Source organism: Chanos chanos, chromosome 7 (assembly GCF_902362185.1).
Source record: "Chanos chanos chromosome 7, fChaCha1.1, whole genome shotgun sequence".
Taxonomy (NCBI): Eukaryota; Metazoa; Chordata; class Actinopteri; order Gonorynchiformes; family Chanidae; genus Chanos; species Chanos chanos.
Window position 1 is genome coordinate 40285640 of NC_044501.1, and position 72089 is coordinate 40357728.

Consider the following 72089-nt stretch of genomic DNA (forward strand, 5'->3'; position numbering starts at 1 on the left):
TGTGGTTGTCAGCACTGTCCTGTGTTTTTACAGTGTCACTACTAGAATTTCTTTCAACAGTGAAGTACTGTTTTAGTTATTTCAGTACTGTACAGTAGAATGTATATTTCCTGCAAATACTCATATATACTATATTATATTTATTCACCACATCAGTTTAATGTACATGTCCTTAAAACTCTTTTTATTTATTTCTTTCAAACACACAGAACTATCGTTTAATTGTTGAAAAAAAAGTTTCCACAGAATGACCCAGAACATAAGTTAAGTCTTCAGGCAGAATCATCTGCTCTGTTGCATGAACCATTGCATGCAAGCTGAGCCATGAATTCGGGTAGACTCGTCTAAGTTCGTCTAACTTGAGCTGTCTAAGTTCGAACTCGTGCTTTTAAACTTAAGCTGTCTGATTTCAAACTGGAGGTTTCAAAGTCGGGTTTGCAAACTTGAGCAGACTGAGTTCGAACTTGTGCTTTTGACCTGAAGCTTCCTGGCTATGGATGGTCAAGACACCAAAGCGGTTTAACTTGATTCAGATCCTTTTGCTTGTAATACAAAGATTAGAAGGAATTGCTTCACTGGGGTAAATGTAAACACTTGTCATTTTAGTAACTAGTCTGTTTTCTTATGAGGTGGACATTACTGCCACCTATTTCTTTTGAGTGCATTAGTCCACACTTCCTTGCTCTTTGATTGTTAGTAGCTCACTGCTGTGTGCACTGCATGGTGATACCTGAGGTTTCTGACTGATTGCATGCAGTTGACTGGGGGCAGCTGAATTAGAAAAAAAAAGCAAAAAACGACTCAGTTGTACTGGTGAACCGGTACAAACGACTCACTAAAGAGAGTCGTTCAAAAAGAACAACTTGTTCACGAACTGCACACTACTACTCTGCTCAGAACACATCTGTCAGCTCACGCTGCAAATGAGACGCCAAGTTAAGCCTCCTTTTAGACAGCATAAGTTATAGGCCTATCTCACAAACTGGGTAACCAGATTCACAAATGTAATTTTAATTTCTCAGTATGATGTTATGGACTTTTTGGTTGGTTTCTAGAGAGGAGGATAAATAATGATTGAAAGTCAGTTGTTGCATGTAGCTCACTACTCTACTACTGTAAAAAAGAAAATACTACATTGCTCCATCAAGTTTTAGGGTAACCTGCTGTAAGCAGTCAGTCTTGTTTTTGGCTCAGAGAAAGCATCAGACTTTACAGTATTTCACGGTATTTTGGAAAAACAGCTGAATGAATACGTATGAGGAAGTTTCTTGCACTAGTTTGGTTTCATTTTGTTCCTCAACTGAACCGAAGTTGTTAATGACACAGTTCCACCCCAATGTGACACTGTCCACACCCGTTACTGAAAGGCTCTGCCATGTTTCATAGTAGCAGACAACCAAAGGAGGCAAAGAACAACAACAGTAATGAATTTTTTATGTCTTACAGTTAATGAACTGGTATTTTTGCCATTAAGATCTACTTTTGACCAGTACTAATGCTCATAAATACTGTAATATATATTTTGGGACAGATCTATACAGCACAGAACACAGAGCAGTTTATAATGAAGATGAACTAATCTCCTAGTTGTTACTACCCCTGGTATTCTGCATTATTTTGTTAAATCAAAACAACACTTTGTTGTATATGAAGTAAAACACATCAGCTGATTCATTTCAATACAACAGAGCTTAAGTCTTGTGGAGTAGCAGTCATATCCTTCTATAAAGTTAGAACAGACAAATGAACTTACCATTGGAAGACTTTTCCACTCTTTCTTTCTTTGTTTTCTTTTTGAAATTAACAGGAGAATAGAGATCAGCTGCTGATGACCTCTCTGACTCCATGGCTCAGAAGTGCAAGGACAGCCCAGTGTCTCATGCTTGAGTACAGTCTACAACTTCCTCTTACAGTTCTGTCTGTGACATCACATATCAGCACTTTGTCTGTGGTGAACTCAAAGGGTGAGGAGATCGTGCTGTAGTCAGAGAACAGAGCAGACTGGATGACCAGATGAACCAGCTGAATAAGTTAAAAGAACATTAGTTTACATTGACTGGATCAGTTATATGGGCTGAATCACAATTATTTCTAATGGTTTTTTTCTTGGTGAAATTGGATTGTTGGATTTTTTATACTGACTACCAATTAGCAAATATGCGTAATTTAGACCATGTTAATCATATGCTTTACATTAAATGCTCCTCAAATTTGACTTGAATTACCCCTTGCTGAATTAAGTTTGCTGTTTTTGACACGGTTTCAAACTCAAGATTTGCCCCATATACAATCTGATCATAACTGGTGTTTTCATTCTTTAGTCTTTGACAATAAATGTGCCTGCGTGTAGTACCTTCCCCTTGCTATTCTTATTCTTCTTTTGAATACTGAACATGGAAAACTCCACTTGAAAAGAGTGTTCTGAAAAGTATCACAGTGATAAATGTTCATATGAAGGGTAATGGAGCATGGATTGCAACACGACTGGTTGAGGAAGTTGTGTCTGAATTGAGACGCAATGCAAAACAACTGCTTTTCATTTTGCCTTTTATCAAACCAAAGTAATCATTATCAAATGAATACCTTTGAGATCATTTTAATAAATGTTTATTAATGTCTATCTGACCCACGCTGAAGTCCTTTTCCACCACATACAGCAGGTGTGATGGGCAGATCGGGACAGAAACCCCAGATGCAGATGGGAGCTCATCCTCACCAGCAGAGGTGCCAGTCGGTGTTGGGTGATGCTTAAAGAAATGACTATAACACATTGTGATATGTACCATAAGTGATAGGAAGTAACTGGTAGATACAACAGTTTATACAGCATATCAAATTAGTAGCTCCTCTCATGCTCTTGCATGCTCCTCTGAGTCTCTGCTGAGAATCTGAAAGTAGTTTGACCTTGTCTTTATATGTATGTTATGTCATAACAATGTATCTGCACGTATGGTAACTGCAGTAAAATATCCTTACTTGTCTTTGTGGTTGCATAGAGATATGGAAATGCAGCATTTTTTTTTTAATCTTTTCTTGGCATGTTGTATTTAATAATTAACAGTTTGTGTTGAGCAAAAGAGATAGGTGTTGACAACTGTTCATGTAGTTATTGTTTTTTGAGGTAGAATTTTACTTCTAATATACACTCACTGAGCACTTTAAATGTGACTACAAAAGGTCCCAAGATGACACAGAGAACAACCAGCACACCAAGCTTCAGTTTCAGACGACCAGCCTCATCTCTGACACACAACGTTTGGTCTGACCTGAGAACAGACAAGCAGAAGTGTGGAACTAAAAGTCCAACAACACCACTGAAAAAAAAAATCCTAAATTCAAGTTATCTTTTTTTTTTTTTTTTTTCATGACCTGTTATGTCAGTCTGTTTGCCGGTCTGTCCGTCTATTAGTGTGGTCTTGTCACGTGTCATCATGTCTTGTCTGTGTGTTGAGTTCCTGTCCGTCCTTCCACCTGTTCTTGTCATATCTCGTCATGTCTCTGTCTGTATGTCTGTCTGTGTGTTCGAGCACTGACACGGGATCAGGCTAAGTGGGTGAGAGGGTGGGTACGGAGCGGCTTTACTGAAGATATTGAATTGTATCACACTGGGGAGGCGAGGGGATTCAATGCAGTGAGTATAAAATGAATATGAAGAAAAATATTTTTTATTTGAAACAGTGAGGACCACAGTCAGTATAATCCAATGCCAAACATTTCCAAGTTTGAAATTCATACATTTCTGGGCAGAGAGATTAAATGAATTCATAGTTGTCTCCATTTTCCGGCTCGACATACAGCTTGTGCAGTATTCAGTGTTCAACGTATTTAACACTTATAAACTTCACCGTTTTCACAACACACACAACTTCTGCGTACTTCACACCATTCGCACCAACACCCACATTATCGGAACATTCTCTTCCTCTTTGTGACTGTCCAGAGACGGCAAAGAATTTAAGACCAACAGAACGTATTCCTTAATGAAAGATGGCAAGTGTTAAATGTTAAACTGATGCACGCATATTTTAAAACTTTTTTTTCTGACACATAATCTCCACAGTTTTCTGCTCATCGATCCCGATTTTCCATGCTACACTTCATGTGTGCTTTAGTCCTAACTGACATAATTTCTGTACATGTCAGAGCAGCGGTAAAACGGAACAAGTGGGTACGTGGCTGACTTTGAAAAGCATACCCAAATGAATAGCGACAGAAAATGAAAAGAAAGACTCACAGCCATCGTCTTCCTGCTCTCTCTACTTCACTGTGCTGAAGCCTTGAGTTTAGAGGCAAAGGATGTCTGTACAAAAGTTAATCAGTTTCTCAAAGAACAGAAACTTTGGAAGTTCCTCTAACAGAACACGACCGTCCTCTGAAAGCCGCCATAGTTGCGAAGTTGCAAGGGGGATGATGATTAATCATACAGAGGGAGAACTCGCGACTTACTTGCTTTTTAAATGTTTATTGGCGACCGCTGGAACATATACACACATATAGATATAGACGATAACGTGGTGACAACCAACTTTAGACCTCTCAGCAAATGTGCATGCCCTTTTAGGCTATAAAAGAAAATACAATGGACTAGGAAACATGTCAAATAAGCGACACAACTATACAACTACCAGAGGAAAACTATAAGCAATGTCGCATGATTGAAAACAAATTTTTAAATGTCGCCTGTACGTCACCGCTAAATATTACATAAGGCTGTGCTTAGACATAGGTGGTAATGTGGTGACTACCGACATCAGAGATGCACTTCCAAAATAAAACGATGAACTTACGCTTCAAAAAAGATATACAGCTTTATTGTCAACTGAACAGTATATGAGATGACTACGGTTTAACTGATGCAATGTTCGAATCTACGAATAAAACGCCGCATCGCACATTTCGTTAATTTGAATTTAAACATTCGTGGGAAATACGTACATTGATTTAAAACCTTCAAGAACGATCTCACTATGTACCAGAAGTGTTGGCCCAACTAACTGTATTTTGTGATATGGCTTAAAATGGAGATTATGTTTTCGAAAACACTGAATTGAAGCAGGCGGTGTTTCCAAGTGATACCAGAGCCCTTCTATGAGGAGTTTGTCCACTTCCTATTAATGCCCCTGTACCGCTGTTGGCTGCAATTCACCTAGAGGGCACTCACGAGAGCGTCTTCAATAAATAGGAGTGAATGAAGCTAAACGGTTGAAACAATTATTTACACCTGCTTAAAAAAAACAAAACAAAACAAAACAAAAAAAAAAACAGCTCAATTTTTATTTTAGTCTTTGCAAATACAGTATCCATTGTATATTAGAACTGAAGTGAAAAAACACTAGGGTCCTTTCATGTTCCTTACAGGGAAGGTTATTTTGCCTGTGAAACGCTAGCATTCTGCTAAAGTGTCAGGTTTATCTTTTCCCCATTAAAGTGCCTGCTCAGCTCTTCTGTCTTGTGTATGACTTTTTTCTGTGTATTAGTGGCATGACAATACACAGAGAAAATATATGCTTAATATGCCCCCCAAAAAACCTTTGATCAATAAAGGCAGTGTTTGTGGTGGTATCATGTAATTTCTCATTTTGATGTGCACATAAAACAGCACATTGTAGTTTCTCAAACTTGGTCAAACAACAATGCAGCAGTACAACTAACCTTATATGCCTGCCTGCTGTCTAAAATCTCCTTTCTGAAATTTTCATGAAGCTAAACTGATCTGAGGATTTTCATTGTGTCATGGAGTATGTACTTTGACAAGTCATTCATAGCATATGCATTCTTGGGGACTGGAAATAATAAGTCAGTTATGTGTGTCACTCATGATGCCTTTTGGGATAAGGGGGCATTTTTCAGTGTGTCATTGCTTATGGACTCTCATGTTTCCTTGTAAAAAATGACTTAATACATATTAGAGAAAAAAGAAGGTGATCTTTTGAGTTTAGATTCATTGTTTTCTAAAGCGCTTTTTAAGTAAATAAATAAATAAATAAATAAAGACTCACCTGCAAGACTTTTATGGGTTTCGTCCATTTCTGGAAAGCAGAAAATATGACATCATATAACGGTTCATTAAATCAGGCTACAAATCCTACAGTTTATAAAAGCATGTTGTCATTTCAGTTTGTATTGTTTTGTTTTACATTCAAACAACAGCATACTGTCAATGATAGGACAGCGCTTGCTGTGAATTCGGATGTATCAATTTACAATTTACAATTTAGTTATTTGGCAGACGCTTTTTACCAAAGCGACTTACAATCAGTGCATCAGTCAGAGTCAGATTTCTAATACCTTGTGAGCAGAGATCACAATAAGACCGAGCGTAAAATTGCCCCTTCGTATTGCGCCCCTGGAATACTTTGACAAACGCAGATACAAGACAAAGGGTTTTTTTTTGTTTGTTTGTTTGTTTTTTTAGGAAAGGGAGGTTAGGCATTGGGGGACAGGTGGGTTCTAAAGAGGTGGGTTTTCAGTTTCCTGCGGAAGATGGTAAGAGATTCCGCAGTCTGAGTCAGCATCAGCATCAGCTGACTCAAATTCTTCACTGTTCTAGTAGATGATAATTGCACACATCACCTGCTGTTATGCTTATTGGTCAGGTTTGTCTTTTTTTTTTTCTTTTTTCTTTCTTTTTTTTCATTTAACAGCAATCTCCAGTAGGGGGAGGCATCACTTACTGTTAAGTGTGTTTATCATGTCTATGTTTTCATCAGTAAAGTTCCTCTGTATCTCCTCTATCATCTTCAGTGCATCTGTAGAGTAGATGAGTATAAAGTAACAATTCATAGATTAATATTTGTTCAGATGCTGTGTGCATTAATTTAAGATTTTTTTTGTCTACTCACAAAGAATTGCAGGTAGTCTTTGGAATTCAGATTTCACTACAAATGTAGGATCATTTGTTACCATTAGCAACGTGACAGTATTGTTACCAATTAAAGAGACACATGGTACTGATTGTTCTTTGTTACCAAGCTTATCATACACGATAATGATGAAAAAGGACAAGATCTGTAAACTCACAAGAGACTTGATGAATCATATTTTTCTTCTCTGCATTACACTTTCCCCTTCCTTTGTAAGGTTTCCTTTTATGTCTAATTAAATCAACACAATTTTACATCAATACATAATATATATATTTTTTATTTATTATTTTTAAGCCATTTACTACTACTACTACTGATTGCAGTTATGTCCAGTAGGGGGAGTCATTGCTGTTACATGCGTACTTTTGAATGAGCCCAAGGACAGGTGAGGAGGAGGCTATACTCCCTTCTGTTGGAATAGGTCACAACCGGTTCTTACGTGAAGGGTCTGTCTGTGTTTTAGTAAATTTTATCACGCCTACCTCTGCATGAGTCAAAGGATAAGGAGGAAAAGTGGCAACATTCCCTTGTGTTCCCAAAACTCATAATTCTTTCTGTGTGCCCAAGGAATTGTGGGGAAAATTCTCTTTTGGCTTTGGCAACCGCCACAGAGCAGCCTATACATGGGACAGTCGTCACATTCGGGGTTGTTACAAAGGTTTTGGTTTTCATAATTTTGACTAATGCCAAGTCTGTGTATTTAGCGGTTTAAGGAAGACAAGGTGTTTAGTGTAAATGAAGAAAAGAAGTGAAGTAAACCTAGACTTCATTTCTGATCCAGTATTTCACTCAGCCACAGTAAAGCAGACGTCATCTCATACAGCTGAAACAAGACACGCTTCTTCAGCCATTCTTATCAAATTATTCGTTTTTGACTTGCGAAGCTTTTTTTTTTTTTTTTTGCACTGAATCTGAATATTTCAGAAGTGTTCACAGATGTTTATTTACATCTGTATGCACTGTTTAACATTTGATTAACCTCTGATGTGATGCAGAATTCTAAATTGTTTGTCCATTTAAATTTATTTGAAGATAAGACTCTGATGTCAGAAGTGGGATTCGAACCCACACCTCCACTTGGAGACCAGAACACCTATCTGCTGGATGGTATTAAGCCTTGAGTCTGGCGCCTTAGACCACTCGGCCACCCTGACACAAAGAAAGCTTTAGGAGCAGCTGAAGCTTATCTCTACAGATTAAACTATGTAGTCACCGCTTTACGAAACCTTCTGTGGACCTGTCCTAATGTAACTGTTCTTGGGTTGCCCTTCTCCATCAATATTTTAAAACAGAAATCTTTCCAAAGTTTAAGGAATGGACATTCATCAAAATTAATAGTCAGTATAGTGTATCAGTATCTATATCTTAGAGTAAGTCTGTAATGTTTGTACTCTTTAGGTTCGCTATAGGACGATTAAAACAGACAGACCGGTGATTGATTTATAAAGAGAAGGAAAGAAGTAGCCGGCATGTTCTACATGATTTTTTTTTAAAGATTAGTCAATAGGATTGGTCTCAACAAGATCAATCAATCAATAAATGAACTATCCAGTTAATTCACAAATAGACAGTAGAGAAATACAAGAAAGTGATCCTATAAATATCCTAGGATTATGCCAATAAATAAATAAATTAATACATAAATAACAGAGTGACAGAAATATGAATTAGGTATATTTCGGATCTACCGGTATCAGTTTACAGTAACATTCTACAGAGATATCTGTCTTAAGTCTGGTCATGGTGACAGTCTGTTCAGAGACATGAGGGTGCCTGGAGCTAAAGGCTCTGAAGAGGATAGAACATTCTTCAAAGGCTTGTACCATACGTTATTCTAGTTTCTCATCTTCCTAGTAATGCAATGGCGAGAGTGGTTTACCAAGCAAACTAAGAGTGAAAACATACATCCATCACATTTTTGCTGGGATACAAGAAAAAGAGTAAGTGGTCAATATGTAACTTCAACTTAGATGAAACATATATGAAACTGCAAATGAAAGACATTAAGGAGAGCATACTCAAGAGGGTTTCATTACCATGAATTTAACAAATCTTGTGAAACACTAAGAAAAAGACATAAACTGCTTCAGTGTGGATTGTAAATGTGTTTTATTAGCAAAATAAGGAAAAGGAGTCTAGAAATATTTCCAAAATGCAGAGAACACACACAGACACACAGTGGTGGCATTAGTTATCAATATTCTGTGTTTACCTGTTCGTTTAACTTGCTGTCGTGTTCCCATGGTTCTCTAGCAGACTTTGACAATAATATTTCATACATGCTTTGAATGTTCTCAAAACATCCTCTTGTTACATACTTCTCTTAAACACTCTACAACAGAAACAGAACTCTCCTTCTCTGACTTAATATAAAGCTTTCTTTCTTTGACAGGTTACAACACCTAAACTGTTCATCACTCGCCCCGCCCACAGTTTTTCCCTGCCGCCACCAAAGGGGGGGGGGGGGGGGGGGGGGGGGGGGGGGGGGGGGGGGGGGGGGGGGGGGGGGGGCTGTGTGAAACTGGCGACTTCAGCCCTAAGCCAGCTTCTCTAATCTTTCGGCCCAAGGTCAAAATTGACAAAGGTCCAAATTGCAGCCGCTACAAGGGGGGACAACATCAGTGACAGCATTAAAGACAGACTGCATGTGCTTTGTGTCCGTCGCACACGTGAAGTAGGTGTAGATGTCACGGTTCTTACTCAGGCTCTCAAACTGACGCTGGATGTAGTCTGCAGCCTCCTCGTACGTGTTGGATCCTAGCCAAAAAAACAAAAAAACAAACAAACGCCTACCTTACAAGGGATTGAGGCGAGAACAAATGATTTCAAAAGGGGAGCCACACTGTGAGAAACGGTTTCACCTCTCCGTTTCATCTTCATAAAAGAGATCTTTTGTCCGAACTTGTTTTTTCTCTCGGGCCCCAGATGAGATCGGAAAATAAAAAAAACGGCTGAGGGGTACAACCTAATCCCCTCTGGTGATATGTGAAAATGAAAGTAAGTCCGTTGGTCTGGATCAACCCTGTGAATCTTTTACCTGCATATTCTGGAAAACAAACGGTGAGTGGGGTCTTCTTTATCTTCTCTTCAAACAGATCTTTCTTGTTGAGGAAGAGAAGAATCTGGGAGCCCATGCGTCGGTTGCAGATTCTGTCAAACAATTTCAGGCTTTCGTACATTCGGCTCTGAGGAGACAAGAATGGCAAGGTTATAATATTCGCTGGTGGATATCATACCGGTTCTTTAAGGTTACACCGTTGGTGAACTTAAGGTTCGCCCCTTTTTTCCTTTGATTATACTATGTTTTAAGATAAGTGGTTTGAATGAATTCTTTAGTTTCATACAAAAAGGGTTGTTTTTCACACAAAGGTATATTCTTTGTACTCAGTTCACATTGAGTATATTTTATTCTGCTTCATCTAAATGAGAAAAAATGTGTCATAAATCTCTCACTGAATGTGAGATGAACTTCATTCACATCTTGAGAAAAGTCAGTTGATCAGGAGTACTGTTAAGGCTTCCTCCTCCCTGACAGTTCCGCTTTTTGACATTACACCAAATCTAGCAAACCAGGAAATACGGCTTTGTGAAATATCAGTCTGCATAAACACGTCTTACTTATTCTTCGTGAGTTCATCAACGAATGCGTATTAGAGATTTTCCTCAGCAAAAACCCCTTGCCTTCATTGCTATTATATGACCATTGCAAAATGCTTTTGACATAACAAAGGATGATCTGTAAAACAAAGCTTGGAGTACTCTTTTAGTAACTGGAGTATAAAAATGTCTATAGACTATGACAGACTAGTAGTGTTTTTAAATAATACCATCTCCTCATCCTCTCCCGAGACCTGGTCATAGTCACTCAGTGCCACACAGAAGATAATCGCCGTGGTCTCGTTAAAGCAGTGGATCCACTTCTTCATTTCTGACCTCTGACCTGTGACATCAATCATCCTATAAAAATGTACAAAATGCCAGAGTGACACATCTACAAATACAGATTAAACATACTCAAAGTAAAGGTTTCCCTACATGTACATTGGTTCTGTGAGCTATATAAAGTATGTAGATTTAACCTTGAAATACACACATATGCAAACCAAGAGCATTAGCACAGAGATCAAAATACCCCCCCCCCCCCCCCCCGGCCCTTCAGACGTCACAATCAGGGCCTCTATTCACAGTCACGTTGTAGGAGCAGTTCCATGGGTCACTGTTACATTCGGACCTCTGGAGTGGGAATACGGCCTATTTCTCTTTGACTCTCACTTGAAATGATAATAGTCCCTGACTATGAAGTTAGTCTCAACGACGCCTGTGGTTTCCACTCGGGCTTTTAGCACATCCTGCTGGGTGGGAATATAGGTGGCCTGAGATATCCTGTCCAGATCATTCAGGTAACTGAAAGACACAAACACGTTAGTCAAAACCTTCTCTCTCAGGTCACTTCACCCAGTCCCACTCATATATTCTAATCTCTAACTACGAAATAAGTTTTGACATAATGAAGGTTTTGGGTCTGCAAATCTTTTTTGTAAATTGCACAAATCCAGTAACGTGGTCAGTGACTGGCTTGTGCATTATTATTTTTGCAAATGACGTGTAAATTTGGCTTGAAAAGCCATTGCTGTAATAGCATTACAGTTCCTCTGGCCAGTGCTAATACGGTGAAGCATCTGACAGCGTAACTCTCTCCAAAAAAGCTTGTGGCTTATGCTCCTCTCCCACTCCGATCTCACTCAAACAATTACACAATAGCCAGCGATGCCATTTCCTTAACTAATAAAAAAAACTTCCAGCACCATGTAGAACATGGATAAGCACAGCAGCAAGACCTATGAAATATGACAGATGCAAATAATATGGTTTGGGTGTTGATTAGGTACTGCTTAGCAACGGCTGAGACCTGAGCTGAGTAACTGCTATGATACAAAAAGAGAGATGAAAGATTACCCATAAATATGTCAGTGGCTTTTTGTGGTAATTACCTGACTCACAGATGGAAACGGTCTTGCAAGATTCAGTTAGTTTCCATACGCTCTCATTCCCACAACATGTATTGCCAATAAGTAAACGCTGATGATATGCATAGAGTAGCACAAACTCTCAAGCTACTGAAGTCAAGGGCATCTGCTTTTTCCAGTCAAAGTTTTGCAGGTTTTGGCAGAACAGGATAAATCTTGACAAGCTCAGTCAAGGCTCAAATGTCAACATCATGGTAAAAGGAGGTGGCTTGTGGGTATACATCTCCTCAATAAGTGTTTGAAAGTTTGTGAAAGTGTTTGCAGTTACTAAAACATTTGCTACAAACAGGAAAAAATGCTAGGGGAGGGAGAGAGAGAGAGAGAGAGAGAGAGAGAGAGAGAGAGGGAGAGAGAGGGAGAGAGAGAGAGACAATCTGAGAGACTAACTCACTATGCCGCTGAGTCGTTGAGCTGGTACTCTCTGGCGCGGCTGAAGCAGGCCTGCACTCCGCCATCCCTCCACAGTCGCTGAATCACTCCAGCCAGCTCCGATGACATAAAGCCCTCCTCCGCTGAGCCGGCCGCTTCAAACAGCTGTCTTGTGTCATCCTGAGAGGAAGAGTTCACAGCACAGTCAGAATGACCGCCGGCATTACTTTACTTGTCACCATCTCCACCATCAGGATTCAACTGCCATTTGTAAGCATTACTATGACTACGAACGCGATCACCCTCATCGGTACGGCTACAGGAGCCATTCGTCGTATTGCTTCAGTCATGACCCCCAACGCCACCATTGTCATCATCGTGATTGTGTCATTCTTCTAGCCCTAAATAACTTACTGCTCGTGCTGCATCTTCAAATTCGATCTCGAGTCGGCCCATGGCGCGGATAATGGCGGTAATGGATTGGATGGTGTTACTGTGGACCACAGCCTTGTACCGTTTACGCTCTTCTTCTGAGTAACCTCCTCCATAGATAATTCTAGGAAAGGGGGAAAGAAATCCCAGAGTAAATTCAGAGACAAAGTACAGGATAGTAACAGGATAACAAATGATTAGTTATGCCGTACGTTCAAAGAGAAAAATGAAGGGGGTAATATTAGAACTTTTTACTTTATCTGTTTGGCAATCGTACTCTTTCCTGACTCATCAGCACCTGACAATGGGAAACAAAGAAAGTGGTTTCAGTTTATGAACACAAGCTTAATTCTTTATCATCAGAGAAACAAATTACAATGTTTAGAGAGCCACTTACATATGAATGAACAAATATGTCCCTTGAATGATGCGTTCTCAGAATTCACAGGCGTTGGATTAAAAAGCAAAGTAGTGTGATAAACGCTTAATTAATAAACATAAAACAGGCTTACCATGATGAATGCACTATGATAATTAGCTTGTACCACGATACAGACTTTGCCTTTTTCTTTGGTTCAGCAATCCCCCATGAGATCTGTGCCTCTGTTGCAAGACTGCTAACTCAATAGATACCTCGCCCCCACTATCCTCCTCACTGGTACATCTCATCAGCTGCACTTACACTGTATTATCTGACCCAGAATGCACCACAGTGCATTTTGGGTCTTATTCTTATATTTTTATGGTTCTACATTTCTTTCCTCTATTTATTGCACATTTATTGCACATGTATACATTTCCCACCCCATCCTCAAGCGAATCCCCCAGAGAAAGTCAAATAAACTGATAAAATATCTGGAATACCCAAATATATGGGTAAAAACGAGTCACTCCCTGGGGACCACACGTCCTTATTATAACGCCATGGACCACAGTGATATTTTAAAAGGCAGTGGTCGGAACTGGAATACGTCCTTCGCACCTTCAAAAGTGTATTCCTCGAGAGTTCAACGTCAAAATTTTAAAAATAAATGAGTAAATAAACAAACAAAATCGGGTGTTTGAGCCGTAACGTCTCTCTGCCGTCGACTTCTCAGTCTGTACTCCGTCATCGAGTGTTCCACACTTCCTGTTTACATACATGGCAGCTGGTGAACGTGTACAATTGACTGAAGGCACATGCTTGGCGCCTAAGCAGCGGCAAGCCGCTGGGATCCAAGACATTGTTCACAAAGCTCGTGGTGGTCATTTCTCAACTTCATGAAATAGCGTGTAAACCATACAGGGGTACTGCAGGAAGGATACGTTCAAGCAAAGCTGTCAGAGTGGCTATAAAACTGAGTATATACGACTTCTTCAGCGAGCAGAACGGGGAAGGAATCTACAGCGTTCCAAGTTCCAATTTAAATCCCTTCCTTCTGGATTTGCGGTGTATGGGCAATTCTTCTTTTTGGAGAATTTACTGATCTTGATTAATCTCTTTTGATACACATGCCAGCGCACATGCTATGCATTTCATGTAAAGGTTAAGACATGTCCAAACAATGCTGATGTGTTAGGAAACAAAAATTACAAAATGAACTCTAGACAACTTCCACAAAATCAGTTGGCTAACAGAGCAAAATTGCTCAGCACATTTGGAAACATTTTAACTGACCAGCACTGAAAATCTCACTGAGGGCTTTATAATAATATAATAATAATATATGTAGCCGGGTGGACATGGGGAGAGATTGTTCTTGGGGTGGTTAGACCGTAGGGAGTGAGTACTGTCACTTTAAGAACAGCTCGGAGTAAAGCCCGCGAGAGCGCAGTCTTCCTGTGTTGCATCATACACAGCAGCGCGGAAAGAACTAGAGAGCTGAGGGTTGCTGAGGTCTGTTAGAGAGGTTGGCTGCGCGAGATCCCCACCGCGCGGAAGGAAACCCTAAGCAGCGGGCAGCGTAAATGGTGACTGAATGTACTAGTGAAAGAAAGCATCTACTGCTTATTGTATATATTGGCTTGTTCTGTTAGCTTTGTTCATTTTATGCGCTCCTGTTTAATGTAGAGGGGAGACAGAGTGCCGTGCTAATTCCAGAGTTGAGTGGCTAGCGAACAGGCTGCACACCGGGGCGAGAGTGAGTTTCTGATTCTTTTCTAATAAGTTGATACTGAGTTCACGGAGGAATGTTTAAAAAAAAGTATATTTTGTTCATGGATGTATGTTCCCAGAAAACTTGTGTGCTTTGTAGTGGAGTAACTGTACCAGTTAATTTATTTTGTTGTATTTCTGTTTTTTTTTCTGTATTTAGAAGTGTGCTGCTACTGTTGTCTGTACACCTCTTAAATTTACAAAATTAACGCTGTGCTCTGTTGGGTGCAGTCGGGGAATAAAGAGCCACAACGAAAAAAATTTAATGTTTCAGGATTTAAACTTTCAGAAGCACTAATAAGTTATTTCACTCACGTGTAATGTTGTTTTCTAACGTCTCATGAGTTTCCTTGTGGAACCTCTTCTCCAGTCCATCTGAACGAGAAGAAATCAGATTGTAATATTCTGAAATCATCATCATCATCATCATCATCATCATCGTCGTCGTCGTGTACAGCAAACCTGCAGATGCAAAAGAAAATGAGCTGGAAATGCATTTACCAGATAGATTGTTGTCTTGTTTCTACTTACACAGAACACCCAAAGCGATGGCAATGACCATTAGGAGAACACAGAGTGAAAAGAGTAGGCTGTCTTTGGACTTGCTTGAAGATTCCATGTTTGACTTTTTTGAATCAGGTGTGGTTTCAAATGGGACATGTATGGCAGGAGAGGACAATAGATCACCAGCACCCAGCAGGTTGGAATTGTCAGGATCATCTGCTAAAACCGAGATGAATCAGAAAACACACAGTGGATGGCATTTTCCTTTCTCCTTTACCAGAAATTCAAAAGCTATAATGGGAAACTGAAATGAAAGATTACTTCCACGAACATCCACAGAGAACAAAGTGAGGACTTATAGATGCCTCTTTAGGAAAATTGCTAATTTTTCAAACTCTCCTCTACCTTGTTTTAGGACGTTTGAGTAGATGGCCTCTTCATCTTCAAAAGCTAAAGAATGAAATCAGAAAATTTCAAAGTGGAAAAGTGAAATTAAAACTTTATTCACCATAAAATAGCAGAGTCATTTTCCGTTCAAAATTACTTGTGGTTTCAAAACATTTGAAATGGACCTTGTGCTTTCTCATTCATAAGAGAGATTTACAGATCAGAGATAGAAGCTGGAAAAATGATTTGCCTCGTTCTCTCAGAAAACTGGGACATTGCTTAAACCCCTCCACTACCTGGGTCACTCAACTCACCAGCAGTAAATGAGCTTTGCTGCTTTCTTTCACTCAGCTGGACCACATCGCTTTCAGGGCATGTACTCTTCTTGGTTTCTTCAGCTTGAAAGAAAGATACAAATGACAATGAAGACATTTTGACTTGGATGTCAGAAATGACATGGATTTCCGTGCTGATTAATGTTGAATGTGCATGAGCCATGGATTCATATAAGTTGTGTTTTCAAATTTTAATGGAAAAATCCACTAATGTGAGTTTTGTAGATCTAGTAAAGAAAACTAAAAGACTATCTGCAATATTCTCATGTACCTTTTTTTGTGATGTTTGAGTACATGGCTTCCTCCTTTTCACAAGCTGGAAAATGCAATTTGGAGAACTCAGCGTATTAAGTAGTCATATTAATTACTGAACAGAAATGGAACAATTACGGAATAATTATGCATTGAACAAAACTTCCAGGGTAATTCTTCCCATTTATTGACACAGAGAGACAGCTTTAGGTCTCAAACTAAGAAATAGCAGAACTTGCATCACATTTTCAGAGAGCAGGAAAATTGCTTCAACTACTCTTCGAACCAATTCTCTCCATTCACCACTGTATGTACTTGGTTGCTCTCTTTTTAACCCCTTTCACACATGCACTGCAACCCTAAAATAATCTAGGCTCTAATCAGAGGGGCTGTATGTGTGAACGCAAATGTCTGCAATCAGTTGGATTGCATCCTAAATGGACTTTATTTTACCAGCCCCTGGTCCAAAGTCTGTTATATGTTCGATTGAGTCCACGTGCAAATAGAGCGGATTATAGTCTGGACTCATCTGGAGAGTATCAACTTTCGGTTGTGTAAGGTCCTTGTTGTCTTCAACTGAAGTAAAGGTTAAAATATAAATGCAGATTTTGGATTTGGATGCAGACTGATGTGATATTTTTCCTCATATGAAGGTAGAAACCCAATAACACGATTCCTGAAAGTGAATTATATGCATGGACGTCCTCTATGAACAAATTTGATTGCAATGGACATTTCAACGGCACTCCATAGAGCTAACAGTCAAAATAATAAAAATCTGATTCCATATCCTGTTTCTGGAAATTTTAATGTATAACATTAACATTTTCGCAAGCTACAAATGACCATCGATTTACATTAAGAAGAGAGAGGTTATTTCAGCCAGGGCTGGCCCAAGCCTTTATGGGGCCCAAAGCAGTATTTCATTTGGGGGCCCCCATCACCTCGGCACCGCCAATACTATTGACTATTGTCAATGCTAGATCATTCACACGCTGACTGTAAGTCTAACACACCCATTATTAACTTTATTAGTTGTAGCTGTGTTGCCTACATCATACCAATGTCAGCCTGGCATGTTTTTACCCTTCTATGGTTTGTAATTTTAAAAGGTAGCAAACTGACAAGAGTGGTCTGGTGTTAATTTACACTTTAATATTCAAAGTGATACAGTACTAAGTGGCATACTGAACGTGGTGTACTGAGAAGTAACAAATTAAACCAGGAGACAATGCATTTGCTGTAAACCAGTTAGCAAGTGTAATTGCTTTAAGCCTTAAAAAATTTGCAATGTGCAAAAGTGCACAACAACTATGATAGAGTATTAGGGCCACATGAGGAAAAAAAAAATTCTGAGACTTCGAGAATAAGGTCATAATATTATGAGAATAAAGTCGTAAGTGAGAAAATAGGCGCAATGTTATGAGAATAAAGTCTTAATTTCATGAGAATGAAGTCATAATATTTCAAGAAAAAAACTCATAATATTACGAGAATAGAGTCGTGTTTTTACAAGAGCACAAATCATAATATTACAAGTATAAAATTGTAAAATTTTGAGAAAAAAACATAATTTTTATATTACCAGCAACCAACAAAATGGGCAAGGGGACAGTCAATGGTAGACTGAGCCTGCTTCTAGCAACTGCTGTTCGTCTCAGACGTAGTGCCACACCCTTAAGTCAACAGGAAACCTTACTTTAATCATCTTATCATTAAACGTTTGACAAATGTGGCTTTTCCTCTTGAGCAAATACAGATTTACAGTTTCAGTCCTCATTTTGACGCAGGTAGCAGGCTGTTCTTCTGATATTTCCCCTCTAGAATAACACATATCCAAGAATTACGACTTTATTCTTGTAACATTATGACTTTTTTCTTGTAAGATTATGAATTTATTGTCATAGTATTACAACATTATTCTCACAATATTATGACCTTGTTCTCGAAACCTTTGATCTTCAGTATGGCCCTAATACTCCGTATTAACAACATCAAGTACAATTAAAATCAAACGACTTAGACACACAGAGGGATGTGTCCATTTTGCGAAATCACTTTTATGCTGCTTTTTCCATCGACGCAGAGGAGAGGACTGTGAGGTAACGTTAGTCTGACTGACTGTAATTGCATCCAAGTGCAGTAAACCCCCGCTACAGTACACAAACATAACACCAGCTCTGACAGAAGCAGCGGGAATTGATTAGACCAGTAGTATTGGCTAGCTGGTCCATTAACGTAATATTGCGATTTTGTAAGATTACAGTTGATATATAAAAAAAAAAAAAAAAAAAAAAATCAAGCTTTCTTGTGGGACAATTCATGGGCCCTATGCAGCCACTTAGTTCACTTATGTGTCAGGCCGGCTCTGATTTCAGCTACCATACACCAGTGCATCTTGGATTAACTCATTCAATTGATTTGAAAACTACTGACCAGGAAAGCTTAAGATTTGTGAAAAATGCGACAATGTTTGCTATGAGTGTGTGGAATCTGAAAACGATACAACACTTAATAAGCCCTGAGCAGAACAACACTCCTCACGTACCATCGGGGTTGTCCAGCTGTTTACTGTGAGATGGCTGGAGAATGCTGACATCGCAGTATGTGACATCATCGCTTTCTTGAGCTTCAAAGAAAGATCAAAGAGCAAATAGAAATAACCATAAGTCCATAACAATGTAGATATCTGTTCACTTTAAGAAAATGTCCTGTGAAATTACACTAAAGTACTGGCAGCTGTGGTTGTCAGCACTGTCCTGTGTTTTTACAGTGTCACTACTAGAATTTCTTTCAACAGTGAAGTACTGTTTTAGTTATTTCAGTACTGTACAGTAGAATGTATATTTCCTGTAAATACCCATATATACTATATTATATTTATTCACCACATCAGGTTAATGTTCATGTCCTTAAAACTCTTTTTATTGATTTCTTTCAAACACACAGAACTATCGTTTCATTGTTGAAAAAAAAGTTTCCACAGAGTGACCCAGAACATAAGTTAAGTCTTCAGGCAGAATCATCTGCTCTGCTGCATGAACCATTGAATGCAAGTCATGAGTTCGGGTAGACTCGTCTAAGTTCGTCTAACTTGAGCTGTCTACATTCGAACTCGTGCTTTTAAACTTAAGCTGTCTGAGTTCGAACTTGAAGTTTCAAAGTCGGGTTTGCGAACTCCAGCAGACCGAGTTCGAACTTGTGCTTTTAAACTGGAGCTTCCTAGCTATGGATGGTCAAGACACCAAAGCAGTTTAACTTGATTCAGATCCTTTTGCTTGTAATAAAAAGATTACAAATAATTGCTTCACTGGGGTAAATATATACACTTGTCATTTTAGTAACTAGTCTGTTTTCTTATGAGGTGGACATTACCACCACATCTTTCTTTTGAGTGCATTAGTCCACACTTCCTTGCTCTTTGATTGTTAGTAGCCCACTGCCGTGCGCACTGCATGGTGATACCAGAGGTTTTCGACCGATTGCATGTAGTTGACTGGGGGCAGCTGAATTATAAAAAAAAAAGCAAAAAACGACTCAGTTGTACTAGTGAACAGGTACAAACGACTCACTAAAAAGAGTCATTCAAAAAGAACAACTTGTTCGCGAACTGCACACCACTACTCTGCTCAGAACACATCTGTCAGCTCACGCTGCGAATCAGACGCAAAGTTAAGCCTCCTTTTACGCAACATAAGTTATAGACCTATCTCACAAACTGGGTAACCACATTCACAAATGTAATTTTAATTTCTCAGTATGATGTTATGGACTTTTTGGTTGGTTTCTAGAGAGGAGGATAGATAATGATTGAAAGTCAGTTGTTGCATGTGGCTCACTACTCTACTACTGTAAAAAAGAAAACACTGCATTGTTCCATCAAGTTTTAGGGTAACCTGCTGTTAGCAGTCAGTCTTGCTTTTGGCTCAGAGAAAGCATCAGACTTTACAGTATTTCACGGTATTTTGGAAAAACAGCGCATCTCTGTTAGAATTTGGCTGTATTTCTACAGCAGTTTCTTAGAGTGCTGTATTAACAGCTGAATGAATACGTATGAGGGAGTTACTTGCACTAGTTTGGTTTCATTTTGTTCCTCAATTGAACCAAAGTTGTTAATGACACAGTTCCACCCCAATGTGACACTGTCCACACCCGTTACTGAAAGGCTCTGCCATGTTTTATAGTAGCAGACAACCAAAGGAGGCAAAGAACAAAAACAGTGTTGAATTTTTTATGTCTTACAGTTAATGAACTGGTATTTTTGTCATGAAGATCTACTTTTGACCAGTACTAATGCTCATAAATGCTGTAATATATATTTTGGGACCGATTTATACAGCACAGAACACAGAGCAGTTTATAATGAAGATGAACTAATCTCCTACTTATTACTACCCCTGGTATTCTGCATTATTTTGTTAAATCAAAACAACAGTTTGTTGTATATGAAGTAAAACACATCAGCTGATTCATTTCAATACAACAGAGCTTAAGTCTTGTGGAGTAGCAGTCATACCCTTCTTCTATAAAGTTAAAACAGACAAGTGAACTTACCATTGGAAGACTTTTCCACTCTTTCTTTCTTTGTTTTCTTTTTGAAATTAACAGCAGAATAGAGATCAGCTGCTGGTGACGTCTCTGACTCCATGGCTCAGAAGTGCAAGGACAGTCCAGTGTCTCATGCTTAAGTACAGTCTACAACTTCCTCTTACAGTTCTGTCTGTGACGTCACATATCAGCACTTTGTCTGTGGTGAACTCAAAGGGTGAGGAGACTGTGCTGTACTCAGAGAACAGAGCAGACTGGATGACCAGATGAACCAGCTGAATAAGTTAAAAGAATATTAGTTTATATTGACTGGATCAGTTATATGGGCTGAATCACAATTATTTCTAATGTTTTTTTTCTTGGTGAAATTGAATTGTTGGATTTTTTATACTGACTACCAATTAGCAGATATGTGCAATTTAGACCATGTTAATCATATGCTTTACGTTAAATGCTCCTCAGAGTTGACTTGAATTACCCCCTGACTCTTGCTGAATTAAGTTTGCTGTTTTTGACACAGTTTCAAACTCAAGATTTGCCCCATATACAATCTGATCATAACTGGTGTTTTCATTCTTTAGTCTTTGACAATAAATGTGCCTGCGTGTAGTACCTTCCCCTTGCTATTCTTATTCTTCTTTTGAATACTGAACATGGAAAACTCCACTTGAAAAGAGTGTTCTGAAAAGTATCACAGCGATAAATGTTCATATGAAGGGTAATGGAGCATGGATTGCAACATGACTGGTTGAGGAAGTTGTGTCTGAATTGAGACGCAATGCAAAACAACTGCTATTCATTTTGCCTTTGATCAAACCAAAGTAATCATTATCAAATGAATACCTTTGAGATCATTTTAATAAATGTTTATTAATGTCTATCTGACCCACTCTGAAGTCCTTTTCCACCACATACAGCAGGTGTGATGGGCAGATCAGGACAGAAACCCCAGATGTATGGGAGCTCATCCTCAACAGCAGAGGTGCCAGTCGGTGTTGGGTGATGCTTAAAGAGATGACTATAACACATTGTGATATGTACCATAAGTGATAGGAAGTAACTGGTAGATACAACAGTTTATACAGCATATCAAATTAGCAGCTCCTCTCATGCTCTTGTATGCTCCTCTGAGTCTCTGCTGAGAATCTCAAAGTAGTTTGACCTTGTCTTTATATGTATGTTATGTCATAACAATGTATCTGCACGTATGGTAACTGCAGTAAAATATCCTTACTTGTCTTTGTGGTTGCATAGAGATATGGAAATGCAGCATTTTTTTTTTTTATCTTTTCTTGGCATGTTGCATTTAATAACTAACAGTTTTTGTTGAGCAAAAGAGATAGGTGTTGACAACTGTTCATGTAGTTATTGTTTTTTGAGGTAGAATTTTACTTCAAATATACACTCACTGAGCACTTTAAATGTGGCTACAGAAGGTCCCAAGATGACCCAGAGAAGGACCAGCACACCAAGCTTCAGTTTCAGGAGACCAGCCTCATCTCTGACCACACAACGTTTGGTCTGACCTGAGAACAGACAAGCAGAAGTGTGGAATTAAAAGTCCAACAACACCACTGAAAAAAAAAATCCTAAATTCAAGTTATCTTTTTTTTTTTTTTCATGACCTGTTATGTCAGTCTGTTTGCCGGTCTGTCCGTCTATTAGTGTGGTCTTGTCACGTGTCATCATGTCTTGTCTGTGTGTTGAGTTCCTGTCCGTCCTTCCACCTGTTCTTGTCATATCTCGTCATGTCTCTGTCTGTATGTCTGTCTGTGTGTTCGAGCACTGACACGGGATCAGGCTAAGTGGGTGAGAGGGTGGGTACGGAGCGGCTTTTCTGAAGATATTGAATTTTATCACACTGGGGAGGCGAGGGGATTCAATGCAGTGAGTATAAAATGAATATGAAGAAAAATCTTTTTTGTTTGAAACAGTGAGGACCACAGTCAGTATAATACAATGCCAAACATTTCCAACTTTGAAATTCATACATTTCTGGGCAGAGAGATTAAATGAATTCATAGTTGTCTCCATTTTTCGGCTCGACATACAGCTTGTGCAGTATTCAGTGTTCAACGTATTTAACACTTATAAACTTCACCGTTTTCACAACACACACAACTTCTGCGTACTTCACACCATTCGCACCAACACCCACATTATCGGAACATTCTCTTCCTCTTTGTGACTGTCCAGAGACGGCAAAGAATTTAAGACCAACAGAACGTATTTCTTAATGAAAGATGGCAAGTGTTAAATGCTAAACTGATGCACGCATATTTTAAAACGTTTTTTCTTTCTGACACATAATCTCCACAGTTTTCTGCTCAGCGATCCCGATTTTCCATGCTACACTTCATATGTGCTTTAGTCCCAACTGACATAATTTCTGTACATGTCAGAGCAGCGGTAAAACGGAAAAAGTGGGTAAGTGGCTGACTTTGAAAAGCATACCCAAATGAATAGCGACAGAAAATGAAAAGAAAGACTCACAACCATCGTTTTCCTGCTCTCTCTGCTTCACTGTGCTGAAGCCTAGAGTTTAGAGGCAAAGGATGTCTGTACTAAAGTTAATCAGTTTCTCAAAGAGCAGAAACACTGGAAGTTCCTCTCAAAGGACACGACCGTCCTCTGAAAGCCGCCATAGTTGCAAAGTTTCAAGGAGGGTGATGATTAATCATCCACAGGGAGAACTCGCGACTTACTTGCTTTCTAAATGTTTTATTGGCGACCGCTGGAACATATACACACATATAGATAAAGACGATAACGTGGTGACGACCAACTTTAGACCTCTCAGCAAATGTACACGCCCTTTCAGGCTATAAAAGAAAATACAATGGACTAGGAAACATGTCAAATAAGCGACACAACTATACAACTACCAGAGGAAAACTATAAGCAATGTCGCATGACTGAAAACATTTTTTAAATGTAGCCTATACGACACCGCGTAATATTAGGGTGAATTCAGGTATATTGGGACATCAGGTAAACTGGGACAGAATTACAAAAACTGTCCCAATATAGCTGAATTTACCCTACATAAGGCTGTGCATAGACATAGGTGGTAATGTGGTGACTACCGACATCAGAGATGCACTTCCAAAATAAAACGATGAACGTATGCTTCAAAAAAGATATACAGCTTTATTGTCAACTGAATAGTACAGGAGAAAAAAAAAAAACACAGCTCAATTTTTATTTTAGTCTTTGCAAATATAGTATCCAAGTGTCCGGTTTATCTTTTCCCCACTAAAATGCCTGCTCAGCTCTTCTGTCTTGTGTATGACTTTTCTTCGGTGTATTAGTGGCATGACAATACACAGAGAAAATATATGCTTAATATGCCCGCCAAAAAACCTTTGATCAGTAAAGGCAGTGTTTGTGGTGGTATCATATAATGTGTTCAACCCCCCCCCCCCCCCCCCCCCATTTCTCATTTTGATGTGCACATAAAACAGCACATTGTAGTTTCTCAAACTTGGTCAAAAAGCAATGCAGCAGTACAACTAATGGTATATGCCTGCCTGCTGTCTAAAATCTCCTTTCTGAAATTTTCATGAAGCTAAACTGATCTGAGGATTTTCATTGTGTCATGGAGTATGTACTTTGACAAGTCATTCATAGCATATGCATTCTTGGGGACTGGAAATAATAAGTCAGTTATGTGTGTCACTCATGATGACTTTTGGGATAAGGGGGCATTTTTCAGTGTGTCATTGCTTATGGACTCTCATGTTTCCTTGTAAAAAAATGACTTAATACATATTAGAGAAAAAAGAAGGTGATCTTTTGAGTTTAGATTCATTGTTTTCTAAAGTGCTTTTTAAGTAAATAAATAAATAAATAAAGACTCACCTGCAAGACTTTTATGGGTTTCGTCCATTTCTGGAAAGCAGAAAATATGACATCATATAACGGTTCATTAAATCAGGCTACAAATCCTACAGTTTATAAAAGCATGTTGTCATTTCAGTTTGTATTGTTTTGTTTTACATTCAAACAACAGCATACTGTCAATGATAGGACAGCGCTTGCTGTGAATTCGGATGTATCAATTTACAATTTACAATTTAGTTATTTGGCAGACGCTTTTTACCAAAGCGACTTACAATCAGTGCATCAGTCAGTCAGATTTCTAATACCTTGTGAGCAGAGATCACAATAAGACCGAGCGTAAAATTGCCCCTTCGTATTGCGCCCCTGGAATACTTTGACAAACGCAGATACAAGACAAAGGGGTTTTTTTTTTTTGTTTGTTTGTTTTTTTAGGAAAGGGAGGTTAGGCATTGGGGGACAGGTGGGTTCTAAAGAGGTGGGTTTTCAGTTTCCTGCGGAAGATGGTAAGAGATTCCGCAGTCTGAGTCAGCATCAGCATCAGCTGACTCAAATTCTTCACTGTTCTAGCAGATGATAATTGCACACATCACCTGCGGGTATGCTTATTGGTCAGGTTTGTCTTTTTTTCTTTTTTTTTTTCTTTTTTCTTTCTTTTTTTTCATTTAACAGCAATCTCTCCAGTAGAGGGAGGCATCACTTACTGTTAAGTGTGTTTATCATGTCTATGTTTTCATCAGTAAAGTTCCTCTGTATCTCCTCTATCATCTTCAGTCTATCTGTAGAGTAGATGAGTATAAAGTAACAATTCATAGATTAATATTTGTTCAGATGCTGTGTGCATTAATTTAAGATTTTTTTTGTCTACTCACAAAGAATTGCAGGTAGTCTTTGGAATTCAGATTTCACTACAAATGTAGGATCATTTGTTACCATTAGCAACGTGACAGTATTGTTACCAATTAAAGAGACACATGGTACTGATTGTTCTTTGTTACCAAGCTTATCATACACGATAATGATGAAAAAGGACAAGATCTGTAAACTCACAAGAGACTTGATGAATCATATTTTTCTTCTCTGCATTACACTTTCCCCTTCCTTTGTAAGGTTTCCTTTTATGTCTAATTAAATCAACACAATTTTACATCAATACATAATATATATATATTTTTATTTATTATTTTTAAGCCATTTACTACTACTACTGATTGCAGTTATGTCCAGTAGGGGGAGTCATTGCTGTTACATGCGTACTTTTGAATGAGCCCAAGGACAGGTGAGGAGGAGGCTATACTCCCTTCTGTTGGAATAGGTCACAACCGGTTCTTACGTGAAGGGTCTGTCTGTGTTTTAGTAAATTTTATCACGCCTACCTCTGCATGAGTCAAAGGATAAGGAGGAAAAGTGGCAACATTCCCTTGTGTTCCCAAAACTCATAATTCTTTCTGTGTGCCCAAGGAATTGTGGGGAAAATTCTCTTTTGGCTTTGGCAACCGCCACAGAGCAGCCTATACATGGGACAGTCGTCACATTCGGGGTTGTTACAAAGGTTTTGGTTTTCATAATTTTGACTAATACCAAGTCTGTGTATTTAGCGGTTTAAGGAAGACAAGGTGTTTAGTGTAAGTGAAGAAAAGAAGTGAAGTAAAGCTAGACTTCATTTCTGATCCAGTATTTCACTCAGCCACAGTAAAGCAGACATCATCTCATACAGCTGAAACAAGAAATGCTATTTCAGCCATTCTTATCAAATTATTCGTTTTTGACTTGCGAAGTTTTTTTTTTTTTTTTTGCACTGAATCTGAATATTTCAGAAGTGTTCACAGACGTTTATTTACATCTGTATGCACTGTTTAACATTTGATTAACCTCTGATGTGATGCAGAATTCTAAATGGTTTGTCCATTTACATTTATTTGAAGACAAAACTCTGATGTCAGAAGTGGGATTCGAACCCACGCCTCCACTTGGAGACCAGAACACCCATCTGCTGTAAGGTATAGAGCCTTGAGTCTGGCGCCTTAGACCACTCGGCCACCCTGACACAAAAAAAGCTTTAGGAGCAGCTGAAGCTTATCTTCACAGATTAAACTGTATAGTCACCGCTTTCCGAAACCTTTCTGTTTTACCGGTATCAGTTTACAATAACATTCTACAGAGATATCTGTCTTAAGTCTGGTCACGGTGACAGCCTGTTCAGAGAGATGAGGGTGTTCGGAGCTAAAGGTTCTGAAGAGGATAGAACATTCTTCAAAGGCTTGTACCATACGTTATTCTAGTTTCTCATCTTCCTAGTAATGCAACAGCGAGAGTGGTTTACCAAGAAAACTAAGCGTGAAAACATACATCCATCACATTTTTGCTGGGATACTCTTTTTCTTGTAAGAGGTCAATGTCACTTCAACCTATAAGAAACATATATAAAATTGCAAATGAAAGACATTAAGGAGAGCATACTCAAGAAGGTTTCATTTCCATGAATTTAACAAACCTTGTGAAACACTAAGAAAAAGACATAAACTGCTTCAGTGTGGATTGTAAATGTGTTTTATTAGCAAAATAAGGAAAAGGAGTCTAGAAATATTTCCAAAATGCAGAGAACACACACAGACACACAGTGGTGGCATTAGTTATCAATATTCTGTGTTTACCTGTTCGTTTAACTTGCTGTCGTGTTCCCATGGTTCTCTAGCAGACTTTGACAATAATATTTCATACATGCTTTGAATATTCTCAAAACATACTTCTCTTAAACACACTACAACAGAAACAGAACTCTCCTTCTCTGACTTAATATAAAGCTTTATTTCTTTGACAGGTTACAACACCTAAACTGTTCATTCACTCTCCCCGCCCACAGTTTTTCCCTGCCGCCACCAAGGTGGGGTGGGGGGGGGGATGGGGGGTGAAACTGGCAACTTCGGCCCTAAGCCAGCTTCTCTAATCTTACAGCCAAAGGTGCAAATGGCAGCGAATAGCAGTGATAGCATCAGTGACAGCGTGAAAGACAAACTGCACGTGCTTTGTGTCCGTCGCACACGTGAAGTGGGTGTGGACGACACGGTCCTTACTCAGGCTCTCAAACTGACGCCAGATGTAGTCTGCAGCCTCCTCGTATGTGTTGGATCCTAGCCAAAAAAAAACAAAAAAAATGAAGAAACGCCTACCTTACAAGGGATTGAGGCGAGAACAAATCATGTCAAAAGGGGAGCCACACTGTGAGAAACGGTTTCACCTCTCCGTTTCGTCTTCATAAAAGAGATCTTTTGTTTTCTCTCTCGGGCCCCAGATGAGATCGGAAAACAAAAAAAAACGGCTGAGGGGTACAACCTAATCCCCTCTGGTGATATGTGAAAATGAAAGTAAGTCTGTTGGTCTGGATCAACCCTGTGAATCTTTTACCTGCATATTCTGGAAAACAAACGGTGAGTGGGGTCTTCTTTATCTTCTCCTCAAACAGATCTTTCTTGTTGAGGAAGAGAACAGTGCGGGAGCCCACGCGTCGCTTGCAGATGCTGTCAAACAATTTCAGGCTTTCATACATTCGGCTCTGAGGAGACAAGAATGGCAAGGTTATAATATTCGCTGGTGAATATCATACTGGTTCTTTAAGGTTACACTGTTGGTGAACTTAATGTTCGCCCCTTTTTTCCTTTGATTATCCTATGTTTTAAGATAAGTGGTTTGAATGAATTCTTTAGTTTCATACAAAAAGGGTTGTTTTTCACACAAAGGTATATTCTTTGTACTCAGTTCACATTGAGTATATTTTATTCTGCTTCATCTAAATGAGAAAAAATGTGTCATAAATCTCTCGCTGAATGTGAGATGAACTTCATTCACATCTTGAGAAAAGTCAGTTCATCAGGAGTACTGTTAAGGCTTCCTCCTCCCTGACAGTTCCGCTTTTTGACATTACACCAAATCTAGCAAACCAGGAAATACGGCTTTGTGAAATATCAGTCTGCATAAACACGTCTTACTTATTCTTCGTGAGTTCATCAACGAATGCGTATTAGAGATTTTCCTCAGCAAAAACCCCTTGCCTTCATTGCTATTATATGACCATTGCAAAATGCTTTTGACATAACAAAGGATGATCTGTAAAACAAAGCTTGGAGTACTCTTTTAGTAACTGGAGTATAAAAATGTCTATAGACTATGACAGACTTGTAGTGTTTTTAAATAATACCATCTCCTCATCCTCTCCCGAGACCTGGTCATAGTCACTCAGTGCCACACAGAAGATAATCGCCGTGGTCTCGTTAAAGCAGTGGATCCACTTCTTCATTTCTGACCTCTGACCTGTGACATCAATCATCCTATAAAAATGTACAAAATGCCAGAGTGACACATCTACAAATACAGATTAAACATACTCAAAGTAAAGGTTTCCCTACATGTACATTGGTTCTGTGAGCTATATAAAGTATGTAGATTTAACCTTGAAATACACACATATGCAAACCAAGAGCATTAGCACAGAGATCAAAATACCCCCCCCCCCCGGCCCTTCAGACGTCACAATCAGGGCCTCTATTCACAGTCACGTTGTAGGAGCAGTTCCATGGGTCACTGTTACATTCGGACCTCTGGAGTGGGAATACGGCCTATTTCTCTTTGACTCTCACTTGAAATGATAATAGTCCCTGACTATGAAGTTAGTCTCAACGACGCCTGTGGTTTCCACTCGGGCTTTTAGCACATCCTGCTGGGTGGGAATATAGGTGGCCTGAGATATCCTGTCCAGATCATTCAGGTAACTGAAAGACACAAACACGTTAGTCAAAACCTTCTCTCTCAGGTCACTTCACCCAGTCCCGATCATATATTCCAATCTCTAACTACGAAATAAGTTTTGAGATAATGAAGGTTTTGGGTCTGTAAATCTTTTTTGTAAATTGCACAAATCCAGTAACGTGGTCAGTGACTGGCTTGTGCATTATTATTTTTGCAAATGACGTGCAAATTTGGCTTCAAAAGCCATTGCTGTAATAGCATTTCAGTTCCTCTGGCCAGTGCTAATACGGTGAAGCATCTGACAGCGTAACTCTCTCCAAAAAAGCTTGTGGCTTATGCTCCTCTCCCACTCCGATCTCGCTCAAACAATTACACAATAGCCAGCGATGCCATTTCCTTAACTAATAAAAAAAACTTCCAGCACCATGCAGAACATGGATAAGCACAGCAGCAAGACCTATGAAATATGACAGATGCAAATAATATGGTTTGGGTGTTGATTAGGTACTGCTTAGCAACGGCTGAGACCTGAGCTGAGTAACTGCTATGATACAAAAAGAGAGATGAAAGATTACCCATAAATATGTCAGTGGCTTTTTGTGGTAATGACCTGACTCACAGACGGAAACGGTCTTGCAAGATTCAGTTAGTTTCCATACGCTCTCATTCCCACAACATGTATTGCCAATAAGTAAACGCTGATGATATGCATAGAGTAGCACAAACTCTCAAGCTATTGAAGTCAAGGGCATTTGCTTTTTCCAGTCAAAGTTTTGCAGGTTTTGGCAGAACAGGATAAATCTTGACAAGCTCAGTCAAGGCTCAAATGTCAACATCATGGTAAAAGGAGGTGGCTTGTGGGTATACATCTCCTCAATAAGTGTTTGAAAGTTTGTGAAAGTGTTTGCAGTTACTAAAACATTTGCTACAAACAGGAAAAAATGCTAGGGGAGGGAGAGAGAGAGAGAGAGAGAGAGAGAGAGAGGGAGAGAGAGAGAGAAAATCTGAGAGACGAACTCACTATGCCGCTGAGTCGTTGAGCTGGTACTCTCTGGCGCGGCTGAAGCAGGCCTGAACCCCGCCATCCCTCCACAGTCGTTTAATCACTCCAGCCAGCTCCGATGACATAAAGCCCTCCTCCGCTGAGCCGGCCGCTTCAAACAGCTGTCTTGCGTCATCCTGAGAGGAAGAGTTCACAGCACAGTCAGAATGACCGCCGGCATTACTTTACTTGTCACCATCTCCACCATCAGGATTCAACTGCCATTTGTAAGCATTACTATGACTACGAACGCGATCACCCTCATCGGTACGGCTACAGGAGCCATTCGTCGTATTGCTTCAGTCATGACCCCCAACAGCACCATTGTCATCATCGTGATTGTGTCATTCTTCTAGCCCTAAATAACTTACTGCTCGTGCTGCATCTTCAAATTCGATCTCGAGTCGGCCCATGGCGCGGATAATGGCGGTAATGGATTGGATGGTGTTACTGTGGACCACAGCCTTGTACCGTTTACACTCCTCTTCTGAGTAACCTCCCCCATAGATAATTCTAGGAAATGGGGAAAGAAATCCCAGAGTAAATTCAGAGACAAAGTACAGGATAGTAACAGGATAACAAATGATTATTTATGCCGTACGTTCAAAGAGAAAAATGAAGGGGGTAATATTAGAACTTTTTACTTTATCTGTTTGGCAATCGTACTCTTTCCTGACTCATCAGCACCTGACAATGGGAAACAAAGAAAGTGGTTTCAGTTTATGAACACAAGCTTAATTCTTTATCATCAGAGAAACAAATTACAATGTTTAGAGAGCCACTTACATATGAATGAACAAATATGTCCCTTGAATGATGCGTTCTCAGAATTCACAGGCGTTGGATTAAAAAGCAAAGTAGTGTGATAAACGCTTAATTAATAAACATAAAACAGGCTTACCATGATGAATGCACTATGATAACTAGCTTGTACCATGATACAGACTTTGCCTTTTTCTTTGGTTCAGCAATCCCCCATGAGATCTGTGCCTCTGTTGCAAGACTGCTAACTCAATAGATACCTCGCCCCCACTATCCTCCTCACTGGTACATCTCATCAGCTGCACTTACACTGTATTATCTGACCCAGAATGCACCACAGTGCATTTTGGGTCTTATTCTTATATTTTTATGGTTCTACATTTCTTTCCTCTATTTATTGCACATTTATTGCACATGTATACATTTCCCACCCCATCCTCAAGCGAATCCCCCAGAGAAAGTCAAATAAACTGATAAAATATCTGGAATACCCAAATATATGGGTAAAAACGAGTCACTCCCTGGGAACCACACGTCCTTATTATAACGCCATGGACCACAGTGATATTTTAAAAGGCAGTGGTCGGAACTGGAATACGTCTTTCGCACCTTCAAAAGTGTATTCCTCGAGAGTTCAACGTCAAAATTTTAAAAATAAATGAGTAAATAAACAAACAAAATCGGGTGTTTGAGCCGTAACGTCTCTCTGCCGTCGACTTCTCAGTCTGTACTCCGTCATCGAGTGTTCCACGCTTCCTATTTACATACATGGCAGCTGGTGAACGTGTACAATTGACTGAAGGCACATGCTTAGCGCCGCTGGGATCCAAGACACTGTTCACAAAGCTCGTGGTGGTCATTTCTCAACTTCATGAAATAGCGTGTAAACCATACAGGGGTACCGCAGGAAGGATACGCTCAAGCAAAGCTGTCAGAGTGGCTATAAAACTGAGTATATACGACTTCTTCAGCGAGCAGAACGGGGAAGGAATCTACAGCGTTCCAAGTTCCAATTTAAATCCCTTCCTTCTGGATTTGCGGTGTATGGGCAATTCTTCTTTTTGGAGAATTTACTGATCTTGATTAATCTCTTTTGATACACATGCCAGCGCACATGCTATGCATTTCATGTAAAGGTTAAGACATGTCCAAACAATGCTGATGTGTTAGGAAACAAAAATTACAAAATGAACTCTAGACAACTTCCACAAAATCAGTTGGCTAACAGAGCAAAATTGCTCAGCACATTTGGAAACATTTTAACTGACCAGCGCTGAAAATCTCACTGAGGGCTACAATGTAATAATAATATGAGTTTATTTAGAGCTAAGTATCAAAGGGCTTTACATGTCTGTAACAAAGTTAAATCAAAATGATGCTATCCATATATTGAAGTTTAAGTCAGTTTAACTCAATACAGTTAGTCACATACATGTTTTATGGGCACTTATGTCACACAACATACCCCAAGGGTCAGGAAGGAAAGACAGAAGCACTCAACTTTCAAACAAGAGAAGAATGACAAAGAGCAAAGCTCTGGTCTAAGAAAGACGGCAGAGACCGCAGGCAGCATTGCGTATATCAGAGTTTGGCAGGAGCTGTAGGCTGCTGTGAGCTATCAGTCAACATTTTTCTTCTGGACAGGCAGCTGTGTTCTAACTTTTCCCACCGAAACCTCTCTAAACTGTTTGGGGTTAGAATAGACAACAGTTTGATGCAATGCGGGCGTAATTGCCTGTACCTCAAATAATGACACCTCTAAAACCCTCTTGGTGGTGTAATGGAGGGAGTAAACTGCAGCCATACTGATAGTCCGCCCAAATTTCCTTTCAACGTATGAACTAATCAATAACATCTCAAGTTAATATGTTAATTTCGTTAATATGTTATAAAAGAAAACATATGGTATAGTTTGAATGCACTATGATAACTAGCTTGTACCACGATACAGACTTTGCCTTTTTCTTTGGTTCAGCAATCCCCCATGAGATCTGTGTCTCTGTTGCAAGACTGCTAACTCAATAGATACCTCGCCCCCACTATCCTCCTCACTGGTACATCTCATCAGCTGCACTTACACTGTATTATCTGACCCAGAATGCACCACAGTGCATTTTGGGTCTTATTCTTATATTTTTATGGTTCTACATTTCTTTCCTCTATTTATTGCACATGTATACATTTCCTTTATATATATATATATATATATATATATATATATATATATATATATATATATATATATGTGTGTGTGTGTGTGTGTGTGTGTGTATAGCTTTAAAGTGATCAAATCACTTGATAATTTATCACTCCACTTTTCATTTCACATCCATTTCTACTCTCCTATCTTTTAGTTCACATCATTTTCATCACTTCCATTTTTATCAATTAATTTTTGTTTCCTCTTCCCCTCATAATTTGCATCTTCAGCTTTTGACAAACTCACTCGTCAGGTAAGTGTGAGAGAGGAGACAGGGGCTCTTTCATGTGTAACTCAAGTAGGCTATGTAGCCTATGTGGAATTATGGTACATGGATACAGACAACCAGTCAAATTTCATTTACTGATCCCTGAAACCCATGTTTTTTCATTGCCAGCACCACTGATTAACGTTAGAGGTTGCTCCCACTGATAAACGATTTGATATGAACGGGGTCGGCCCAAGCCTTTATGGGGCCCATAAGCAGAATTGATTTGGGAGCCCCCCACCACCTCGACACCACCAATACTATTGACTATTTTCGATGCTTGATCATTCGCACACCTACTGTTAATCTACCACACCCATTATTAATTTTATTAGTTGTAGCTGCATTGTTTATGTCATACCAATGTCACCCTTCTATGGTTTTTAATCCTAAAAGGTAGCAAACTCACAAGAGTGGTCTGGTGTTAATTTGCACTATAATATTCAAAGTGATACAGTAGCCTACTGATTGGCATACTGAACCTGATGTACTGAAGAGCGACAAAATAAACAAGCAGAGAGTGCATTTACTGTGAACAAGTTAACCACTTTAACCGCTTCTGGTTTAAAAAATTTGCAACATGCAAAAGTGCAGAGCATAGGAAGGAGTACTAGGGTCACATTAAGGGGAAAAGTCTGAGATTTTGAGAATAAGGTTGTAATATTACGAGATTAAAGCCGTAATTGAACGCTTTGCTTACCAAGGAGGAGCACCCCGACCTCTCTTTCTGATTTTTCTCTTTCAGCTCTCGAATTCCTGTCGATCATTTCACTGCGCTTCCTTGCCACCATGTTCTTTCTGCTAAAGGTACACCCCATCCTCAAGCGAATCCCCCAGACAAAGTCAAATAAACTGATAAAATATCTGGAATACCCAAATATATGGGTAAAAACGAGTCACTCCCTGGGGACCACACGTCCTTATTATAACGCCATGGACCACAGTGATATTTTAAAAGGCAGTGGTCGGAACTGGAATACGTCCTTCGCACCTTCAAAAGTGTATTCCTCGAGAGTTCAACGTCAAAATTTTAAAAATAAATGAGTAAATAAACAAACAAAATCGGGTGTTTGAGCCGTAACGTCTCTCTGCCGTCGACTTATCAGTCTGTACTCCGTCATCGAGTGTTCCACGCTTCCTGTTTACATACATGGCAGCTGGTGAACGTGTACAATTGACTGAAGGCACATGCTTAGCGCCGCTGGGATCCAAGACACTGTTCACAAAGCTCGTGGTGGTCATTTCTCAACTTCATGAAATAGCGTGTAAACCATACAGGGGTACTGCAGGAAGGATACGTTCAAGCAAAGCTGTCAGAGTGGCTATAAAACTGAGTATATACGACTTCTTCAGCGAGCAGAACGGGGAAGGAATCTACAGCGTTCCAAGTTCCAATTTAAATCCCTTCCTTCTGGATTTGCGGTGTATGGGCAATTCTTCTTTTTGGAGAATTTACTGATCTTGATTAATCTCTTTTGATACACATGCCAGCGCACATGCTATGCATTTCATGTAAAGGTTAAGACATGTCCAAACAATGCTGATGTGTTAGGAAACAAAAATTACAAAATGAACTCTAGACAACTTCCACAAAATCAGTTGGCTAACAGAGCAAAATTGCTCAGCACATTTGGAAACATTTTAACTGACCAGCACTGAAAATCTCACTGAGGGCTTTATAATAATATAATAATAATATATGTAGCCGGGTGGACATGGGGAGAGATTGTTCTTGGGGTGGTTAGACCGTAGGGAGTGAGTACTGTCACTTTAAGAACAGCTCGGAGTAAAGCCCGCGAGAGCGCAGTCTTCCTGTGTTGCATCATACACAGCAGCGCGGAAAGAACTAGAGAGCTGAGGGTTGCTGAGGTCTGTTAGAGAGGTTGGCTGCGCGAGATCCCCACCGCGCGGAAGGAAACCCTAAGCAGCGGGCAGCGTAAATGGTGACTGAATGTACTAGTGAAAGAAAGCATCTACTGCTTATTGTATATATTGGCTTGTTCTGTTAGCTTTGTTCATTTTATGCGCTCCTGTTTAATGTAGAGGGGAGACAGAGTGCCGTGCTAATTCCAGAGTTGAGTGGCTAGCGAACAGGCTGCACACCGGGGCGAGAGTGAGTTTCTGATTCTTTTCTAATAAGTTGATACTGAGTTCACGGAGGAATGTTTAAAAAAAAGTATATTTTGTTCATGGATGTATGTTCCCAGAAAACTTGTGTGCTTTGTAGTGGAGTAACTGTACCAGTTAATTTATTTTGTTGTATTTCTGTTTTTTTTTTCTGTATTTAGAAGTGTGCTGCTACTGTTGTCTGTACACCTCTTAAATTTACAAAATTAACGCTGTGCTCTGTTGGGTGCAGTCGGGGAATAAAGAGCCACAACGAAAAAAAATTAATGTTTCAGGATTTAAACTTTCAGAAGCACTAATAAGTTATTTCACTCACGTGTAATGTTGTTTTCTAACGTCTCATGAGTTTCCTTGTGGAACCTCTTCTCCAGTCCATCTGAACGAGAAGAAATCAGATTGTAATATTCTGAAATCATCATCATCATCATCATCATCATCGTCGTCGTCGTCGTGTACAGCAAACCTGCAGATGCAAAAGAAAATGAGCTGGAAATGCATTTACCAGATAGATTGTTGTCTTGTTTCTACTTACACAGAACACCCAAAGCGATGGCAATGACCATTAGGAGAACACAGAGTGAAAAGAGTAGGCTGTCTTTGGACTTGCTTGAAGATTCCATGTTTGACTTTTTTGAATCAGGTGTGGTTTCAAATGGGACATGTATGGCAGGAGAGGACAATAGATCACCAGCACCCAGCAGGTTGGAATTGTCAGGATCATCTGCTAAAACCGAGATGAATCAGAAAACACACAGTGGATGGCATTTTCCTTTCTCCTTTACCAGAAATTCAAAAGCTATAATGGGAAACTGAAATGAAAGATTACTTCCACGAACATCCACAGAGAACAAAGTGAGGACTTATAGATGCCTCTTTAGGAAAATTGCTAATTTTTCAAACTCTCCTCTACCTTGTTTTAGGACGTTTGAGTAGATGGCCTCTTCATCTTCAAAAGCTAAAGAATGAAATCAGAAAATTTCAAAGTGGAAAAGTGAAATTAAAACTTTATTCACCATAAAATAGCAGAGTCATTTTCCGTTCAAAATTACTTGTGGTTTCAAAACATTTGAAATGGACCTTGTGCTTTCTCATTCATAAGAGAGATTTACAGATCAGAGATAGAAGCTGGAAAAATGATTTGCCTCGTTCTCTCAGAAAACTGGGACATTGCTTAAACCCCTCCACTACCTGGGTCACTCAACTCACCAGCAGTAAATGAGCTTTGCTGCTTTCTTTCACTCAGCTGGACCACATCGCTTTCAGGGCATGTACTCTTCTTGGTTTCTTCAGCTTGAAAGAAAGATACAAATGACAATGAAGACATTTTGACTTGGATGTCAGAAATGACATGGATTTCCGTGCTGATTAATGTTGAATGTGCATGAGCCATGGATTCATATAAGTTGTGTTTTCAAATTTTAATGGAAAAATCCACTAATGTGAGTTTTGTAGATCTAGTAAAGAAAACTAAAAGACTATCTGCAATATTCTCATGTACCTTTTTTGTGATGTTTGAGTACATGGCTTCCTCCTTTTCACAAGCTGGAAAATGCAATTTGGAGAACTCAGCGTATTAAGTAGTCATATTAATTACTGAACAGAAATGGAACAATTACGGAATAATTATGCATTGAACAAAACTTCCAGGGTAATTCTTCCCATTTATTGACACAGAGAGACAGCTTTAGGTCTCAAACTAAGAAATAGCAGAACTTGCATCACATTTTCAGAGAGCAGGAAAATTGCTTCAACTACTCTTCGAACCAATTCTCTCCATTCACCACTGTATGTACTTGGTTGCTCTCTTTTTAACCCCTTTCACACATGCACTGCAACCCTAAAATAATCTAGGCTCTAATCAGAGGGGCTGTATGTGTGAACGCAAATGTCTGCAATCAGTTGGATTGCATCCTAAATGGACTTTATTTTACCAGCCCCTGGTCCAAAGTCTGTTATATGTTCGATTGAGTCCACGTGCAAATAGAGCGGATTATAGTCTGGACTCATCTGGAGAGTATCAACTTTCGGTTGTGTAAGGTCCTTGTTGTCTTCAACTGAAGTAAAGGTTAAAATATAAATGCAGATTTTGGATTTGGATGCAGACTGATGTGATATTTTTCCTCATATGAAGGTAGAAACCCAATAACACGATTCCTGAAAGTGAATTATATGCATGGACGTCCTCTATGAACAAATTTGATTGCAATGGACATTTCAACGGCACTCCATAGAGCTAACAGTCAAAATAATAAAAATCTGATTCCATATCCTGTTTCTGGAAATTTTAATGTATAACATTAACATTTTCGCAAGCTACAAATGACCATCGATTTACATTAAGAAGAGAGAGGTTATTTCAGCCAGGGCTGGCCCAAGCCTTTATGGGGCCCAAAGCAGTATTTCATTTGGGGGCCCCCATCACCTCGGCACCGCCAATACTATTGACTATTGTCAATGCTAGATCATTCACACGCTGACTGTAAGTCTAACACACCCATTATTAACTTTATTAGTTGTAGCTGTGTTGCCTACATCATACCAATGTCAGCCTGGCATGTTTTTACCCTTCTATGGTTTGTAATTTTAAAAGGTAGCAAACTGACAAGAGTGGTCTGGTGTTAATTTACACTTTAATATTCAAAGTGATACAGTACTAAGTGGCATACTGAACGTGGTGTACTGAGAAGTAACAAATTAAACCAGGAGACAATGCATTTGCTGTAAACCAGTTAGCAAGTGTAATTGCTTTAAGCCTTAAAAAATTTGCAATGTGCAAAAGTGCACAACAACTATGATAGAGTATTAGGGCCACATGAGGAAAAAAAAATTCTGAGACTTCGAGAATAAGGTCATAATATTATGAGAATAAAGTCGTAAGTGAGAAAATAGGCGCAATGTTATGAGAATAAAGTCTTAATTTCATGAGAATGAAGTCATAATATTTCAAGAAAAAAACTCATAATATTACGAGAATAGAGTCGTGTTTTTACAAGAGCACAAATCATAATATTACAAGTATAAAATTGTAAAATTTTGAGAAAAAAACATAATTTTTATATTACCAGCAACCAACAAAATGGGCAAGGGGACAGTCAATGGTAGACTGAGCCTGCTTCTAGCAACTGCTGTTCGTCTCAGACGTAGTGCCACACCCTTAAGTCAACAGGAAACCTTACTTTAATCATCTTATCATTAAACGTTTGACAAATGTGGCTTTTCCTCTTGAGCAAATACAGATTTACAGTTTCAGTCCTCATTTTGACGCAGGTAGCAGGCTGTTCTTCTGATATTTCCCCTCTAGAATAACACATATCCAAGAATTACGACTTTATTCTTGTAACATTATGACTTTTTTCTTGTAAGATTATGAATTTATTGTCATAGTATTACAACATTATTCTCACAATATTATGACCTTGTTCTCGAAACCTTTGATCTTCAGTATGGCCCTAATACTCCGTATTAACAACATCAAGTACAATTAAAATCAAACGACTTAGACACACAGAGGGATGTGTCCATTTTGCGAAATCACTTTTATGCTGCTTTTTCCATCGACGCAGAGGAGAGGACTGTGAGGTAACGTTAGTCTGACTGACTGTAATTGCATCCAAGTGCAGTAAACCCCCGCTACAGTACACAAACATAACACCAGCTCTGACAGAAGCAGCGGGAATTGATTAGACCAGTAGTATTGGCTAGCTGGTCCATTAACGTAATATTGCGATTTTGTAAGATTACAGTTGATATATAAAAAAAAAAAAAAAAAAAAAAAATCAAGCTTTCTTGTGGGACAATTCATGGGCCCTATGCAGCCACTTAGTTCACTTATGTGTCAGGCCGGCTCTGATTTCAGCTACCATACACCAGTGCATCTTGGATTAACTCATTCAATTGATTTGAAAACTACTGACCAGGAAAGCTTAAGATTTGTGAAAAATGCGACAATGTTTGCTATGAGTGTGTGGAATCTGAAAACGATACAACACTTAATAAGCCCTGAACAGAACAACACTCCTCACGTACCATCGGGGTTGTCCAGCTGTTTACTGTGAGATGGCTGGAGAATGCTGACATCGCAGTATGTGACATCATCGCTTTCTTGAGCTTCAAAGAAAGATCAAAGAGCAAATAGAAATAACCATAAGTCCATAACAATGTAGATATCTGTTCACTTTAAGAAAATGTCCTGTGAAATTACACTAAAGTGCTGGCAGCTGTGGTTGTCAGCACTGTCCTGTGTTTTTACAGTGTCACTACTAGAATTTCTTTCAACAGTGAAGTACTGTTTTAGTTATTTCAGTACTGTACAGTAGAATGTATATTTCCTGTAAATACCCATATATACTATATTATATTTATTCACCACATCAGGTTAATGTTCATGTCCTTAAAACTCTTTTTATTGATTTCTTTCAAACACACAGAACTATCGTTTCATTGTTGAAAAAAAAGTTTCCACAGAGTGACCCAGAACATAAGTTAAGTCTTCAGGCAGAATCATCTGCTCTGCTGCATGAACCATTGAATGCAAGTCATGAGTTCGGGTAGACTCGTCTAAGTTCGTCTAACTTGAGCTGTCTACATTCGAACTCGTGCTTTTAAACTTAAGCTGTCTGAGTTCGAACTTGAAGTTTCAAAGTCGGGTTTGCGAACTCCAGCAGACCGAGTTCGAACTTGTGCTTTTAAACTGGAGCTTCCTAGCTATGGATGGTCAAGACACCAAAGCAGTTTAACTTGATTCAGATCCTTTTGCTTGTAATAAAAAGATTAAAAATAATTGCTTCACTGGGGTAAATATATACACTTGTCATTTTAGTAACTAGTCTGTTTTCTTATGAGGTGGACATTACCACCACATCTTTCTTTTGAGTGCATTAGTCCACACTTCCTTGCTCTTTGATTGTTAGTAGCCCACTGCCGTGCGCACTGCATGGTGATACCAGAGGTTTTCGACCGATTGCATGTAGTTGACTGGGGGCAGCTGAATTATAAAAAAAAAAGCAAAAAACGACTCAGTTGTACTAGTGAACAGGTACAAACGACTCACTAAAAAGAGTCATTCAAAAAGAACAACTTGTTCGCGAACTGCACACCACTACTCTGCTCAGAACACATCTGTCAGCTCACGCTGCGAATCAGACGCAAAGTTAAGCCTCCTTTTACGCAACATAAGTTATAGACCTATCTCACAAACTGGGTAACCACATTCACAAATGTAATTTTAATTTCTCAGTATGATGTTATGGACTTTTTGGTTGGTTTCTAGAGAGGAGGATAGATAATGATTGAAAGTCAGTTGTTGCATGTGGCTCACTACTCTACTACTGTAAAAAAGAAAACACTGCATTGTTCCATCAAGTTTTAGGGTAACCTGCTGTTAGCAGTCAGTCTTGCTTTTGGCTCAGAGAAAGCATCAGACTTTACAGTATTTCACGGTATTTTGGAAAAACAGAGCATCTCTGTTAGAATTTGGCTGTATTTCTACAGCAGTTTCTTAGAGTGCTGTATTAACAGCTGAATGAATACGTATGAGGGAGTTACTTGCACTAGTTTGGTTTCATTTTGTTCCTCAATTGAACCAAAGTTGTTAATGACACAGTTCCACCCCAATGTGACACTGTCCACACCCGTTACTGAAAGGCTCTGCCATGTTTTATAGTAGCAGACAACCAAAGGAGGCAAAGAACAACAACAGTGTTGAATTTTTTATGTCTTACAGTTAATGAACTGGTATTTTTGTCATGAAGATCTACTTTTGACCAGTACTAATGCTCATAAATGCTGTAATATATATTTTGGGACCGATTTATACAGCACAGAACACAGAGCAGTTTATAATGAAGATGAACTAATCTCCTACTTATTACTACCCCTGGTATTCTGCATTATTTTGTTAAATCAAAACAACAGTTTGTTGTATATGAAGTAAAACACATCAGCTGATTCATTTCAATACAACAGAGCTTAAGTCTTGTGGAGTAGCAGTCATACCCTTCTTCTATAAAGTTAAAACAGACAAGTGAACTTACCATTGGAAGACTTTTCCACTCTTTCTTTCTTTGTTTTCTTTTTGAAATTAACAGCAGAATAGAGATCAGCTGCTGGTGACGTCTCTGACTCCATGGCTCAGAAGTGCAAGGACAGTCCAGTGTCTCATGCTTAAGTACAGTCTACAACTTCCTCTTACAGTTCTGTCTGTGACGTCACATATCAGCACTTTGTCTGTGGTGAACTCAAAGGGTGAGGAGACTGTGCTGTACTCAGAGAACAGAGCAGACTGGATGACCAGATGAACCAGCTGAATAAGTTAAAAGAATATTAGTTTATATTGACTGGATCAGTTATATGGGCTGAATCACAATTATTTCTAATGTTTTTTTTCTTGGTGAAATTGAATTGTTGGATTTTTTATACTGACTACCAATTAGCAGATATGTGCAATTTAGACCATGTTAATCATATGCTTTACGTTAAATGCTCCTCAGAGTTGACTTGAATTACCCCCTGACTCTTGCTGAATTAAGTTTGCTGTTTTTGACACAGTTTCAAACTCAAGATTTGCCCCATATACAATCTGATCATAACTGGTGTTTTCATTCTTTAGTCTTTGACAATAAATGTGCCTGCGTGTAGTACCTTCCCCTTGCTATTCTTATTCTTCTTTTGAATACTGAACATGGAAAACTCCACTTGAAAAGAGTGTTCTGAAAAGTATCACAGCGATAAATGTTCATATGAAGGGTAATGGAGCATGGATTGCAACATGACTGGTTGAGGAAGTTGTGTCTGAATTGAGACGCAATGCAAAACAACTGCTATTCATTTTGCCTTTGATCAAACCAAAGTAATCATTATCAAATGAATACCTTTGAGATCATTTTAATAAATGTTTATTAATGTCTATCTGACCCACTCTGAAGTCCTTTTCCACCACATACAGCAGGTGTGATGGGCAGATCAGGACAGAAACCCCAGATGTATGGGAGCTCATCCTCAACAGCAGAGGTGCCAGTCGGTGTTGGGTGATGCTTAAAGAGATGACTATAACACATTGTGATATGTACCATAAGTGATAGGAAGTAACTGGTAGATACAACAGTTTATACAGCATATCAAATTAGCAGCTCCTCTCATGCTCTTGTATGCTCCTCTGAGTCTCTGCTGAGAATCTCAAAGTAGTTTGACCTTGTCTTTATATGTATGTTATGTCATAACAATGTATCTGCACGTATGGTAACTGCAGTAAAATATCCTTACTTGTCTTTGTGGTTGCATAGAGATATGGAAATGCAGCATTTTTTTTTTTTATCTTTTCTTGGCATGTTGCATTTAATAACTAACAGTTTTTGTTGAGCAAAAGAGATAGGTGTTGACAACTGTTCATGTAGTTATTGTTTTTTGAGGTAGAATTTTACTTCAAATATACACTCACTGAGCACTTTAAATGTGGCTACAGAAGGTCCCAAGATGACCCAGAGAAGGACCAGCACACCAAGCTTCAGTTTCAGGAGACCAGCCTCATCTCTGACCACACAACGTTTGGTCTGACCTGAGAACAGACAAGCAGAAGTGTGGAATTAAAAGTCCAACAACACCACTGAAAAAAAAATCCTAAATTCAAGTTATCTTTTTTTTTTTTTTCATGACCTGTTATGTCAGTCTGTTTGCCGGTCTGTCCGTCTATTAGTGTGGTCTTGTCACGTGTCATCATGTCTTGTCTGTGTGTTGAGTTCCTGTCCGTCCTTCCACCTGTTCTTGTCATATCTCGTCATGTCTCTGTCTGTATGTCTGTCTGTGTGTTCGAGCACTGACACGGGATCAGGCTAAGTGGGTGAGAGGGTGGGTACGGAGCGGCTTTTCTGAAGATATTGAATTTTATCACACTGGGGAGGCGAGGGGATTCAATGCAGTGAGTATAAAATGAATATGAAGAAAAATCTTTTTTGTTTGAAACAGTGAGGACCACAGTCAGTATAATACAATGCCAAACATTTCCAACTTTGAAATTCATACATTTCTGGGCAGAGAGATTAAATGAATTCATAGTTGTCTCCATTTTTCGGCTCGACATACAGCTTGTGCAGTATTCAGTGTTCAACGTATTTAACACTTATAAACTTCACCGTTTTCACAACACACACAACTTCTGCGTACTTCACACCATTCGCACCAACACCCACATTATCGGAACATTCTCTTCCTCTTTGTGACTGTCCAGAGACGGCAAAGAATTTAAGACCAACAGAACGTATTTCTTAATGAAAGATGGCAAGTGTTAAATGCTAAACTGATGCACGCATATTTTAAAACGTTTTTTCTTTCTGACACATAATCTCCACAGTTTTCTGCTCAGCGATCCCGATTTTCCATGCTACACTTCATATGTGCTTTAGTCCCAACTGACATAATTTCTGTACATGTCAGAGCAGCGGTAAAACGGAAAAAGTGGGTAAGTGGCTGACTTTGAAAAGCATACCCAAATGAATAGCGACAGAAAATGAAAAGAAAGACTCACAACCATCGTTTTCCTGCTCTCTCTGCTTCACTGTGCTGAAGCCTAGAGTTTAGAGGCAAAGGATGTCTGTACTAAAGTTAATCAGTTTCTCAAAGAGCAGAAACACTGGAAGTTCCTCTCAAAGGACACGACCGTCCTCTGAAAGCCGCCATAGTTGCAAAGTTTCAAGGAGGGTGATGATTAATCATCCACAGGGAGAACTCGCGACTTACTTGCTTTCTAAATGTTTTATTGGCGACCGCTGGAACATATACACACATATAGATAAAGACGATAACGTGGTGACGACCAACTTTAGACCTCTCAGCAAATGTGCACGCCCTTTCAGGCTATAAAAGAAAATACAATGGACTAGGAAACATGTCAAATAAGCGACACAACTATACAACTACCAGAGGAAAACTATAAGCAATGTCGCATGACTGAAAACATTTTTTAAATGTAGCCTATACGACACCGCGTAATATTAGGGTGAATTCAGGTATATTGGGACATCAGGTAAACTGGGACAGAATTACAAAAACTGTCCCAATATAGCTGAATTTACCCTACATAAGGCTGTGCATAGACATAGGTGGTAATGTGGTGACTACCGACATCAGAGATGCACTTCCAAAATAAAACGATGAACGTATGCTTCAAAAAAGATATACAGCTTTATTGTCAACTGAATAGTACAGGAGAAAAAAAAAAAAAAAAAAAACACAGCTCAATTTTTATTTTAGCCTTTGCAAATATAGTATCCAAGTGTCCGGTTTATCTTTTCCCCACTAAAATGCCTGCTCAGCTCTTCTGTCTTGTGTATGACTTTTCTTCGGTGTATTAGTGGCATGACAATACACAGAGAAAATATATGCTTAATATGCCCGCCAAAAAACCTTTGATCAGTAAAGGCAGTGTTTGTGGTGGTATCATATAATGTGTTCAACCCCCCCCCCCCCCCCCCCCCCCCATTTCTCATTTTGATGTGCACATAAAACAGCACATTGTAGTTTCTCAAACTTGGTCAAAAAGCAATGCAGCAGTACAACTAATGGTATATGCCTGCCTGCTGTCTAAAATCTCCTTTCTGAAATTTTCATGAAGCTAAACTGATCTGAGGATTTTCATTGTGTCATGGAGTATGTACTTTGACAAGTCATTCATAGCATATGCATTCTTGGGGACTGGAAATAATAAGTCAGTTATGTGTGTCACTCATGATGACTTTTGGGATAAGGGGGCATTTTTCAGTGTGTCATTGCTTATGGACTCTCATGTTTCCTTGTAAAAAAATGACTTAATACATATTAGAGAAAAAAGAAGGTGATCTTTTGAGTTTAGATTCATTGTTTTCTAAAGTGCTTTTTAAGTAAATAAATAAATAAATAAAGACTCACCTGCAAGACTTTTATGGGTTTCGTCCATTTCTGGAAAGCAGAAAATATGACATCATATAACGGTTCATTAAATCAGGCTACAAATCCTACAGTTTATAAAAGCATGTTGTCATTTCAGTTTGTATTGTTTTGTTTTACATTCAAACAACAGCATACTGTCAATGATAGGACAGCGCTTGCTGTGAATTCGGATGTATCAATTTACAATTTACAATTTAGTTATTTGGCAGACGCTTTTTACCAAAGCGACTTACAATCAGTGCATCAGTCAGTCAGATTTCTAATACCTTGTGAGCAGAGATCACAATAAGACCGAGCGTAAAATTGCCCCTTCGTATTGCGCCCCTGGAATACTTTGACAAACGCAGATACAAGACAAAGGGGTTTTTTTTTTTTGTTTGTTTGTTTTTTTAGGAAAGGGAGGTTAGGCATTGGGGGACAGGTGGGTTCTAAAGAGGTGGGTTTTCAGTTTCCTGCGGAAGATGGTAAGAGATTCCGCAGTCTGAGTCAGCATCAGCATCAGCTGACTCAAATTCTTCACTGTTCTAGCAGATGATAATTGCACACATCACCTGCGGGTATGCTTATTGGTCAGGTTTGTCTTTTTTTCTTTTTTTTTTTTCTTTTTTCTTTCTTTTTTTTCATTTAACAGCAATCTCCAGTAGAGGGAGGCATCACTTACTGTTAAGTGTGTTTATCATGTCTATGTTTTCATCAGTAAAGTTCCTCTGTATCTCCTCTATCATCTTCAGTCTATCTGTAGAGTAGATGAGTATAAAGTAACAATTCATAGATTAATATTTGTTCAGATGCTGTGTGCATTAATTTAAGATTTTTTTTGTCTACTCACAAAGAATTGCAGGTAGTCTTTGGAATTCAGATTTCACTACAAATGTAGGATCATTTGTTACCATTAGCAACGTGACAGTATTGTTACCAATTAAAGAGACACATGGTACTGATTGTTCTTTGTTACCAAGCTTATCATACACGATAATGATGAAAAAGGACAAGATCTGTAAACTCACAAGAGACTTGATGAATCATATTTTTCTTCTCTGCATTACACTTTCCCCTTCCTTTGTAAGGTTTCCTTTTATGTCTAATTAAATCAACACAATTTTACATCAATACATAATATATATATATTTTATTTATTATTTTTAAGCCATTTACTACTACTACTGATTGCAGTTATGTCCAGTAGGGGGAGTCATTGCTGTTACATGCGTACTTTTGAATGAGCCCAAGGACAGGTGAGGAGGAGGCTATACTCCCTTCTGTTGGAATAGGTCACAACCGGTTCTTACGTGAAGGGTCTGTCTGTGTTTTAGTAAATTTTATCACGCCTACCTCTGCATGAGTCAAAGGATAAGGAGGAAAAGTGGCAACATTCCCTTGTGTTCCCAAAACTCATAATTCTTTCTGTGTGCCCAAGGAATTGTGGGGAAAATTCTCTTTTGGCTTTGGCAACCGCCACAGAGCAGCCTATACATGGGACAGTCGTCACATTCGGGGTTGTTACAAAGGTTTTGGTTTTCATAATTTTGACTAATACCAAGTCTGTGTATTTAGCGGTTTAAGGAAGACAAGGTGTTTAGTGTAAGTGAAGAAAAGAAGTGAAGTAAAGCTAGACTTCATTTCTGATCCAGTATTTCACTCAGCCACAGTAAAGCAGACATCATCTCATACAGCTGAAACAAGAAATGCTATTTCAGCCATTCTTATCAAATTATTCGTTTTTGACTTGCGAAGTTTTTTTTTTTTTTTTTTGCACTGAGTCTGAATATTTCAGAAGTGTTCACAGACGTTTATTTACATCTGTATGCACTGTTTAACATTTGATTAACCTCTGATGTGATGCAGAATTCTAAATGGTTTGTCCATTTACATTTATTTGAAGACAAAACTCTGATGTCAGAAGTGGGATTCGAACCCACGCCTCCACTTGGAGACCAGAACACCCATCTGCTGTAAGGTATAGAGCCTTGAGTCTGGCGCCTTAGACCACTCGGCCACCCTGACACAAAAAAAGCTTTAGGAGCAGCTGAAGCTTATCTTCACAGATTAAACTGTATAGTCACCGCTTTCCGAAACCTTTCTGTTTTACCGGTATCAGTTTACAATAACATTCTACAGAGATATCTGTCTTAAGTCTGGTCACGGTGACAGCCTGTTCAGAGAGATGAGGGTGTTCGGAGCTAAAGGTTCTGAAGAGGATAGAACATTCTTCAAAGGCTTGTACCATACGTTATTCTAGTTTCTCATCTTCCTAGTAATGCAACAGCGAGAGTGGTTTACCAAGAAAACTAAGCGTGAAAACATACATCCATCACATTTTTGCTGGGATACTCTTTTTCTTGTAAGAGGTCAATGTCACTTCAACCTATAAGAAACATATATAAAATTGCAAATGAAAGACATTAAGGAGAGCATACTCAAGAAGGTTTCATTTCCATGAATTTAACAAACCTTGTGAAACACTAAGAAAAAGACATAAACTGCTTCAGTGTGGATTGTAAATGTGTTTTATTAGCAAAATAAGGAAAAGGAGTCTAGAAATATTTCCAAAATGCAGAGAACACACACAGACACACAGTGGTGGCATTAGTTATCAATATTCTGTGTTTACCTGTTCGTTTAACTTGCTGTCGTGTTCCCATGGTTCTCTAGCAGACTTTGACAATAATATTTCATACATGCTTTGAATATTCTCAAAACATACTTCTCTTAAACACACTACAACAGAAACAGAACTCTCCTTCTCTGACTTAATATAAAGCTTTATTTCTTTGACAGGTTACAACACCTAAACTGTTCATTCACTCTCCCCGCCCACAGTTTTTCCCTGCCGCCACCAAGGTGGGGTGGGGGGGGGGATGGGGGGTGAAACTGGCAACTTCGGCCCTAAGCCAGCTTCTCTAATCTTACAGCCAAAGGTGCAAATGGCAGCGAATAGCAGTGATAGCATCAGTGACAGCGTGAAAGACAAACTGCACGTGCTTTGTGTCCGTCGCACACGTGAAGTGGGTGTGGACGACACGGTCCTTACTCAGGCTCTCAAACTGACGCCAGATGTAGTCTGCAGCCTCCTCGTATGTGTTGGATCCTAGCCAAAAAAAACAAAAAAAATGAAGAAACGCCTACCTTACAAGGGATTGAGGCGAGAACAAATCATGTCAAAAGGGGAGCCACACTGTGAGAAACGGTTTCACCTCTCCGTTTCGTCTTCATAAAAGAGATCTTTTGTTTTCTCTCTCGGGCCCCAGATGAGATCGGAAAACAAAAAAAAAACGGCTGAGGGGTACAACCTAATCCCCTCTGGTGATATGTGAAAATGAAAGTAAGTCTGTTGGTCTGGATCAACCCTGTGAATCTTTTACCTGCATATTCTGGAAAACAAACGGTGAGTGGGGTCTTCTTTATCTTCTCCTCAAACAGATCTTTCTTGTTGAGGAAGAGAACAGTGCGGGAGCCCACGCGTCGCTTGCAGATGCTGTCAAACAATTTCAGGCTTTCATACATTCGGCTCTGAGGAGACAAGAATGGCAAGGTTATAATATTCGCTGGTGAATATCATACTGGTTCTTTAAGGTTACACTGTTGGTGAACTTAATGTTCGCCCCTTTTTTCCTTTGATTATCCTATGTTTTAAGATAAGTGGTTTGAATGAATTCTTTAGTTTCATACAAAAAGGGTTGTTTTTCACACAAAGGTATATTCTTTGTACTCAGTTCACATTGAGTATATTTTATTCTGCTTCATCTAAATGAGAAAAAATGTGTCATAAATCTCTCACTGAATGTGAGATGAACTTCATTCACATCTTGAGAAAAGTCAGTTCATCAGGAGTACTGTTAAGGCTTCCTCCTCCCTGACAGTTCCGCTTTTTGACATTACACCAAATCTAGCAAACCAGGAAATACGGCTTTGTGAAATATCAGTCTGCATAAACACGTCTTACTTATTCTTCGTGAGTTCATCAACGAATGCGTATTAGAGATTTTCCTCAGCAAAAACCCCTTGCCTTCATTGCTATTATATGACCATTGCAAAATGCTTTTGACATAACAAAGGATGATCTGTAAAACAAAGCTTGGAGTACTCTTTTAGTAACTGGAGTATAAAAATGTCTATAGACTATGACAGACTTGTAGTGTTTTTAAATAATACCATCTCCTCATCCTCTCCCGAGACCTGGTCATAGTCACTCAGTGCCACACAGAAGATAATCGCCGTGGTCTCGTTAAAGCAGTGGATCCACTTCTTCATTTCTGACCTCTGACCTGTGACATCAATCATCCTATAAAAATGTACAAAATGCCAGAGTGACACATCTACAAATACAGATTAAACATACTCAAAGTAAAGGTTTCCCTACATGTACATTGGTTCTGTGAACTATATAAAGTATGTAGATTTAACCTTGAAATACACACATATGCAAACCAAGAGTATTAGCACAGAGATCATCCTTATTTACAACATGTGAAATGCCATTCCAACAAACAGCAATTCTGACATGAATATGATACCTCCCAGAGCCAGCCTGACGCATAGGTGGTACAGACAAATGCTAGGAGCATTGTCCATCGTTAGGGGCGCCCCAAATGAGGGAAGAAAAAACAATTCAAAATTACTAAATTATTTTACTTTTTTTTTTACTAACACTATTTTCTCTACGTCGTGACAAGCTGACAACTTAGATCACAGGATGTCGAAAAGCCTCGCGCTCTAGAATCTTTTATGACAACATTTTAACTTGAATCATCAATACAGCCAGTGGACAGCAGTCGTAACGAATAAGTAGCCTGTCTTGTCCGTGTGACTGGTCTAGACCTGGCTGTAACTTCAAAAAAGTGTCTATAATATAGTATGTACCTATTTCGAATGACAAAACAAAGACAATTGACGTCAAAGACACATTTTCGTGTCTCGTACACTGGTATGCATATTTTTCACTATTCCTTTGGTGCGCTCCTTCACTTAGCACCCCTACGTGCTGCATATGTTGCACACCCCCTTTTTGCACCTCTGAATTTAAATATGTTTATCATATCAGAAAGACCAAAGCCCTCTACTGCACAGGGAAGAAAAAGAAGAAGAGGAGGAAAAACAGGGAAAGGACAGAAGTAATGTGATGAGTGAATAGTAAAGTTCACTAATTTAATAAATAGCAAGAGTTGACGTCAGTTACTCCCACCTTAAATTCATTAAGGAAAGTTGGAAAAAAAACAACTGTTCAGGTGTTTGGGGACTAACCTTAAACATAATTTTGAGAAATACACTTTTTCTTTTAAGTGTGCTGCACAAACCATCCACTGTCTGCCTCAAGAAACCAGATGTACACTTTTATTGACATCTTAGGCAAAAGGCAGGTTGCCAGTCTATCACAGGGCAGAAACAAGGACAAACACACTCACATTCATACCTAGGGGCAATTTAGTGTCTCCAATTCACCTAAGCTGCATGTCTTTGGACTGTGGGAGGAAACCGGAGCAAACCCACGCAGACACAGGGAGAACACGCAAACTTCCATACAGAAAGAATCAAACCCGAGACCTTCTTGCTGTGAGGCAACAGTGCTACCCACTGCACCACCGTGCCGCCCTGCTTTTCCATCCCCTTGTGCAATTAAGTCGTACATTTTCATTATTGATTAGTCTTATATGTACAGCAAACAGCATGCATCATATGAGAGAAGTACTCCATTGAATACATGTTTTCTGCATGAATGCCAGGTGTAATTACTCTTGCTGTTTGTCTTTAGAATGTTACAGGCTATCATGTGGCTTAGCAGTTTCTGTGTGAGCGTATAAACACAAGGATTGGTGATGGAATGGGCTGCGATGCAAACAGCACCAGCTAAACTCTTGCCTAGGCCACCAGATTGCTCAGGGCCAGATCTGATGCCTCCTATAGGTTCAAAGAGATTCTACTACTCTTCACTTCAAGAACCTGGCAGCCGTTCCTTTCGACCATGTCTTTTCTCTGCCCTTGCTCCGCTGTGGTGGAGCGACCTTCCTCAATCAGTTAGAACTGTGGAATCTCTTGCCATCTTCCGAAAGAGACTGAAAACCCACCTTTTCAGAATCCACCTGTCCCCCAATGCGTAACCTCTCTTTTTATGTTGTGGCATATAAAGGAAAAAAAAAACAAAACAAAACCTACGTACTAACCTTGTCCCTACGCCGCAGGTCTTCTTCACTGTTTTCTTTCTCTATCGTCGAAGAACATACAGGAGTGTGGTACTGAGAATAATCGGTTTGCATTCTTACCATGATCTTTTGTTTATGAGGTCATTCAACCCGATCGACGCGCTTATTGTAAGTCGCTTTGGTTAAAAGCGTCTGCTAAATGCCAAATTGTAAATTGTTGTAAATCAAAGTTGAAAACGTTTTTTACAAAGTTTAAGCATTTAGAAAGAAATGATTTTGAATTGATGGCTGCTTACACACGGTAACACAAGCCGGTAAGAGCTTCCTTTACTTGTTTGCATAACAAAGAAAGTGGGTAGCAAATCAAAACACGCCCCCCCCCCCCCTTCAGACGTCACAATCAGGGCCTCTATTCACAGTCACGTTGTAGGAGCAGTTCCATGGGTCACTGTTATATTCGAACCTCTGGAGTGAGAATACGGCCTATTTCTCTTTGACTCTCACTTGTAATGAATGCCGTTGACTGTGAAGTCAGTCTCAACGACGCCTGTGGTTTCCACTCGGGCTCTTAGCACATCCTGCTGGGTGGGAATATAGGTGGCCTGAGATATCCTGTCCAGATCATTCAGGTAACTGAAAGACACAAACATGTTAGTCAAAACCTTCTCTCTCAGGTCACTTCACCCAGTCCCACTCATATATTCCAATCTCTAATTACGAAATACATTTTGACATAATGAAGGTTTTGGGTCTGTAAATCTTTTTTGTAAATTGCACAAATCCAGTAACGTGGTCAGTGACTGGCTTGTGCATTATTATTTTTGCAAATGGCGTGTAAATTTGGCTTCAAAAGCCATTGCTGTAATAGCATTTCAGTTCCTCTGGCCAGTGCTAATACGGTGAAGCATCTGACAGCGTAACTCTCTCCAAAAAAGCTTGTGGCTTATGCTCCTCTCCCACTCCGATCTCACTCAAACAATTACACAATAGCCAGCGATGCCATTTCCTTAACTAATAAAAAAAACTTCCAGCACCATGTAGAACATGGATAAGCACAGCAGCAAGACCTATGAAATATGACAGATGCAAATAATATGGTTTGGGTGTTGTCACGCTGGTGGTGTCGTGCAGGACCCAAGTGCAGGACACAGTGATGAAGGTGAAAAAAGGAGGACTTTACTGGAACTGAAGATCAAAATTCACGTGCAGAACAGGAACAAAAACCGATAACAAAAAAGGTGCAGCTTGACAGTGTGCATAAAACACAAACAACAATAGGCAAAGGACAAGGCAAACACTAGGGCTTAAATGGAGGGAGAACTAAACAGGGCAAAACAGGATTGGTTGAAATTAACGAGGTTAATAATGAGACAAACGGGAACAGGTGAGGGGCGGAGACAGACACAAAACAGGCGCACAAAGACATGTCAAACTAAAAGTCCAAAATGGAGGTGCAGGCTGTGACAGGTGTTGATTAGGTACTGCTTAGCAACGGCTGAGACCTGAGCTGAGTAACTGCTATGATACAAAAAGAGAGACGAAAGATTACCCATAAATACGTCAGTGGCTTTTTGTGGTAATGACCTGACTCACAGATGCAACTTGCAAGATTCAGTTAGTTTCCATACGCTCTCATTCCCACAACATGTATTGCCAATAAGTAAACGCTGATGATATGCATAGAGTAGCACAAACTCTCAAGCTATTGAAGTCAAGGGCATCTGCTTTTTCCAGTCAAAGTTTTGCAGGTTTTGGCAGAACAGGATAAATCTTGACAAGCTCAGTCAAGGCTCAAATGTCAACATCATGGTAAAAGGAGGTGGCTTGTGGGTATACATCTCCTCGGTAAGTGATTGAAAGTGTTTGCAGTTACTAAAACATCTGCTACAAACAGGAAAAAATGCTAGGGGAGGGAGAGAGAGAGAGAGAGAGAGAGAGAGAGAGAGAGAGAGAGAGAGAGAGAGAGAATCTGAGAGACGAACTCACTATGCCGCTGAGTCGTTGAGCTGGTACTCTCTGGCGCGGCTGAAGCAGGCCTGCACTCCGCCATCCCTCCACAGTCGTTTAATCACTCCAGCCAGCTCCGATGACATAAAGCCCTGTTCTGCTGAGCCGACTGCTTCAAACAGCTGCCTTACATCATCCTGAGAGGAAGAGTTCACAGCACAGTCAGAATGACCGCCGGCATTACTTTACTTGTCACCATCTCCACCATCAGGATTCAACTGCCATTTGTAAGCATTACTATGACTACGAACGCGATCACCCTCATCGGTACGGCTACAGGAGCCATTCGTCGTATTGCTTCAGTCATGACCCCCAACGCCACCATTGTCATCATCGTGACTGTGTCATTCTTCTAGCCCTAAATAACTTACTGCTCGTGCTGCATCTTCAAATTCGATCTCGAGTCGGCCCATGGCGCGGATAATGGCGGTAATGGATTGGATGGTGTTACTGTGGACCACAGCCTTGTACCGTTTACGCTCCTCTTCTGAGTAACCTCCCCCATAGATAATTCTAGGAAAGGGGGAAAGAAATCCCAGAGTAAATTCAGAGACAAAGTACAGGATAGTAACAGGATAACAAATGATTATTTCTGCCGTACGTTCAAAGAGAAAAATTAAGGGGGTAATATTAGAACTTTTTACTTTATCTGTTTGGCAATCGTACTCTTTCCTGACTCATCAGCACCTGACAATGGGAAACAAAGAAAGTGGTTTCAGTTTATGAACACAAGCTTAATTCTTTATCGTCAGCGCAACAAATTACAATGTTTAGAGAGCCACTTACATATGAATGAACAAATATGTCCCTTGAATGATGCGTTCTCAGAATTCACAGGCTTTGGATTAAAAAGCAAAGTAGCGTGATAAACGCTTAATTAATAAACATAAAACAGGCTTACCATGATGAATGCACTATGATAATTAGCTTGTACCATGATACAGACTTTGCCTTTTTCTTTGGTTCAGCAATCCCCCATGAGATCTGTGCCTCTGTTGCAAGACTGCTAACTCAATAGATACCTCGCCCCCACTATCCTCCTCACTGGTACATCTCATCAGCTGCACTTACACTGTATTATCTTATTCTTATAGTTTTATGGTTCTACATTTCTTTCCTCTATTTATAGCACATGTATGTGTATATATATATATATATGTGTGTGTGTGTGTGTGTGTGTGTGTGTGTGTGTGTGTCTTTATATTACCTTATCTGTTCTTTTTATTACGATCTACTCTTACTTACATTGTGCAAGTTGAGCTGGCCCCAAGTAAAAGAATTTTATTACTGATAACGAAGTCCACATTGTTATCTAGTAAATGACAATAAAAATTTGAAACTTGAAACTGGAGTGCAATCTCTCAGCAAAGAACAGTATGAACCCCACAGATCAGAGGGAGATAAGGAGAGCATTCGCATGTGATTGGCTGTGAGGGCACGGAGCAGCTTTGACGGGTTGCGATTGCCGCTAGACTTCGGTCTCTCACGGGCATGAAACCCAAGAGTAAAAGTCCACGCATCATAACAGCTGTCCAAGAGCTCTTGGCCTTGGCTATCATCGCAGTTCCGCTTTGTCAGTTTGCCCGTCTTTAGTCAAGTTGGGTTAGGAATTGATTTAAAATCAGTCCTCCACGTGCAAAGAGGAAAAGTATGGAGTCACAAGATGTGGGTGATTTTCCTATGCAAGCCTTAAAAGGCTGTAGCTCAAACTGTCTTACAGCACACGACAGGAAAAGCATTATTCAGATCAGTGAGTGCGCGTCGGTCCTCTGTTCCGAAGCTGAAATTAAGATGGTGAGCTCTTCCCTCCTTGCAGATCTTACCCCTTCTACCACATGTCTGCATTTTCTGGTGGGCGCAAACTATGAGGGGTGGAAGTAATTTCAATTTCTGACCAGAGGTGCAATGTCCTAAGCTCCCTACGGTTTGATAGCCAAAAACACGGAAGTAACAAAAATTGTTTGCTGTGAACCATAAAATGTCAGCTGAGTTGATTATTGGAGCAACACCGTTTCAAATAAAACGTCAGTCAAGTTTATCAATTTTATCAATTCATTTTTATTACTTCCACCCTGGAGGCTAGGTTCCTTAAATGTTGTGTTGTGAATGAAAATGGTGAATGAAAATGATGAAACATGGCTTTGTTTTCGTCATAACACGATTGTTTTAATCAAGTCAGCTTTAAAGTGATCAAATCACTTGATAATTTATCACTCTACTTTTCATTTCACATCCATTTTTACTCCTCTATCTTTCAGTTCACATCATTTTCATCACCTCCATTTTTAATCAATTAATTTTTGTTTCTTCTTCCCCTCACAATTTGCATCTTCAGCTTTTGACAAACTCACTCGTCAGGTTAGTTTGAGAGAGGAGACAGGGGCTCTTTCATGTGTAACTCCAGTAGGCTATGTAGCCTATGTGGAATTATGGTACATGGATACAGACAACCAGTCAAATTTTATTTACTGATCCCTGAAACCCATGTTTTTTCATTGCCAGCACCACTGATTAACGTTAGAGGTTGCTCCCACTGATAAATTATTTGATATGAACAGGGTCGGCCCAAGCCTTTATGGGGCCCATAAGCAGAATTGATTTGGGAGCCCCCCACCACCTCGACACCACCAATACTATTGACTATTTTCAATGCTCGATCATTCGCACACCTACTGTTAATCTAACACACCCATTATTAATTTTATTAGTTGTAGTTGCATTGTTTATGTCATAACAATGTCACCCTTCTATGGTTTTTAATCCTAAAAGGTAGCAAACTCACAAGAGAGGTCTGGTGTTAATTTGCACTTAATATTCAAAGTGATACAGTAGCCTACTGATTGGCATACTGAACCTGAGGTACTGAAGAGCGACAAAATAAACAAGCAGAGAGTACATTTACTGTGAACTAGTTAACCACTTTAACTGCTTCTGGTTTAAAAAATTTGCAACATGCAAAAGTGCGGAACATATGAAGGAGTACTAGGGTCACATTAAGGGGAAAAGTCTGAGATTTTGAGAATAAGGTCGTAATATTACGAGATTAAAGCCGTAATTGCACGCTTTGCTTACCAAGGAGGAGCAGCCGGAGCTCTCTTTTTGATCTCTCTCTTTCAGCTGTCAAATTCCTGTCGATCATTTTACTGCGCTTCCTTGCCACCATGTTCTCTCTGCTTAAGGTACACCCCATCCTCAAGCGAATCCCCCAGACAAAGTCAAATAAACTGATAAAATATCTGGAATACCCAAATGTATGGGTAAAAACGAGTCACTCCCTGGGAACCACACGTCCTTGTTATAACGCCATGGACCACAGTGATATTTTAAAAGGCAGTGGTCGGAACTGGAATACGTCCTTCGCACCTTCAAAAGTGTATTCCACGTCAAAAGTTCAACGTCAAAATCTTAAAAATAAATGAGTAAATAAATAAACAAAATCGGGTGTTTGAGCCGTAACGTCTCTCTGCCGTCGACTTCTCAGTCTGTACTCCGTCATCGAGTGTTCCACACTTCCTGTTTACATACATGGCAGCTGGTGAACGTGTACAACTGACTGAAGGCACATGCTTAGCGCCTAAGCAGCGGCAAGCCGCTGGGATCCAAGACACTGTTCACAAAGCTCGTGGTGGTCATTTCTCAACTTCATGAAATAGCGTGTAAACCATACAGGGGTACTGCAGGAAGGATACGTTCAAGCAAAGCTGTCAGAGTGGCTATCAAACGGAGTATATACGATTTCTTCAGCGAGCAGAACGGGGAAGGAATCTACAGCGTTCCAAGTTCCAATTTAAATCCCTTCCTTCAGGATTTGCGGTGTATGGGCAATTCTTCTTTTTGGAGAATTTACTTATGTTGATTAATCTCTTTTGATACACATGCCAGCGCACATGCTATGCATTTCATGTAAAGGTTAAGACATGTCCAAACAATGCTGATGTGTTAGGAAACAAAAATTACAAAATGAACTCTAGAGAACTTCCACAAAATCAGTTGGCTAACAGAGCAAAATTGCTCAGCACATTTGGAAACATTTTAACTGACCAGCGCTGAAAATCTCACTGAGGTTATTATCTCACTATAATAATAATATAATAATAATATGAGTTTATTTAGAGCCAAGTATCAAAGGGCTTTACATGTCTGTAACAAAGTTAAATCAAAATGATGTTATCCATATATTGAAGTTTAAGTCAGTTTAACTCAATACAGTTAGCCACATACATGTTTTATGGGCACCTATGTCACACAACATACCCCAAGGGTCAGGAAGGAAAGACAGAAGCACTCGCCTTTCAAACAAGAGAAGAATGACAAAGAGCAAAGCTCTGGTCTAAGAAAGATGGCAGAGACCGCAGGCAGCATTGCTTATATCAGAGTTTGGCAGGAGCTGTAGACAGCTGTGAGCTTTCAGTCAACATTTTTCTTCTGGACAGTCAGCTGTGTTCTAGCTTTCCCCACCCAGACCTCTCTAAACTGTTTGGGGCTAGAATAGACAACAATTTGATGCAATGCGGGCGTACTTGCCTGTACCTCAAATAATGACACCTCTAAAACCCTCTTGGTGGTGTAATGGAGGGAGTAAACTGCAGCCATACTGATAGTCCTCCCAAATTTCCTTTCAACGTATGAACTAATCAATAACATCTCAAGTTAATATGTTAATTTCATTAATATGTTATAAAAGAAAAACATATGGTATAGTTTGAATGATGGAGATCGTAATCAGCTGTGTTATGTGAGACCTACTGACCTCTGGTCATTGGCCTCTGTTCACATATAAAGATGCTGGACTCTAAGCTCCTTTCCCACAGATAAACAGATGAGTTCTGTTGAAAGGCTGAAAGGCTGGATGACCCGGATGACGTTTCCACTGGAGAGAGGGGGAAGGGGAAAGAGAGAGAGAGAGAGAGAGAGAGCTGTCACATAACCTAAAGGTGGTGAACATAATGTCTTTATCTCAAGATACAGAATCACATTGTCATAGATTTTGTTCATGTGTTACATTGTTTGTGATGAGGCAGTGTAAAAATAAAGAACTGAATGACAGCCACCCTCCCACTGGCAGAATAATTAACTACTCTTTAGAAGATATAAGTATAAACAGAGATTCCAAATAGTTCATACTTTATTTTAGTACATACTCAAGGCTAGTAAAAGTTTTGTTTATAATTGTGCTGAGCTCCAGTTCCATCTCTTTAGTGAAAGAACTCAAGTCTGTTTATGGTAAAGACCCAGACCATGGAGGAGTCTGAAGAAATATGAGAGAGGGAGGTGGGAGATGAGGACAGGGGAGGAGTCTCCCAATAGGAACGTGGCGAGTCAGGGAGAGACAGAAGCTGCAGCAGCTTATGCTCCACAAATCCAGAGAGGACTACTCCAGGAAAACAACAGCACTTCCAACATCATCATCATCATCATCATCATCTCTCTCTCTCTCTCTCACCCATTTCTTTACTTTCTGCATCAACACATCTCCTGAGCTACATCTCATCAACTGTACATGCTTGTGGATCATATTCATAATTCGGTTTACACAAGCTAACTCAGTGATTTAATAACCGGCCAGGGAAAGTATGAAGATACTGGGCGACTCAAAGTTCAAAGTGAGATCAGGCTGAGTTCAAGAGAGGGAACTGTAAACACGGCTGAGTTCATCTACAGGGCCGACAGAGAAAAGAGACTGATAATTACCTTGGGCACAAAAAATATATGGCAATGGACTGCCACTCTCATAACTACAGATTTTCATCTTGAATGAGGAACAGTTATTTACATGTCTGGAGGGTCAGTATGATAAATTGACAAAGGCTTTTTCTTAAGACCTAAAAATACTGTTCAGGAAACCATGCACACATTTTAAACACAGGACACACACACACACTGAGATATATATATATATATATATATATATATATATATATATATATATATATATATATATATATAAAGGACGGGGGAAACAATATATACTCAATATACGGCTCAGAAAACACATGGGTGGTGTAGACTTCACACTGACTGATCCAGCGGAGGGGTTTGAATAGTGAAAGGCATCAGAGAGAACTAAAGTGAAGGCAGGTGTGCAGAATGAGGGTGATCAGACCGGTGATTAGTAAACCGGCGATGCTGAGCGGGGAATGGCTGAAACCGGCGAGGGAGGAGGCGAGGTCGTTACAGCTGTCAGCACACAAATGTGTGTAAAAGTGCTCTTGAGTGTGTGTAGATTCTATTCTTACTTAATAACACATACCAAGTAAGAAGAAAATATTGCTGAATGTCAGAATCTTTGCGAAAACTACCCAAGTGGGTTTTAAGAAGAAATTTTTTCTTCAGAGCGGTTGGTGAATGAAGCCCAATGTGTTTTATTTTTTTGTTTTGTTTTGTCTCTTTTTTTGGTGAAATTGGTCTGATTCCACCTTGATAATATAATCAGAGAAACCTCACTTAAATGGTACAAGACGTTTTCATCATCTTACTGTTTTTGCTTTTCAGATTTATTCAGACTGGGATGTGAACAATTAAATACTTGCTTGTTTTTTATTTGGTGATCAACAGATGTGTGTAATTTACACCATGTTAAAAACATATTTATCATATGCTTTACTTTAATTTCCCCTAAAGCTTGACTTGAATTACCCCTTTACCCTTGTTGAATTTAACTTGCTGTTTTTCAGACTGTTTCAATCTCAAGATTTGCCACATATACAATCTAATCATAGCTGGTGTTTTCATTCATCAGTCTTTGACAAATATGCCTGCTTGTAGTACCTTCCTCTTGCTATTCTTGTGTTTCTGAACACAGGAAACACCCTTTGAAAGGAGTGTGCTGAAAAGTATCACAGCGATTAATACTGGTTGAGGAAGTAACGTCTGAGTTGAGACACTAGGTGGCAGAAAAGAATTTTCCATTGCAACAACCAAAGATATAATTAGTAAAATAAGTTCCACTAATATTGGACTGAGCTATTGCCTTACCACAATATATTTAATTGTCATATCTTTTAGTATTAACCTGCTTTTCATTTTGCCTTTTATCAAGCCAAACTAAATCATTATTAAATGCATTACTCTGAGAGTTTTAATAAATGTTTATGAATGTTTATCTGAGTCCTTTTCCACCTCATACAGGAGATGTGATGGGCAGATCAGGACAGAAACTTCAGATGTATGGGAGCTCATCCTCAGCTGCAAAGGTACCAGGCAGTGTTGGGTGATGCTTAAAGAAATGACTATAACACATTGTGATACGTACCATAAAACATAGGATTTAACTGATAGATACTACATTTCACACATATGAAACTTGAAGGCATTTAAAACTCACTGGTAAACGCTGTAATTTATTGATCATAACCGCTCTTTTCTTTTTACCACTTCGTTTTCTTGCTCAGTGTCGAGAATGAGGAAAGTGCTGACACAAATTAATAACTGTATATGTATTAATGTGTTTATTAATGTACATAGCAATTTTATGTCAACATTTTATGTCAATAATTCTGTAAGAAAACAATACTGCAAGAAATGAATGTGGTTGTGCATATTATTGGTGAATAGGACAACGTAAAAATATTATATATGAGAGAACTTTAGAAATGACCATATCAGGATCTCACCACATCAAAAACAATAATGTTATCAAACATCCAAAACATGTCCAAACATAGCACGAAGAGACATTGTTACTCTGACAATCAGCTGATCAAACACAGGTCCTAAAGATTCCACAAAGCAAGACCAAATCACGCATCACACATACACAGATCGAAAAACATTACAACAGACGGGCTTCACAAAATCACCAATTTCTGTTCTAGCTAAGATAAATCTTTAAAAATGCTTTAAAAATGCTTTATTCAAATGGCTTAACATGAAGGATCTTTTTGAAAAGAGTAATAGCAGATTTTAATTCTGTCTGTTCCTTCAATATGCCATGTTACTTTATCGGTGATTCTTTATATTTTCTTATTTTTATTTCACAGACTCGTTTCTGAACTCCGTCATCACAAAAACGATCCAGCAATAAATAATGCGTAGAGGACAGTATCATCAGTGCACAGTCTTCTCCTTCAGGATGTTCCTCATTGTGCCCAGTCCAGTTATCAGGTTGTTTTTGTTGCCATTTGCTGAATGGATAAAAAGAAGTTGCAGTCACCTCCAGGTTTTGGAAACAGTCAAACAGAAACATGAATTAATTATATCATTAAAACATATAACTCTGGTCAATTCAGCTGAAGATGGATTTACAAAGACCATTTAACAGTCATATCTCTGAATAATCACCTTGAGGTCTTACTGAGACGTGTGCTGTCCAACCAGCGCCAGTCTCCCTCAATCTCGGAGTCAGTCAGACCAACCCAGTATTCTTCTTCACCACGTTTAGGAGCGACCTTTTTTAAGAAAGACTAGAACCACAGATATCGTACTTACATGAGGCTACAGTATACATATACCAACCACATTTGTTATCATTGTTATCACCTGCTTTTAAAAGGGATGAATCATAATCAGTGAATGTTTAATCAGATATGTTTAATCATTAGAGGTGTACATCTTTCCCTCTGAGATTGACACAATATGCATCTGGTTATGTGATCAATGATCCAATCCATGAAAGACACATTCAATATGATAGGATTTGGACTCTCACTAGTTATAATGTATGTTTCTTAGCGGATGGTAAAAAAATCAGTCAACCTGAAGCTGATCACACACAATGCCTCCCCACCCCCAACCTCCCACATCCCAACAGCAAAGCCACCATACGTAAAGCTTGTTCAGTCATACATGACCCCAGGCACCCACTCAATCCATTCTTCAGACTGCTTCCATCAGGTTGCAGATACAGATCCCTGGCCTGTAGATGGGCATGATATAGCAGGAGTGTTGTCCCCTCTTCCATAGCAACATTAAACAAAACACTGCGGTAACCATCATGTGCAAAGAGGCTACGTATGTATAGTTAGCTCTCAGGCTAAGAATTTCATCACTGGTAATGATGTTCGCATTGTTATGTATATGACAATTAACTGGACACTTGAAACAGGTGGGTCCACAATGTGGATTCATGGATTCTTGGTGCTGCATCAGAAATTTGTTGTTAAATGTCACTTGATTCTCCGTTGGAGAAGTTCCACAATGAGGGAAGAGGATTCAGGAGTTGGAATTTACGGTTCCCACTGACAGACAGAGAGAAGGACAGAGGCAAGAGTAACAGGAGATAAAATGAGGGAAATAGAGTGAGTTAAAGAGACACTCAAAGTTTGAACGGACATTAATTTGATAATGTTTCTAAATAATAAAAAGAGAGATCCATGTTGTGTTGGACTTCACTGACAAAAAGATGACTGTACTGATTCAGTCACTATTACTTCTCAACTGTTGCTCAGTAGTCTGTGTGAATTTGTGCAGCCACATCATCAACATTTAACCTTTTGCCCCAGTGCAAACAGGTGAATCTTTACACCATTTTAATCACCAACGTTTATTTTATACTTTTATTTCATTGCAGCTTTGCCGTACCTCCTCGTCTTCAGACTCTATGATTATCAGCTGTCCACCCATAGAAACACAGGCCTCTTTACTCTCCGTCCAGCTCATTTTGTCAGAAGAGAAGAAATAAAGTGATCCTTTGTAGTACTTCCAGTCAGAAGGAGAGTGAAGCAGTATATCTGTAGAGGTTTCATGATATCACTGTGAATCATTACTAAACTTGTGAATTGACCTCATCTCTCGAACACTGATTCTTATCTTAAAACATAAAAAGGGCTCTCCTAAAAAGGTCACTTTTTCAGCACACATTCACACCAGGTTTCTTTTGCTGTACTTCTCTGATGGCCCGAATGCATAATTCTATGAATCTGATAAATCTGCCTGAACGATTCCGTCCAAATCCCACAAAGATCCTATAAATAAATAAATAAAATCCAAACCTTGGAGTTTAGCATCCTGATTGTTGAGCCCATCCTGGCATCCTGTTGAAGCAGAGGGTTAAAGTGATTATATCTATAGCCCAAAAAAAAAAAATCAGATACTGAGCACTTCAGTGACATACTTAAGAAACTCACTTTTCTGGTGTGTTACTGTTTTCTGTTTCCAAACCATAGCAGTTTTGATATTTTAGTCTTGCAATGCCCATAATTAGAAATATAGAAACAAGTTTCAAACACTGTCAATTAGAAATCTACAAATGAAGGAACAATGAAGCAACAATTCACCTTTAAGCTGTGTCACCAGTTCACTCTTTTCTCTATTCAGTTGTGTGTTACTCTCTTCTTTTCTTCTCAAATCAGTTTTAGTTTCTGAGAACAAAATTGAAAACCAAACTATGAACTTACAATATATTGTACTCAGCTGACACAATGGCCTGATCCTGTAAAAAATTGCAGGTATTTCTATGTTTGCGTGTATTTTCAGACATAACTTATATGTCCATATGTATCAGAGTTAGTAAATCGCTTCAATTTTCTAATACTCAATCATAAACGACTGATTTAGACAACAGTGAATTTGGCATGACATTTTCCTAGATAAAACCCACCACAGAATTGGAAAAGTAGTTTATCTTTAAAATCTCTCCTGTTTGTAGCAGCTGTGTCAGCAGGATTTAAAGAGCCATTATCACAAAGAGTTTTATTAGGCAAGACTCTCTATAATTCACATGCTGTGTTAACATTAAGACTGTGTTAATGTTATGTGTTAATATATGTGTGAATATTGAGAGTGTATATTTACAGGTAAGGCTAGTGTAAGTCAGTTAGGTCTGTAAGTCTTTATTGTAATATCATGTAGAAATAATGAATGATAACATTGTTCTTCCTGGGTTATGTACACAACAGAATGCCATTTTACAATACAGAATGTATTTTTTTGACCTGAATTGGAATGAAATGGTCATTTGCTTTCTCAGTGTCTTGCTATTTCAGACTCATCCATCCAGTAGGTGGTGTCCATGCTATTTCTAATGTTTCACGGTCATGAAATTTCAGTTTTCAGCAGTCAAGGTATTATCACCAAAGCTGAAAAGAGAAATGATCGCTAACCTCCAGATTTCCAGAAAATATGGAGGACAGCTTTGTAATTTCTGTGAATTGTCACTTGTTTCTGTGTCTTAGCAATTTATTGCCATAATAACGGTAAACGGTAAAAGAGCCCTTAATAATCACCTGATAGTTGAGTCCAGAGGTTGTATCTCTCCTCAGACACTGTCGTATTGTGTTGAGTCTTTGCTTTTGTTTAAATATTTTAATTACATGACCGGTTTGATGTACTGTGTACTGAGCGGCCAAGAGAATTGTTCAAAGTCAATCTCACGAACGCTTATTTTAACTTTACCCACTTGTTGGTCTTTTCGGTCAGCACTTTTATGTCATGTTTTATTTCCCTATATACTGGATAAAATAAAGAAATTGCCAAATAATCCTACACATGGACTTCAAAAAGAGCTTCAAGAATCACCTGAGAGTTCGATTTCCAGGTTGTTCTTCACTTCAGTCAGGTTTTCTGTCTCCTCAGTGTGTCTTCTCATTGCCTCTGTTTCAAAATAAAATGCTTTATTAAAGTGTGTACATAAGTCATAGATTGCAGTTGTCTGTTTTATTTTGCTCGGTATTAGTCAATATTCGTATAATATTGTGTAGTATTGTGCAAAATGATACAGTGTAGTCCAGTATGACATATGACAAATTGTAAGTTTGTTCATATTAGAACATAAGAAAACTTATAAGACAACTTACTTCACGGGTTTTTTTAACTAATGTACTTTAATAGCTAGTATCAATCTGACATGAAAAATTAAGGTTAAGTCCTCTGTTTGCATCATCTGAAAAGATGTTAACAGGTTTTTTTGTTTTGTTTTGTTTCTCCCAATGTAAATATTTTTTTTTCTGAACCTGTATAGTAGTAGAGGTTCACCTTCAAGCTGTGTCACCAGTTCACTCTTTTCTTCATGCAGTTGTGTGTTACTCTCCTCTTTTCTTCTCAAATCAGTTTTAGTTTCTGAGAACAAAATTGAAAACCAAACTATGAACTTACAGTACATCATACTCAGCCGACACGATGGCCTGATCATGATCAATCTGACATGAAAAATTAAGGTTAAGTCCTCTGTTTGCGTCATCTGAAAAGATGTTAACAAGTTTTTTTGTTTTGTTTTGTTTTGTTTTGTTTCTCCCAATGTAAATTTTTTTTTTTCTGAACCTGTATAGTAGTAGAGGTTCACCTTCAAGCTTTGTCTCCAGTTCACTCTTTTCTTCATGTAGTTGTGTGTTACTCTCCTCTTTTCTTCTCAAATCAGTTTTAGTTTCTGAGAACAAAATTGAAAACCAAACTATGAACTTACAGTACATCATACTCAGCCGACACGATGGCCTGATCATGATCAATCTGACATGAAAAATTAAGGTTAAGTCCTCTGTTTGCATCATCTGAAAAGATGTTAACAGGTTTTTTTGTTTTGTTTTGTTTCTCCCAATGTAAATATTTTTTTTTCTGAACCTGTATAGTAGTAGAGGTTCACCTTCAAGCTGTGTCACCAGTTCACTCTTTTCTTCATGCAGTTGTGTGTTACTCTCCTCTTTTCTTCTCAAATCAGTTTTAGTTTCTGAGAACAAAATTGAAAACCAAACTATGAACTTACAGTACATCATACTCAGCCGACACGATGGCCTGATCATGATCAATCTGACATGAAAAATTAAGGTTAAGTCCTCTGTTTGCGTCATCTGAAAAGATGTTAACAAGTTTTTTTGTTTTGTTTTGTTTTGTTTTGTTTCTCCCAATGTAAATATTTTTTTTTCTGAACCTGTATAGTAGTAGAGGTTCACCTTCAAGCTTTGTCTCCAGTTTACTCTTTTCTTCATGTAGTTGTGTGTTACTCTCCTCTTTTCTTCTCAAATCAGTTTTAGTTTCTGAGAACAAAATTGAAAACCAAACTATGAACTTACAGTACATCATACTCAGCCGACACGATGGCCTGATCATGATCAATCTGACATGAAAAATTAAGGTTAAGTCCTCTGTTTGCGTCATCTGAAAAGATGTTAACAAGTTTTTTTGTTTTGTTTTGTTTTGTTTTGTTTCTCCCAATGTAAATATTTTTTTTTCTGAACCTGTATAGTAGTAGAGCTTCACCTTCAAGCTTTGTCTCCAGTTCACTCTTTTCTTCATGCAGTTGTGTGTTACTCTCCTCTTTTCTTCTCAAATCAGTTTTAGTTTCTGAGAACAAAATTGAAAACCAAACTATGAACTTACAGTAAATCATACTCAGCTGACACGATGGCCTGATCCTATAAAAATTTGCAAGTATTTCTATGTTTTCATGTGTTTTCAGACACAACTTATATGTCCATATGTAACAGACTTAGATAGTGAATTGCTTCAATTTTCTAATACTCAATCATAAAGGACTGATTATGACCACAGTGAATTTGGCATGATATTTTTGTTAATAAGACCCATCACAGACTTGGAAAAGTAGTTTATCCTTAAAATGTCTCCTGTTTGTAGCAGCTGTGTTAGCAGGATTTAAAGAGACATGACTCTTTATAATTAACATGCTGTGTTAATATCAAGACTGTGTTAATGTTATGTGTTAATATATGTGTGAATATTGAGAGTGTATATTTACAGGTAAGGCTTTTGTAAGGCTAGTTATGTAAGTCAGTTAGGTTTGTAAGTCTTTATTATAATATCATGTAGAAATAATGAATGACAACATTGTTCTTCCTGGGTTATGTACACAACAGAATGCCATTTTAGGACTCGAGTCAATTTAATTGAAATGGTGATTGTATTTTGTTGACCTGAATTGGAATGGAATGGCCATTTGCTTTCTCAGCGTCTTGCTCTACTAGACTCATCCATCCAGTAGGTGGTGTTCATGCTATTTCTAATGTATCAGAGTCATGAAATTTCAGTTTTCAGCAGTTAAGGTGTTATCACAAGAGCTGAAAAGAGAAATGATCGCTAATCTCCAGATTTCAGCGGGGACTGAAGAAAATATGGAGGACAGCTTTGTAATTTCTGTGAATTGTCACTTGTTTCTGTGTCTTAGCCATTTTATTGCCATAATAACGGTAAACTGTAAAAGAGCCCTTAATGATCACCTGATAGTTGAGTCCAGAGGTTGTATCTCTCCTCAGACAGTGTCTGCACTGTCGTATTGTGTTGAGTCTTTGCTTTTGTTTAAATATTTTAATTACATGACCTGTTTGATGCACTACATACTGAGTGGCCAAGAAAATTGTTCAAAGTCAATCTCACGAACGCTTATTTTGACTTTACCCACTTGTTGGTCTTTTTGGTCAGCACTTTTATGTCATGTTTCATTTCCCTATATACTGGATAAAATAAAGAAATTGCCAAATAATCCTACACATGGACTTCAAAAAGAGCTTCAAGAATCACCTGAGAGTTCGATTTCCAGGTTGTTCTTCACTTCAGTCAGGTTTCCTGTCTCCACAGTGTGTCTTTTCATTGCCTCTGTTTCAAAATAAAATGCTTTATTAAAGTGTGTACATAAGTCAAAGATTGCAGTTGTTTGTTTTATTTTGCTCAGTATTAGTCAATATTTGTATACTATTGTGTAGTACTGTGCAAAATTATACAGTGTAGTCAATCCGACTTGTGCAATCTGACATGAAAAATTATGGTTAAGTCCTCTGTTTACATCATCTGAAAAGATGTTAACAGTTTTTTTTGTTTTGTTTTGTTTTGTTTCTCCCGATGCAAATGTTTTTTTTCTGAACCCGTATAGTAGTAGAGGTTCACCTTCAAGCTGTGTCACCAGTTCACTCTTTTCTTCATGCAGTTGTGTGTTACTCTCCTGTTTTCTTCTCAAATCAGTTTTAGTTTCTGAGAACAAAATTGAAAACCAAACTTCAAACTTGCAGTATATTGTACTCAGTTGACACAATAACCTGATCTTCTAAAAAATCTTCAGGCATTTCCATGCGTGTGTGTGCTTTCACACAAAACTTATTAGAGTCAGATTGAAGTTTGAAGAAATGTTCTAGTACTCATCAGAAGTGACTGATTCTTTAATATGATCCATTTGGGAAAGCAGTTTATCCTTAGAATCTCTCCTGCTTGCACGAACTGTGTTAGAAGGGTTAAAAGGGCCATAGTCACAAAGCTTTATAAAGCAAGATGCTCTGTAGGTAATACAATTAGAATACATGCATAATACATGCATAGTTTTTAAAATAACATAACTTCTTGTTCTGAGCACATTATCACCTGAGAGCTGACTCAGTAAGGTAATTTTCTCATTTTTCAGGCTAATCACCTCCCTAGAATGTGCAATCTTAGTATCTGTTAAAAAATAAATAATAAATAAATAAGTGTCCTGAGCTTTAGTATCTATCTATGTATCTATGTATCTATGTATCTATCTATCTATCTATCTATCTATCTATCTATTCGGACTTCCTGGACAGAGGGATCACCTGCCACAGGTAGGCGAGAGTCCCTTGCATCTTTTTAATTAGAGAGGTGGACAAAATGTATTCAGGTTGTTAAAGTACAGGAGATGTCACTTACTGTTCAGTTCATTTGTCAGGTTTGCTGTTTCCATAGTTAAGTTCCTTTCTTGCTCCTCCATTTTCCTAAGTGTCTCTGTAAAGATTGTTTTAACATTTGTTTAATCTGTGAAATATCAAACATGCCAATATGAAAATTTACTAAATTTGATTTCAAAATAGCACAGTTTCACACAGTTTCACACAGTTACAAAGATAAACTGAACCAGGTGCAAGTAATGACTGAAACAAACAGATGAAGCAAAGGGAAGCAGGAGGTGACTAGAGACACAACACAAAAATGACCAGCAGAAGGGGAGAAAGAGAACCAGGGTGTGACACATAGGAAAATCACATTTTCATATTCTTCCAAATACTACACTGATCTTTGAGTGTAAAATTAGTGTCTAATTCTTAATTTATTCTCTGAAAAATTCATGGACATAAACTAACCTGAGAGAGTCTTGTTAGTGATGGAAAGAGTCCTCAGAGAGTCATTGTGAATGGAGCTCAGAAGTTCATATTGTGCGGTGAAATCTTGGATTTTGTTGTGAAATTAGAGAGAAAATAAAATTTCATGTTTACTGTGAAAAGCAAATTAGATCACAGAACTAACAGAACACTACTGTTTACAATAAAACACTGTAATGTTTTCTAGATGGAAACAAACTTACTGTTAAGGTTGTTTATCAGATCTGTAATTCTGGCAGTGGAATTCAGCTTTAAGAGTTCCAAGGACGTCCCAGTGTCTATAAAGAAAGAAATATTTTGTGTTTGAATTTTTAAGATATGTTCGCTATGTCCATTAGCATTATTTTGACATCATTCAGTAACAATTTTTCGTGGTCTGTTATTTCTCTGGTCCACAAATATGTATCCTTTAAATTTGTCTTCAACATTGTGCCACAATTAAATGTTAATATAATTAAATGTTGATAAGATTTCTGTTGAAACAGCATCTGAGTAGTGTTTTTTAATAGATATAATATTTGGTTCCGAGATGAAAATGATTATATAAAGCTAAAAGTGGATACACATGTTCTGGGCGAGGTCCAGTCTATAAGATAGTGATCATGTTTTCAGAAACTCCATAACTCACTGTTAAGTTTGTTTAACAAGTTCATATATTCCACAGTGAAGTACATCAGATCAGGTTTACATTGACACAATAGCAGCAACAACAAAGTGCATTCATTGCTCAATAATACATGGCACTAATAACATCAGTGAGCTTTGTATTACTACACTAAACTGTCAAATAGCCTCAACAATGTATTTAGTTTCTTATAAGAAGCAGTGTAACTTTGGAAATATTTCAAACTTTCTTTTGTTTTATGTCCGAACAAAACATTTTCAGGCTTAGTTCAAGTTCAGTTACACCTGCAAAACAAACGTAGTAGTAGAGGAAGAGGTAACATTTTATGAATTAGATATGTATTTTTTTTTTAATTCTTTTAGAAACTATTCCTACAGATAAAGATCAAGATAAAGATAAAGGAGAAAAGAGACAGCTTCATTAGTGATTCCAAAAACATACATTCATCATCTACACAAAATATCTAAATTCAAACAAATCGCAAACAGATGACATTTTTCTGCATCACAGTTGATTAATTCTGTTGAGTGTTATACAGCAGTCATTTCACTTTAACCTCAAGACAGAAACAGAATAAGAGGCTTGAGCTGAGGAAAACCCAGGATTTAATGTTTCAGGATTTAAACATTCAGAAGCACTAATAAGTTATTTCACTCACGTGTAATATTGTTTTCTAACGTCTCATGAGTTTCCTTATGGAACCTCTTCTCCAGTCCATCTGACAGAGAAGAAACCAGACTGTAATATTCTGAAATCATCATCATCATCATCATCAGCATCATCATCATGTAGGGGTCGTCAGGTCCGTAAACCATATTACCCATAATTCCCTGTTTGACCGCATGGGTAATCTGTACCCATCTTCTCAGGTTTCACTGTAACGGTATTGGTTACAGCAATGGAGCAGATACAGTGATGACGCAATTTTCGCCATAAAACCGCGGAAAATTCCAAACTTTCCCTCTTTTCCAGGTCCTTTCCAGCCCCGCAATTCTGCAACTCAGCGGGTGTCTCTTTTCTCTGCCGAAGAAAAGGACAGCGTAACAAAGAAGCGAGACATTTGTACAACCAAAGTTTAATTTACTTTCTCTCGCGCAGTTGCAACTTTAACCTCTACCGGCTAGTTACACTGTAACGCACACAGTAATCGACGGAAGAAAAGGCGACCGGATCCCTTTCTACTTCTTTAAATGTCGACGAACTAAATCAAGAACCCTTAAAGATCATCGGACGAGTAACGGAGCCCCTAAGATCTTCAAGTGACAAGGAAAGGAACTTCTCTCTGGACCTGCGAATCGCACTGCTCATCAGACTACCAAAGACGCACCTTCGGTCGCCACGCAATGAGCTATTCAAAGTAAGGCTGGCATCTGGGCATACTTTAGTATTAAGATCATACGCAGTTAACGTGAAGAACACTGTGTGAAAAGTGGTGTATTCGGAAATGTCCGGACAAAGTAAACTTCCGCTAAACCTGCTGTTTTCCGGAGGTATTCGGATGCCCGCAGAACTTTGTCATGCGGACCTGAAAACTCCTGCAAATGTCCGAATACAGCTGTTAGACGGCAGTTTTCAGGCAT

At 38.8% G+C, this 72089-nt stretch overlaps 3 protein-coding genes and 3 non-coding genes across 6 annotated transcripts; all 6 read right to left on the minus strand.

Moving 5' to 3' along the window:
- Positions 1 to 7910: 7910 nt before the first annotated feature.
- On the minus strand, positions 7911 to 8020 carry trnal-caa (transfer RNA leucine (anticodon CAA)). Its single transcript has 2 exons — positions 7983 to 8020; positions 7911 to 7956 (listed from the first exon to the last, which is right to left on the minus strand). It is a non-coding gene; the product is annotated as a tRNA-Leu (tRNA).
- A 1415-nt stretch (positions 8021 to 9435) lies between these two features.
- Positions 9436 to 22540, minus strand: LOC115816376 (guanine nucleotide-binding protein G(i) subunit alpha-1-like). The gene is made up of 11 exons (XM_030779333.1): positions 22480 to 22540; positions 22264 to 22380; positions 18855 to 18935; positions 16968 to 16982; positions 12950 to 12992; positions 12677 to 12818; positions 12285 to 12442; positions 11139 to 11270; positions 10694 to 10823; positions 9904 to 10051; positions 9436 to 9623 (listed from the first exon to the last, which is right to left on the minus strand). The coding sequence occupies exons 1-11, from the start codon at positions 22538 to 22540 to the stop codon at positions 9436 to 9438; spliced, it is 1215 nt and encodes a 404-aa protein (XP_030635193.1).
- A 4091-nt stretch (positions 22541 to 26631) lies between these two features.
- On the minus strand, positions 26632 to 26741 carry trnal-caa (transfer RNA leucine (anticodon CAA)). Its single transcript has 2 exons — positions 26704 to 26741; positions 26632 to 26677 (listed from the first exon to the last, which is right to left on the minus strand). It is a non-coding gene; the product is annotated as a tRNA-Leu (tRNA).
- Positions 26634 to 34527, minus strand: LOC115816377 (guanine nucleotide-binding protein G(i) subunit alpha-1-like). The gene is made up of 9 exons (XM_030779334.1): positions 34410 to 34527; positions 31124 to 31166; positions 30851 to 30992; positions 30459 to 30616; positions 29329 to 29460; positions 28890 to 29019; positions 28100 to 28247; positions 27648 to 27825; positions 26634 to 26736 (listed from the first exon to the last, which is right to left on the minus strand). The coding sequence occupies exons 1-9, from the start codon at positions 34525 to 34527 to the stop codon at positions 26634 to 26636; spliced, it is 1152 nt and encodes a 383-aa protein (XP_030635194.1).
- A 1648-nt stretch (positions 34528 to 36175) lies between these two features.
- On the minus strand, positions 36176 to 57088 carry LOC115816378 (guanine nucleotide-binding protein G(i) subunit alpha-1-like). The gene is made up of 15 exons (XM_030779335.1): positions 56971 to 57088; positions 54543 to 54585; positions 54270 to 54411; positions 53878 to 54035; positions 52396 to 52524; positions 49907 to 50036; positions 49117 to 49264; positions 48665 to 48842; positions 47674 to 47753; positions 43272 to 43388; positions 39863 to 39943; positions 37768 to 37890; positions 37043 to 37126; positions 36737 to 36791; positions 36176 to 36299 (listed from the first exon to the last, which is right to left on the minus strand). Exons 1-15 carry the CDS (start codon positions 57086 to 57088, stop codon positions 36176 to 36178), a joined length of 1710 nt encoding a protein of 569 aa, XP_030635195.1.
- On the minus strand, positions 47649 to 47758 carry trnal-caa (transfer RNA leucine (anticodon CAA)). Its single transcript has 2 exons — positions 47721 to 47758; positions 47649 to 47694 (listed from the first exon to the last, which is right to left on the minus strand). It is a non-coding gene; the product is annotated as a tRNA-Leu (tRNA).
- Positions 57089 to 72089: the final 15001 nt, after the last annotated feature.

Coding starts and splice junctions, on each gene's coding strand:
- LOC115816376 (XM_030779333.1), bottom strand. CDS start 22,540: ATGACACGTGACAAGACCACACTAATAGACGGACAGACCGGCAAACAG. Junction 11,271..12,284: donor CTCAACGACTCAGCGGCATA/GTGAGTTAGTCT, acceptor TGTGTCTTTCAG/TTACCTGAATGATCTGGACA. Junction 10,824..11,138: donor AGGGACTATTATCATTTCAA/GTGAGAGTCAAA, acceptor ACATTTTTATAG/GATGATTGATGTCACAGGTC.
- LOC115816378 (XM_030779335.1), bottom strand. CDS start 57,088: ATGGGGTGTACCTTAAGCAGAGAGAACATGGTGGCAAGGAAGCGCAGT. Junction 43,389..47,673: donor TCTGGTCTCCAAGTGGAGGC/GTGGGTTCGAAT, acceptor GTCTGTTCTCAG/GTCAGACCAAACGTTGTGTG. Junction 37,127..37,767: donor AGACTTTGGACCAGGGGCTG/GTAAAATAAAGT, acceptor CTTTCTTTCAAG/CTGAAGAAACCAAGAAGAGT.
- LOC115816377 (XM_030779334.1), bottom strand. CDS start 34,527: ATGGGGTGTACCTTTAGCAGAAAGAACATGGTGGCAAGGAAGCGCAGT. Junction 30,993..31,123: donor ACGATTGCCAAACAGATAAA/GTAAAAAGTTCT, acceptor CCCATTTCCTAG/AATTATCTATGGGGGAGGTT. Junction 27,826..28,099: donor TTGTTTTCCAGAATATGCAG/GTAAAAGATTCA, acceptor TTTTTTGGCTAG/GATCCAACACATACGAGGAG.